This window comes from Pseudonaja textilis, chromosome 7 (assembly GCF_049901715.1).
Source record: "Pseudonaja textilis isolate UNSWEBS1 chromosome 7, rPseTex1.2, whole genome shotgun sequence".
NCBI classification, from domain to species: domain Eukaryota; kingdom Metazoa; phylum Chordata; class Lepidosauria; order Squamata; family Elapidae; genus Pseudonaja; species Pseudonaja textilis.
This window is the reverse complement of record NC_141996.1, coordinates 29299841-29371929: the sequence shown is the minus strand read 5'-3', so window position 1 is coordinate 29371929 and position 72089 is coordinate 29299841. Positions and strand designations below refer to the sequence as shown.

At 36.3% G+C, this 72089-nt stretch overlaps 1 protein-coding gene and 2 long non-coding RNA genes across 3 annotated transcripts; 2 read left to right on the top strand and 1 right to left on the bottom strand.

Moving 5' to 3' along the window:
• Window positions 1-11836: 11836 nt before the first annotated feature.
• Window positions 11837-14236, top strand: LOC148125281 (uncharacterized). Its single transcript, XR_015744307.1, has 3 exons — window positions 11837-12078; window positions 13027-13049; window positions 13144-14236. It is a non-coding gene; the product is annotated as an uncharacterized LOC148125281 (long non-coding RNA).
• A 20136-nt stretch (window positions 14237-34372) lies between these two features.
• LOC148125280 (uncharacterized) lies at window positions 34373-37350 on the top strand. Its single transcript, XR_015744306.1, has 3 exons — window positions 34373-34780; window positions 35587-35653; window positions 36887-37350. It is a non-coding gene; the product is annotated as an uncharacterized LOC148125280 (long non-coding RNA).
• A 4064-nt stretch (window positions 37351-41414) lies between these two features.
• On the bottom strand, window positions 41415-64630 carry DPT (dermatopontin). The gene is made up of 4 exons (XM_026722419.2): window positions 64268-64630; window positions 60040-60165; window positions 43799-43906; window positions 41415-42383 (listed from the first exon to the last, which is right to left on the bottom strand). The coding sequence occupies exons 1-4, from the start codon at window positions 64564-64566 to the stop codon at window positions 42317-42319; spliced, it is 600 nt and encodes a 199-aa protein (XP_026578204.1). The 5' UTR covers window positions 64567-64630; the 3' UTR covers window positions 41415-42316.
• Between the last annotated feature and the right edge of the window lie 7459 nt (window positions 64631-72089).

Here is a 72089-nt window from a genome sequence, read left to right as displayed (position 1 = left end):
TTCTCCTCTATAGCAAGGAATAGCTGCAGAGAACTTTAGGGCTAAAAGAGAGTGCTTTGATTGCCCATGATCCTAAAATAAAAATCAGTGTAACTACAGTTGTGAGTCAAGACCATAATATATTGGGTCAGATTCATGGTGGTCTGAACTACTGAACTGCTTCAACAGCAACATTCAGTGGAAATTGATTCAAGTTCTCCACTATTAGTGTGACAGACTCCACTGACAACACAGTTATGGCTTCCATCAAGTAAGAAGGCTGTGCTACAGCAGATAAATTGATATAGTAGCAGCCATCCCATCTGACTCCTAGAGGCCGATTTCATATAAAGAATATATTCACATGAATATGTTGGTTCTTTTTAACCCAGAAAGAATGTATCTTAAGTCTAATTTGTGAATCATAAAATATCAAATTAATCCAATTAAGGCAATTTTTTATAGATCACTATGAAATTTTATTTGGAATTTTTGTCAATTGTATATATGTTTTTTATACTTTTAGGTTATACCTATGATTGTCACCATATGTGAAAGGATTAACACTGTATGTTAATCTTTACCTTTCTGAGTAAAATACTATGGTTAGCAGGCTCAGTGTGCTGAATCAAGTATTTTACAAGAACATATTCTTAAGTAAAGCTTTAGTGGATCATACCAATATCTTGTATTATGACAAACTAATTGTTGGCCAGTCTACAGGCAAGATATAATCCTCTTCCTTTTGCCATTATGCTCCAGTAACTTGTACTGAAACCTAACCCTTGATAATAGTGGTGTTTTCTCACACATTCAGATTAAAAGCCAATTAAAAATAACACAAGTAAAGAAATCCGATTGGTTATTTAACATTGTGGTATCATTGGACTTATTATATGTTCCTTAATAATGGACTAAGATGAAGCAGTGAAAGAAATAGGAGGGGAAAAACACTAACAAGGGGACAACAGAAAGATAACCATGGTGCCTACATGTCCAATTGTGAAAAAAGTATGTTGGATTTTCGCCCATTCTAAACATGCTATTTTGACCCAAATATTTCTGAAACAAAGGGCAGGGATTCTAGGACAAATGTCACATTTCAGGAATGCTTGAACCTCAGAATCTCTTCTTTTAAAAATTAAAGATTAACCTTTGCCACTAAAGAACTTGATATTCCCTTACCACAAGAGTGCAAGAAATTTCTTATATAAAACTATTATACAAGAAGCTGAACATTGATGATTCAGAGCTGGTTTTCTTACTGATACTCATAACTAGCACATGTACTTTGCTTGATCTTTTTTGTGTGTGTACACGTATATGTGTAATTAATACATAAGCTCTTGAGCACATTAGTGATGCTTCACTGCAGTAACTGAACTTTGCATTTTTCTGAGTCCTTTAACAAAAGACTGAAAATGTCCTTGGTATAAACTCACAATTCTTTTGCCAATTAATGTTTCTAGTGACAGTTTGGTATCCTTTGTTTGATGATCCATTTAAAGGTAATCGGATACACTGCCGCTAATTTTACCCTGAAATATATTTACCATGTTGCTGGGATTTCACTGATAAAATTGATAAAGCTAAGCAGCTGACCTAGCTGAAAAGAAAGCACCCTAAGCATCTATCCATATCATGGGGAACACAAAGGGCTCCATAAAGCCAAAACTTTTCAGCACTGTGGAGCTAACACCCTTTTATTTTCTGTAGCTCAGAAGCACAGAGAACCATATTTGACAAACCCACAATATTTTTCCAAAGAAGATCAATTAAAATTTTGGAGCAAAGTAATTGCTATGACCACCAGAGGGCATATAGTCACTTCCTTAGCAAGGAGAAGAGGGATCTCTAGTGATCAGTACATATTAAAAGTATCACAGTGTAGTGCTATGTATACATTTCCTCAAATTCCCTCAAATAAAGCAGGTTTGTTTCATACACTAAAGTAAATAAAAACATACGTTCCTTGCTTCATTGTAAAAAATAAAGAGCATGATTATAAAAACTAGGCCTGCCTGAATCCACCTTGATTTGAAATTAATATCTGAGATTCAAAGAGGGCTGAAGAAGGAGGATGGTTAGTGCGTACTGCGCCATAGAAATAAGTGAGTCACAAAGAAAGACTGGCAGGGGAAAGTGAAGTTACCCTTGTTTTCAAAGAAGTAAAAGTTTGTGTAGATACTGTAGTTTAATATGTAATTATTAAGAGACATAAATTTGGATGTCTTTTTTGTTGGTTTTGTCCCAGGTTTCCAGCCTATCAAACTAATTTTGAATCTTAGACTTTTACTATATTAGATATCTTTTCAGCTCGGAACTTCACTGCAGTCATAAATAAAAAGATGGAACAGCCCATGGCTTTAAAAAGATTTGGGAGCTTTATCAACCTTGGTAACTTTAAGATATGTGGATTTCAACTCCCAGAATTCCCCAGTCAATATTCTGATTGTTGAAGTTTCCAAGATTGACAACCTCTGATCTCTTTCTTTTTCTTTCTTTCTTTCTTTCTTTCTTTCTTTCTTTCTTTCTTTCTTTCTTTCTTTCTTTCTTTCTTTCTTTCTTTCTTTCTTTCTTTCTTTCTTTTCTCTCTTTCTTTTGCCAAGCAATTATAAGATAACAGATATAAGTATAAACATAATTATGGATACATGAAATGGATACATATAAGAAAAAAAAAAAAGAAACAATAGGACAGGGATGGTAGGCACGTTGGTGCGCTATGCATGCCCCCTACAGACCTCTTAGGAAAGGGGTGAGGTCAATAGTAGACAGTCTAAGGTTAAAGTTTTTGGGGTTTGGGGAAGAAACCACAGAGTCAGGTAGAGTATTCCAGACATTTGCCATCTGTTACTGAAGTCGTATTTCCTGCTATCAAGTTTGATGCGGTTTACCTTGAGTTTGTATCTATTGTGTGCTGTTGTATTGTTATGGTTGAAGCTGAAGTATTCATTGACAGGTAGGACATTGCAATTATCAACATTTTATATACTATACTTAGATCGGACCGAAAGCGGCGTAGTTCTAGATTTTAACAAAAATCTAGGGTTTAGCAAAAGTAGTTGGATACTGTTGCTCAAGCATATGGGTACCAAAATAACATAATTGTCAAGCCATTCACTGACAATCTCTATCAGGCTAATGAACTGGAATCCTCCCAATTTGATGTCTGAATTATTGACATGACTAATATAATTTCCATGATTTCAGCAACTGAAAAGAACATAATTGTTCATTCATTGTTTCACACAGGTGGTTCTTCTCTATATGCATCGTGTGAACTAACTGACCTAATGACAGTGTGACATATTCCTGAGGCAATTGAGTAACATCTCCCAGCTAGTGTACATCAGTACAGAGATAATTGTCAGTTCATATGCAAAGAGTAAAATCTAATTAATGAAGGGGATCTGGCTGATTCTTGTTCCCTGTGTTCCTTTTTAAGCCTAGATATATGTATGTAGACAAGACATTTGTAAACATGCCTTTTACAAATCTTATAACACTTGTTTTCTATAAACCAACTAATTTTCAGTCAATATAATACACAGTTTAATTTCCACTGAATTGCTTTCTGAATCAATCTATTGAATAGATTTATACTACACGGTTGTTGTTACTCTAAATTTGGATCGGCAGCTCTAGGATATATATCTAGGACTATACTTTCAGGGATAATTTCTATATTATCTAACTAGAGAAATGCACTCGAAAGTGATTGGCTGAGGATGAGGTCCCTATTGTTAATTTGTTCCTATGGTCAACAACAGTACAATGCTGTTACCGCTGTATGGCACTTTACATTATCTCCCCTGATGATGTAGCAGAGCTAAATATAACATCTGCAGAAGAGTTCCTTTCTATATTTAGAACTCCAAAAGTCTACGTTCAGCACAAAACTCAGTTAAACTCTGCTTTGGGGGTCAGATCTCAAAGTACTATTAGAAAGATACCCTTATGCCAGAAATCAAGCATGTATGATAATGAGAGGTTGTGCTGGGCCTAAATTATATTGTTTTTCCACATGGGCTGGCAGAATTCAATCACAATTCTTCCTGAGATGGAGGAGATTCCCAGCTTCCCAGGGTATGTGGTAGGTGTTAGGGTGCCAGAGGTTCAGCATGTCATTCCCTGAACACAGTGAAGTATGCCTGGGGAGATTGGCTCCATGTCTCTTGTACACCATGCTGTTCTGCTTATTGCATGAACAACTTCATCCTCTTTTCTCTACTTCTGGCCTCTATTTTATCATTACCTATTATTATGCAAAAGTCAAGTTGCTCATTACTAGTGCGGCATGGGCCAACTTCCCTCTAATGTTTAACAAAGAATCACACTCTCACATCACAGTTTCTGCTGTTGATATTCTTACATGTAATTATTTGAATAACTGAAATTTATATATAGTTTTTAAAAGCAGTTATTTCAGATATTTGAACAAGCAGCCTCAAGATAGAATTGTAGAGGTGGAAGGGATCTTGGAGGTCTTCTATTTCAATGCCCTGCCCAATACAGGAATTCTTCAGCCATTCTGGACAAATGGCTGCCAAATGATATCTTTTCCCAAAAATCTCCAGTGATGGAGCACCCACAACTTCAGGGGGCAAGCTGTTCACTACTTAATAGTCTCATAGTCACAGAATTCCTCTTTAGTTCAAATATGAATCTCTTGCTGTAAATTATCTTACCCTGTAGGTAAAAATAATCTAGAGTGAATACATTTATTCCTTCTTTCCTGTGACATCCCTTCACGTATTGGAAGATTGCTATGGTGTCCTTTCTTTAAGTTAAACTTACCAGGTTCCTTAAAATGCCCTTCATAGGATTCAGCCTCCGAGCTCCTTATTATTCCCTTCCCCCTCTTTCTGCATCTAGTTCCTCAGCATCTTTTTTATACTGTGGCAACTAGAACTGGAAACTGTATTCCAGACGTGGTCTGTCCAGAGCAGCACAGACCAGTACTAGCAATACTGGCATTTTCATCAATCATTCTTGGAGCAATAATTCTTGCTATTTTTCCCTTTTAGATAATTTCAAAGGCTCTTTGAACAATAATTACAAAATTGCAATTTTTTCTCCTTTCCTCTCCCCTCCTCTCCCTTCCTCTTTCCTCTCCCTTCTTCTTCCCCCAAAAGGCACAACTAGAGAAGTAACAACTAGAGATAGATAAGATTAAAGCCAATAACAAAAATAAATAAAAATCCTGAAATTCTAACTTTATTAACTTAACTGAAGCAGATATCATGGTGATCATAATCTTAATAAAGATAGACAAAATATAGAAAAGCAAAGGAAAGCATAGGCTTTGAAAGCATATATTCACTCTTCAATCTAAGCTGCCAGGATTCATCTGCTTGCAACATTACATCAGCATTATCATATAAAGTATTTGCTGTGTTGAAACTGCAATGGTCACTAAACTGCACGCTAAGCTTTCAAACTTGGGTGGCATTATCAGTAATGTGGGAAGTATGTTCCACGTATGTATTTATTTTAACAGTGATGCTCTTGGAAAGTAAAAGGGACAACTGAAATAATCTGTTTCTGCAAAGTTTACATAATTGGGTGACACATTTTTATTGTAGTTCACATATGCATAGAAGAAGTATTATTCTTCCTTGGAAAATATAGATAAACAAGGAAGTAATAATCCAAAGAATGCTGGGAAAGAGCAGTCAAGAAAGAAAGAAGGGACAGAGCGATGGAGGGAAATAGAGAAGAAAATTATTGATAATCAGAAGTGTATTCATTCTGCCATGATTCTGCTGGGAATTCTAATCCAATCGTCACCTTTAAAATTACATTTTAAATCTGCAAGGAAATGGGCTTTCTTTGTTTTTCCCCTACCCTTTGAGAAATCCATATGGTGCTTCTGATGCTTACCTCCAAGGGTCTAAAAACTTCAGTTTCCTCCTAGAACTTGGACTGGGATGTTTTAGTCTCCTTCACCCTTTTAGGTGGAATACATGATATGTTCATATATCTGTTGCGTTTTACAGTATGTAACGTTGTATACTCCTTTTTACTATAGCATCATTATCTTTTAAAAGCTGCCCATTTTAGAGGTGGCTGGTCTAGAACTGAACAAATAAATTAATTAAACATGAAGCCAACCTAAAAATCTTGTTTTGGATAAACAGAACAAAGGGTTTTTCAATTCTTCCTGTCACTTAGATAAAAAGGGAAACCTTTTACCCAATTAAAAAGAAAGGAAATGAAACAAAGAATTTTTACAATTCTATTATTGAAACCACTTCCCTTTCCACTAAAAAATGTCTAGCCACTCATGATACACAACTCAGTGCCATGTGGTTGTCAGAGGCAGAAAGCATGCACCAGACACTGGTGTGTGTATGTGTGTGTGTACCTGCCAGAACTAAGAAAAACCATTCCATTTTTACAAATGAATTACTCTCTTCAGCCAGTGAATAAAACAGGAATAAAAAGAGAAAAAAAAGAGAGAATCAGAATAAAAATAAATATGCATATGTACATATCCATAATATCCATAATCCATACATATTGTGGATTGTGCGTGAAAGAATACAGCCCAGAAAATTGGACCATAGACATTTGGGTAAGATGGAACAAAATGCAACAGACAGACTGGATTGCCTAGTTGCACCCAATGAAAAGCCCTAACTTGGATGAGGAACAAGAATACTCAGTTGGAGGTTGCCTACATCGGACCAAGTTGAGGAAGACATTATCCCTATCCTTTCTTACTGTTTGGCAAGCAGGAAGTAAGAGTCAACCCTGAGGAAGGACCCCCAAAGGTGACTGATGTGTCTGGGTAGCAAGTGTGCTCAAATAATGTTATAACTTTCCACCCACCATAGACTAAAACATTTCCCTTCCAAATACAAAAGAAGTAGCAGGTTAGTCACTCTGTAACACATCTATGGGAAAAGATATTGCTTGACAATTCTCGGTTGTAATATGTTATTATTATATCTTAGTAAACTCAATGAGATAAGAGGTTACATTTATAAGGGACCCAACTAGTCCCTGACATTTCTACACATTTGACAGCTTTTAAAGCTTTTCCTTGTCGTATTCTTTTTGAGCAGGAAATATATCCACTAGCATAAACTAAAATATTTGGATGGTTGTTCAGATATGCAACAACAAACAAACTCTGGACAAAACCAAGTGTTTGCTATTGTGACTCAACTCATTAATTTTTTAAAAGAATTTTCTGTTAAGAATTCTGAAGTATAATCTGTTACGGCAAACAGTTGCTCAAGTGTCTGTGTGTAGGGTAATGAATTTCCTTATCTTAGTTCAGCCAAGGCATTTCTACTTTAGAATGATCAGAAAGCAAGTAAGAAAAAATATTTGTAATTGTACTATTATTACTACTACTGTTTATTATTATTATTATTATTATTATTATTATTACTACTACTACTACTACTACTACTACTACTACTACTACTATGGGCTGACTTTTTATATATGCATGGAAAAATCCTAAAACCAGCATTCATATGTACCTTATTATGGTTGCAAGCTTGTATACTCTTACAAGACTTGTCTCCGCTGAATATTATAATTTCCATGCAATGATACATTATCATTGGGCAAATGGTCTTTAAAATGAGAGGCAGATACTGAGGAAACTATTGCAGATATGAGTCTTGTACTCCTACTCTCTCTCCTAACCACTTGAGTGGACTTCCTATTGCAGAACTTCCAGTCCTTGCCTCAGATTTTCCACTCATTCATCTGTCTTCTGGCAGAGTTTTTGGTCTTTCTGAAGTGGGTTATAAATTTAACTCCCGATCAGAAACATTTCACTGGCACTATGGGCACCCGTTTTAGTCAGCCACTTTGCATAAGTAGGTGACTGCATTGTATACAAGGCACCACAAAGACTCTAAATAAACACTGCAAAATATTTTGCTTGCGGCCTCTCGCTTTCTTCTGAGAGAGACAAGCTGCTATATTGGGAGTGAAACAACTAAAAAGAAAAGGGTATCATGCACTTTCCATGGAAGTTACATCAAAATAATAAGAAAGGATAATAGTTATGAAACTAACCACTTTGACCATAGTATACTCAAACATTTATACTTCATTCTTTGGTTAAAAAGTGATCACTGAAATATTGCACAAAGCTGCAAGGCAATGGGGGAAAAGATCAAATATTTATTTAAAAAAGCAAGAAGACAAAAAGTGAATATAATTGAACAGGAAAAAAATGTAGGATTTAGATAGAGAGTCATTTCGGAGGAAATCAAATGATTTGTCAATCCACAAAATGAATGCGTGAATGATTTTCAAATCAATAAATCATAGCAAAAATCTAAACTGGATTTTAAGGGGGAGGTAAGATATGGGTATTTGGCAGGGATGCAACATTTTGTCCACATCATGGTATATGTTCTAGGCCCTCCACCTATTAATTGCCCTGATTGGATAGGTCTCATTTAATGAGAAGTCCCTGAAAGGCAAAGCTCTCATTCCTAAGGCCCACAGCTAACCACAAATCTTCCAATGTGCTCTGTTCTCTCCATATCTCCTCTGGCTAATCACATTTACAGGCCATTTGGAGCTCTTCCTGTGTGATAAGGTTAAGGTTTTCAAGTTGCTGCACACACAGCTTTCTTTTTAAGGCAGGGATCCAGAGATCAAGAAATGACAAAGTGCCCTGGGCAAAAATATCACCCAATTTGTGATGAAACCAGCTATTCTTGTCCCAGCAGATTTTCTACCCTGGGCCACTAACAGCATACCATCTGACGTATATTACATTTCTTTATTTGCACAGAACAGTTTGACTGCAACAACTATTAGTAGCTACTGTGGCAGGAAGAAGTGGGCGGAGGGAAAGAAGTCTCAGTTACCTCCCTCCTGCGGTTATTACACAAACTGCTTTCATCTGAATAGTTCACATCTGAGTGTTGACACAGAGAGAAGCTGAGAAGCAGAGAAATTGCTCCTGACAGCACTGAGCAGCTTGCCTTTCAATACTGGTCCTCAGACTGATCTTCCTCTACACCCAATTTTTACCAGAAAGAGGAAAGAACAAGCCATGAGTCATCACCAGGGAACTGATGCTGACTTATATTTTCACTTAAGTAAAAGACTGCAGAGGTGAAAGTGCTTTCTTTTTCTACTTTTCCTCCTGGTATCAACACAAATTATTTTTTCTCGTAGTATTTTGCTCTTTCTCTGTCCTTTCACACCCTTTGAAGCAGTCTTTTATTGATACTGTTCATTATACCAGCAGTTATCCAGTCCCTTTTCTTTAAGACACCATAATCCCAGCACAGTAATATGATGTATAGATTTTGCAAAGGTTTATTTTCCCCTTTAGGGAGTATGGTAACGTGACCTTCACAGCCTTGTTTGCTTGTTGGTAAATATTTTCAACACAGACACAAAAGCAGTACCTGTAGTTTAGGAAGAAGGACAAAATAGGCATGCTAGCAGCTTTTTATCTACCAAACCATGCTCTCAAAGTAGTCATTGGAGCACCAGGAAGGCAAGACCATTTATTAGTCATAAAACTTCTTGCATAGAGTTATGCCATCAGGACATTATATCACCCTAGCAAGGACTGGGTTCTGCTAATATTTGCCACTGCAGACAGAAACAGCTGCTATTCAAGATAAAAGCAAAGGGGTTTTCTGTTTCAGTTCTTGGTTGTCTTCTGGTCTTTTAGTCCAAGCCATGTGTCTTGCTGCTCCGGCGAAAGTAATGTTTCAAACAAGGCCATGAATGGGTTTTCAGGACTAGTTTGAGACAATTGCCTTCCAGATAATTAAGGAAAAAAAAAATCTCCAGTTCTGTTCTACATATAGAAGATAACCTGCTTGGCTGCTAATTTAAATGGAGTATGTAACTAGGACTGAACCTCAAGCTACAATCAGATAGAGTACTACCTGGTTAAGGGTGCAAAGGCAAATGATCAGGAAATAGTAAATATTCAGCAGATTAGAAATGTGCTGTATGTTCAACCAACACCAGGAAAATAAAAACCGTGTCCACTTTCATGCTGGAAAGGCATGGACAAGCCAAGGCAATCCTGGTCAGAGCAGCATTCTTTCTTTGAATGTTTGAAAACATCTTATAGTCAGGAGTCGGCTTACTAGACTTCCCTGAAAAAAAACGTATTTCTGGGCCATAAACTTTTCCCTGAAAGAATAATGAAAAAAGAGAATAGTGGTAGCCGCATCTGGATCTACCTTCATACATATCCCAAAATATAGAGTAAAGCAAAATAAAACTGGGGAATCTTTTACCCTCATAGTCAAAGGTATAAGCAGAATTGTACCATCCCAAAATTAAAATCTCTTCAGTGAAAGGTGGTAGAAATGGAAGCTGTGAAGATTTTCCTAGCTTCAGGCCAAATAAAGTTCTTAAGAAAACCCAAGTGCAAAGGACTAGCTCCAAGCAAAACAAGGAGTGCAATTACTCTGAACTTAATCAACTAGAAGTGGAAAATTGTACAATGTAGGAATGATTCTATTATTTTTGTTTTTTTCTCAGGGCTCTTCCTTACAACGTGTTCTGTAGTTTCTTTAGATGGTAACAAAGCATTTGTGCCCAAATTAATGATTACTATCCTGCCAAAGGCACAATGCTGGCAAATGGTGGTGTTCTTTTATGGTGTACTAAGTTATGTTGAGACCTGAGAATGCTGGATTTCCCTAGAGGTTTGCTTCTCTTCTACTAAACAGGGTACTTTCAGCCAGTGGGAGCACATCTCCCAATCAGTCTTCATAAGATGTTATGGGGATTGAGAAATGCTCTGGTTTTGCACAGGTTGTGTTCAAAGAGTTTATCGGCTGGTAGTCTCTTTTGGGACAATAAACCTATTTTCAAAAGTAGCCCATATATCAAGCAATCAGTGCAAGGAGAATTGTGCTTGAAGCAAACAAAAGATAGATAACTCTTCTCTCCAGCCTTGGTATGCTGTTCCTACTACCACCACTGATGTTCAGCTGTGATTAGATTAGATTAATCTGGATTTTGGCTTGCAAACCTGGATACTAGTGAGGAAGAGCTCGGCTGGAACATATTTAGTTATCTCATTGGCCAAAGCAGGATGGCCTGGAGGATAGTGCCCAGAGGTCTTACCAGCCTAAAGTGTCCAATAAATACTCCCCCATTCTTAGAATAACCGAACTGCAACACCAGCAGAAATATAGAAATACTTAATTGATAGAGTTGACATTTGGACATGCTTGCACATGGAATCCTAAAACAAAAACCTTGGAAACAATTGTCTGATCTGTCTGTCTGTCTGTCTGTCTGTCTGTCTCTCTCTCTCTCTCTCTCTCTCTCTCTCTCTCTCTCTCTCTCTCTCTCTTTCTCTCTCTCATCTAATTATTTAATTTTTATGCCAGCCCATCTCTGCTATAAAATGATTCTGGGTCAAGATGATTCATGATATGTTACTTGGAAGTTGATAAGAAACTGATATTGGCAATGTACCTGATGCCCAAGAATTATAGAAAGGTTGGAACTTTTTCTTGCAGCCTGTCCCAAATCTATAAATAAATGTTAAGAACAGCAGGTTTGTTTTAGGTATTTATTCACAGTATTTTTAATTCTGTCCAATCTAGTGACTGAGCATAGAAATTCCTAACTTTACTTGTAAGTTGCTCTTGAATGCTGGATCTAAATATTTTACATTACATTACAGTATTTTACATTATTTCCTGTGAAGAAATTAAAAAAAATATGGGGAAGAAATAATAACAGTGAGGTTAAGCAAGTTTACATCCATATTATTTTACTCCTTCAGCTGTACATTTTAAACTTTTGTAATATGAGTGCCGCACATGGTGACTAGTTTGAGCAGCTGTCGTGCCAAGGAATAACTGTTCTCCAACAAGTATTTTTAAAGTTGAAGGATCAGAAAGAAGACCAGGTGGAAAAAGATCCAAACAAGCAATGTTGTAATATAAGGCCAGATTTACTATTTCAGGCAAGAAATAAATGTTTTGCTTCAGGGAGGACCAGATTCTCTCCTTTTGTAATGCAAAATGACAATAATATTGATGCAGCACTAGATAAAAAGCATCTCTCAAATTCTGCAGTAAGGAACTGGCAAAGGTGTACAACGGAAGCTAAAATGGCTAGGTAAGTGTGTAAAAGAAGGAGGTCTTAAGTTCAAATAGATTTGTGTTTCTCAACAACTTTAAGAGGCTGCCTTCTAGGAGCTGTAGTCTACACATCTTAAAGTTGTGAGCTTGAGAAATACCAGAGGGGATACTTCTGGGAAAAGCTATTCCTTAAGATAACTCAGAATTATTAAATATTATTTGCCATTACCGAGAATAATGCTAAGAACTATTATTTGCCTATAAACCAGCTTTATAAGGTGCAGAAATTAGGGATCAGTTAATAGCTTAGATTTTCCGTATAGATAAATATGTAGATATTCTATGGCAAGAGCAAGCAAGCAACTAGCCAAACAACAAACAAACAAGTCCCAACCACCTTTAATAACTCTATCTAGTAGCCAATCCAGATCAGGTTTTATTGTAGTATAATAGCTTTCACTGTTAGTATTCTTCCTACTATAGTATCTTCATCCTTTGATTTGTGATTTTCTCCTACTTAATAGCATGCTGCATAGATATAGGCTGGAATATTTCCATGTTGATGTAGTGTCTTAAGTTTGTTTACTAGATACTAATTCCTGGGGGACCATATAATCTATAAAAGGTAGTAGGAAGTTATTTCAGATATCTGCTAATTAATGAAGAAAAATAAACAGAAGTTTTTCTACACAAAATGGAAATATTGTGGGTGAGAAATCTACTAACTGGACAATAAGATTCATTTGATATTGGATGGAGGCTATATAGTTCCCAAAAGGTCAACTTTGTAATTTTAGAATACTTCTTCATTTGCAGGAGAAAGCAGTTGTCACTGACTGCTCCCTTTTAGAATTTAGATCATCAGATAATCAACTGAAACCGCTTTAGGAAAAACTAACCTAATATTTTGCAGACCCGTGTTCTGTTCTGTTAAGATTGAGAGTAATGGCTTTTCAATTATGGAAATTTTTTTGCTATTTTCTAGTGGGGTTTTTCATTTATTTGGAGGTGAGTCCTTTTCCATTTCAAATATTTAAATGTGTATTCTTGTTCTTCTAATTGATTGTTATTAAAATTATGATTGTGTGATTTTTCTATGTAGGCATAGAACTGTATTAAGGACACTTTGGAAAGACTGCATTCATAAAAGGTATTAAGAACCGTATCAAACAAATAAATACATTGCTGAGATGTCAAGGTGATTGTTCAGTGCCAGCATTATTAGCACTGAAGGCCCTCCAGAAGATGCTTGTTCCCAAATGCTTAAAAGGCTGCCAAAAGCCTTGCATTTCCTGGCATATCTGCAATAGATCAAAATAGCACAGGACCTTTCTGTAACCAAAAGCATACAAGACAAAGAAAGATTCTGTTTCTATATTTGGAATGAATTTTGTAAACAATAGGCGCAGTGTCTCCAAAATCGAAAGGAAAATACTATACTGTATGTGTCCCCTTTGATCCATATGGTGTAAGACAGGGGTATCAAACTCCCGGCCTGTGGGCAGGATGCATCATGTGCTGGCCACAGCCAGTTTAGTGAAAGTGAAAAAAGTCTCAATATGTCATGTGATGTTGCCGTGACAACATGAGTTTGACACCCCTGGTGTAAGAAATCAGTACTTCACACTTTTGAATTAGCCTAAGTGCCTCTGATTGGCAGTTTATATTGTGATTAATTGAAATCACTTCCAAGGAAAGTACTTGCCATGTTGTCTTTTATTTTAAAAAAATGAAATGAAATAATATAAATAGGGTAAGGTAATAATTGCATTACCTATTTTATTTTATTCTAGCCCATTTATAAATATGCTATTTAATTCTAATGATTACGTATCCCCCTTTTCCATTTCTGTGAATAAATGACATTCTTAAGTAAAAACAATTTTCTGCATACCAATGTAGCAGAAAATGTCTCTTCACTTCTTTTATGCCTCAGGGACAACTCTTACCCTGGATTTCTATATATTAAATTTTTGAGTACACTAGTGTCATCCTTCTCAGATATTCCAGATACGAAATGAATCAGATGAGTTCCTTCTACTTTATTGTAAAACTACCTTAACAGAATCTGGGAAGTCAGAAAGTACGAATCTCCTGCCATTTTGTTTACAGCCTGAGATGTATTCATAACTATGTATATACTTATACCTATTATCTTGTAAGTGATTGACAAATTAAAATAAATAAAAAAATAAAAAAATAAATGTTAGGGATGATCCTTTCTTGGCTTTTTTTTTCACTCATTATGTAACTGCAGGCTGTACCTCTCTTATCTGATTGTTCCCTAGGCTGCAGCTCTTCACACCTGTTGCTCAAGGACTTTCTCATTCACCCTTACAAACTAGTCAAGTAATTGCACAATATCCTTCAGCATTTTTCCTACCATCATGTAAAGTGAACTTTTTTTTCTATTTTTCTATTGTAAAAGATCTTTTAAAAAGAAATATTGATGAGATTTATTGATATTGATTGTTTAACTTTATACCACTGAATATATTCCTTACTTGATTATACAGACTGCCAAAGTATAGATAAATACTTTGGCAGTCTGACTGTAGCCAGTGAAGGCCAAGTTCTCAGGTTTGCATATCTGGTTGGCAAGACAGTGGAGAGGCCTCTAAAAGGCTATGAGTAATGCTGTTGCTGCTTCAAAAATTAGTACTGGTACTCACTTTTCCTTCTGCTCAAGTTGTGGATTTGAAATCAGATATCATAAAGCATATATATATATATATATATATATATATATGTTTTCTGAGGTTCTCGCGGGTATTTATATGTAGATCTTTGGTTGTTCGGGTTTTCTCCCGCGTAAGATTTGAAGTATCTAGGCAACGTTTCGATGAAGTCTCATTCATCATCTTCAGGCTTCTGTCTCCAGCTCTGTGCTTCTCAGAGTAATGGAGATTGCAGCTGCTTCCTCCTTTTAACTGCCAGTGGGGGTGGAACTTGATTGGGTGGGGGCTTGGCTGTGTTCTGATTGGGTGGGGGTGTTCTCATTGGTAGGGGTTTGGCTGTGTTCTGATTGGTTGGGGGTTAGCCGTGTTCTGATTGGTTGGAGGCGTGTTCTGTTCAGGAGGGGCTTGGTTGTGCTCAGGTTAGTTTTAGTTGCTGGGGATTTGAGCTGGAGAGTTGTGATCTTGCTGTTTGGCTTCTAGTTCGTGGTCCTGCTGCATCTTCATAGTGGGTGTTGGTTTGCTTCATGTATGGCTCAGAGGGGTTTGAAGTGGGTAGTGATGCAGCTGCAGTGCAGCTTCTGGTCCATGGTCGTTTCTCATTTTCTGAATGGGTGGGAGTCTGTTTTCTACATGGAAGTGTGGTGGTGGCATCTTGTGTGGCTCTCATGGGTGTGGGTCCAGTGTCCTTCTTCATGTTAGGTACTCGTCTGTTCATGAGGGCGGGTTTCCAAATGGCTGGAAGGCGGGAGGTGTCATCTCGTTTGTTCATGCTGTGTGGGCGTTTTTCTATCTCTATGGCTTCTCTGATTATTCTGCTGTTGAAGTGTTCGGTTTTGGCGATAGTTCTGGTATTTTTAAAATCAATTTCATGTCCTGTGGCTTTGAGGTGTTGGACCAGGGAAGAGGTCGTTTCTTCTTTTTTGATTGAGTTCTTATGTTCTTCAATGCGTGCGTTTATTCTTCTGTTAGTTTGTCCAATGTATGTGTTAGGGCAGGCTGTGCAGGGGATTTCGTATACTCCTTGGTTTTCTAATTCGATTTTGTCTTTGGGGTTTCTTAGGATGGTGGATATTTTTCTGTTTGTGCAGAATGCTGTTTTGATGTTGTGTTTTTGGAGGATCTTGCTAATTTTGTCTGTAGTGCCTTTTATATATGGGAGGAGGGCTTTTTCGTTTTCTTGTTCTCTGTCTTGGATTTTGGTTGGGGCTTCTTTTTGGATTAGGTGGGTAATCTTCTTTCTTTGGAATCCATTGGCTGTAAGTACGTTGGTGAGAGTGTGTAGTTCGGTTTTTGGTGTTGTTCATCGGCTAAGCATTTTGTTCTGGAGATGAGTGTCTTGGCTACGGAATTGATCTGTGCTGGGTGGTGGTGTGAGAGTGCATGTAGATAGCGGTTAGTATGTGTTTTCTTCTGGTAGATGGTGTGTCCTAGGGAGCCATCGGATCTTTTATATACCAAGACATCTAGGAAGGAAGTTGATTGTTGGCTTCTGTTTCCATGGTGAATTGTATTTTGGGGTGTAGACTGTTGAGGTATGTGAGGAAGTTGTTCAGTTTTTCTTTCCCGTGTGGCCAGATTATGAAGGTGTCATCTACGTATCTGAGCCAGAGTTTGGGTTTGTGGTCGTATTTTTCTAGAGCTTGTGTTTCAAAGTGTTCCATGTAGAGGTTTGCGATGACAGGTGAGAGGGGTGATCCCATAGGTGCTCCTTCTATTTGTTTGTATTTTTGTCCATTGTAGGTGAAGTAAGTATTGGATAGGCAGTGGTTGGTTAGATCTAGGATGTGCTTGGGGGTTGTATTTGTTTTGGATGGCTGTCAAGGCTTCTTTTATTGGCACTTGGGTGAAGAGGGATGTGACATCGAAGCTTACTAGTAGGTCGCTAGGTTGTAAGTTTTGTTTCTTTATGATCTCGATGAACTGGAATGAGTTTCTTACGTGTGAGTTGATGGATTCTGCATAGGGTTGTAGTTGTTTGGCAAGAAATTTGGCCAGGTTTTGTAGAGGTGAGCCTATGGAGCTGACTATTGGTCTGAGTGGGGTTCCTTCTTTGTGTATTTTGGGGAGACCATAAAGCTTGGGGCATCTGGATGATTTTTCTCTGGGTATGATTCCTTGCTGGATTTTTTCACTGATGGGGAGGCTTTTATTTTGGATTTGGTAGTTTTTCTAGGTAGGTGGTGGGGTCTGTCTTTAGGGGTTTGTATGTGGGGTCTTGGAGTAGGTTGGTTAGCTTGGTTTGGTAGTCAGATGTGTTCATTACCACTGTCGCATTGCCCTTGTCTGCTGGTAGGATTATTATGCTGGTGTCTTCTTTCAGGTTACGTAGTGCAGTTTGTTCTTCTTTGGATAAGTTGCTTTTGGGTGGTTTGCTAGTGCAGAGGATGTTGGTGATTTCGAGTCTGATTTTGTTAGCATCATCAGGGTTGGTTTTGGTCAGGCTGGTTTCAACTCCACATATGATGGTTTCTGTGGGGATGTGTTTGGGAGCGACAGCAAAAGTTGAATCCTTTTGAGAGGATCTTGGTTTCAGCTTCAGTGAGGATCTTGTCTGAGATGTTGTGCACTGTTTGTTTCATGTGTGGCTGTGGGGGAAGAGTTGGTTTCTGGCATTGTTGTAGTTTCCTGAGTTTGTTGGTCTGTGTGTCTGTCTTGAGGATGGTCTGTGTTTCGGCTCTCCAGACAGCGAGTTGTTTGGATTTGTCCCAAAGTAGAGGGTGAATCTTGTTGCTGAGTTTGAGGTGGAGTGTGAGGAGATCTTTGTTGATTTGGTCTAGGAGAAACCTTTTTGTGTGAAGTTCATTTCTAATTAGGGCCAGTTCTGTTCTTTTAAGGATGCGTTTGGTGGCTGCTCTGTTGGTGTGGAATTTCAATTGGAAGCTTGTGGGAATTAAATTTTGATCTCGGCAGTTGCATAGGAATGCAAGGTCACATAAAATGGAGGCTAACTAATTAGAAATGAACTTCACACAAAAAGGTTTCTCCTAGACCAAATCAACAAAGATCTCCTCACACTCCACCTCAAACTCAGCAACAAGATTCACCCTCTACTTTGGGACAAATCCAAACAACTCGCTGTCTGGAGAGCCGAAACACAGACCATCCTCAAGACAGACACACAGACCAACAAACTCAGGAAACTACAACAATGCCAGAAACCAACTCTTCCCCCCCCACAGCCACACATGAAACAAACAGTGCACAACATCTCAGACAAGATCCTCACTGAAGCTGAAACCAAGATCCTCTCAAAAGGATTCAACTTTGCTGTCGCTCCCAAACACATCCCCACAGAAACCATCATATGTGGAGTTGAAACCAGCCTGACCAAAACCAACCCTGATGATGCTAACAAAATCAGACTCAAATCACCAACATCCTCTGCACTAGCAAACCACCCAAAAGCAACTTATCCAAAGAAGAACAAACTGCACTACGTAACCTGAAAGAAGACACCAGCATAATAATCCTACCAGCAGACAAGGGCAATGCGACAGTGGTAATGAACACATCTGACTACCAAACCAAGCTAACCAACCTACTCCAAGACCCCACATACAAACCCCTAAACTAATTAGAAATGAACTTCACACAAAAAGGTTTCTCCTAGACCAAATCAACAAAGATCTCCTCACACTCCACCTCAAACTCAGCAACAAGATTCACCCTCTACTTTGGGACAAATCCAAACAACTCGCTGTCTGGAGAGCCGAAACACAGACCATCCTCAAGACAGACACACAGACCAACAAACTCAGGAAACTACAACAATGCCAGAAACCAACTCTTCCCCCACAGCCACACATGAAACAAACAGTGCACAACATCTCAGACAAGATCCTCACTGAAGCTGAAACCAAGATCCTCTCAAAAGGATTCAACTTTGCTGTCGCTCCCAAACACATCCCCACAGAAACCATCATATGTGGAGTTGAAACCAGCCTGACCAAAACCAACCCTGATGATGCTAACAAAATCAGACTCGAAATCACCAACATCCTCTGCACTAGCAAACCACCCAAAAGCAACTTATCCAAAGAAGAACAAACTGCACTACGTAACCTGAAAGAAGACACCAGCATAATAATCCTACCAGCAGACAAGGGCAATGCGACAGTGGTAATGAACACATCTGACTACCAAACCAAGCTAACCAACCTACTCCAAGACCCCACATACAAACCCCTAAACTAATTAGAAATGAACTTCACACAAAAAGGTTTCTCCTAGACCAAATCAACAAAGATCTCCTCACACTCCACCTCAAACTCAGCAACAAGATTCACCCTCTACTTTGGGACAAATCCAAACAACTCGCTGTCTGGAGAGCCGAAACACAGACCATCCTCAAGACAGACACACAGACCAACAAACTCAGGAAACTACAACAATGCCAGAAACCAACTCTTCCCCCCCCACAGCCACACATGAAACAAACAGTGCACAACATCTCAGACAAGATCCTCACTGAAGCTGAAACCAAGATCCTCTCAAAAGGATTCAACTTTGCTGTCGCTCCCAAACACATCCCCACAGAAACCATCATATGTGGAGTTGAAACCAGCCTGACCAAAACCAACCCTGATGATGCTAACAAAATCAGACTCGAAATCACCAACATCCTCTGCACTAGCAAACCACCCAAAAGCAACTTATCCAAAGAAGAACAAACTGCACTACGTAACCTGAAAGAAGACACCAGCATAATAATCCTACCAGCAGACAAGGGCAATGCGACAGTGGTAATGAACACATCTGACTACCAAACCAAGCTAACCAACCTACTCCAAGACCCCACATACAAACCCCTAAAGACAGACCCCACCACCTACCTAGAAAAAACTACCAAATCCAAAATAAAAGCCTCCCCATCAGTGAAAAATCCAGCAAGGAATCATACCCAGAGAAAAATCATCCAGATGCCCCAAGCTTTATGGTCTCCCCAAAATACACAAAGAAGGAACCCCACTCAGACCAATAGTCAGCTCCATAGGCTCACCTCTACAAAACCTGGCCAAATTTCTTGCCAAACAACTACAACCCTATGCAGAATCCATCAACTCACACGTAAGAAACTCATTCCAGTTCATCGAGATCATAAAGAAACAAAACTTACAACCTAGCGACCTACTAGTAAGCTTCGATGTCACATCCCTCTTCACCCAAGTGCCAATAAAAGAAGCCTTGACAGCCATCCAAAACAAATACAACCCCCCCAAGCACATCCTAGATCTAACCAACCACTGCCTATCCAATACTTACTTCACCTACAATGGACAAAAATACAAACAAATAGAAGGAGCACCTATGGGATCACCCTCTCACCTGTCATCGCAAACCTCTACATGGAACACTTTGAAACACAAGCTCTAGAAAAATACGACCACAAACCCAAACTCTGGCTCAGATACGTAGATGACACCTTCATAATCTGGCCACACGGGAAAGAAAAACTGAACAACTTCCTCACATACCTCAACAGTCTACACCCCAAAATACAATTCACCATGGAAACAGAAGCCAACAATCAACTTCCCTTCCTAGATGTCTTGGTATACAAAAGATCCGATGGCTCCCTAGGACACACCATCTACCAGAAGAAAACACATACTAACCGCTATCTACATGCACTCTCACACCACCACCCAGCACAGATCAATTCCGTAGCCAAGACACTCATCTCCAGAACAAAATGCTTAGCCGATGAACAACACCAAAAAACCGAACTACACACTCTCACCAACGTACTTACAGCCAATGGATTCCAAAGAAAGAAGATTACCCACCTAATCCAAAAAGAAGCCCCAACCAAAATCCAAGACAGAGAACAAGAAAACGGAAAAGCCCTCCTCCCATATATAAAAGGCACTACAGACAAAATTAGCAAGATCCTCCAAAAACACAACATCAAAACAGCATTCTGCACAAACAGAAAAATATCCACCATCCTAAGAAACCCCAAAGACAAAATCGAATTAGAAAACCAAGGAGTATACGAAATCCCCTGCACAGCCTGCCCTAACACATACATTGGACAAACTAACAGAAGAATAAACGCACGCATTGAAGAACATAAGAACTCAATCAAAAAAGAAGAAACGACCTCTTCCCTGGTCCAACACCTCAAAGCCACAGGACATGAAATTGATTTTAAAAATACCAGAACTATCGCCAAAACCGAACACTTCAACAGCAGAATAATCAGAGAAGCCATAGAGATAGAAAACGCCCACACAGCATGAACAAACGAGATGACACCTCCCGCCTTCCAGCCATTTGGAAACCCGCCCTCATGAACAGACGAGTACCTAACATGAAGAAGGACACTGGACCCACACCCATGAGAGCCACACAAGATGCCACCACCACACTTCCATGTAGAAAACAGACTCCCACCCATTCAGAAAATGAGAAACGACCATGGACCAGAAGCTGCACTGCAGCTGCATCACTACCCACTTCAAACCCCTCTGAGCCATACATGAAGCAAACCAACACCCACTATGAAGATGCAGCAGGACCACGAACTAGAAGCCAAACAGCAAGATCACAACTCTCCAGCTCAAATCCCCAGCAACTAAAACTAACCTGAGCACAACCAAGCCCCTCCTGAACAGAACACGCCTCCAACCAATCAGAACACGGCTAACCCCCAACCAATCAGAACACAGCCAAACCCCTACCAATGAGAACACCCCCCACCCAATCAGAACACAGCCAAGCCCCCACCCAATCAAGTTCCACCCCACTGGCAGTTAAAAGGAGGAAGCAGCTGCAATCTCCATTACTCTGAGAAGCACAGAGCTGGAGACAGAAGCCTGAAGATGATGAATGAGACTTCATCGAAACGTTGCCTAGATACTTCAAATCTTACGCGGAGAAAACCCGAACAACCAAAGATCTACATATATATATATATATATATATATATATATATATATATATATATATATATATATATATATATATATATGAAATCTTCAATTCTTGTTTCTTTCAAAAGAATTGCAAAAACTGTCTTGAGATTTCTATTATTCTTACAAGTGAAGAACCTGAAATACTGTCATGAAAAATTAGAAAACAGGTTGCCTTTAAACCTCAATAAACTGCAGTTAAACCTTTGGTTTTTGTGCTCTCCTCCCTATTCCACTTTTGGTACAGTTCCACTTATGATGTGCTCTTCCAGTTTCCAATAATCACAATTCATATATATTTAAACTCTAAACTGTGCTTAATGTTAACCAAGAAGTCATCTCCTTACTATTCATATATATATTTATTTAAAGCAGTTATACCTCAATCTCACAGTAGTTTTTCAAAGCTTAATTTAAAAAAAAATCCTTTAGAATATAAAAAGACAGTAGTCTTGCAAAAAAAAATTTTTTTTTAAGAAAATAAAATCAAACCCGTCTCTTATGCTATACAATTCTTATAACTTTAAGCAGCTGAATTTCTTAGCATGAACAGCTAAAATGGAAGCATTCAAAGGGAAGAAGAAACAACAAAAAAGTAAACTGGTAGAATGACTCTTTTTTCCTCTTTTTTTCAGTCTAATTCTGTTTCATTTCAATAAATTATTTGTGGTTGTGTCTTCTAAAACTGAGGCAACCCTTCCGACTTTTTTTCTAGCATCATCATAGGAGATGGAGTTCACTAGTCCAAGGTCAATGCAGCTGACTTTTTCATACTAAATTATGGTGCACAGTGGTATATGAATGAGACTACAATCACAGTGAAAGTAGTCTATTTTTTAAAATTACAGAAAGTTCTTCAAAGGTATTTGTGCATGTAGAACTGTAAGTATACATAAATTACAGATAAAAGAACATAATGTTCTTCAGCAGTATCAGATCATGTGATTCTTGTACCAATTCAAGCTTAACAAATCTGTGCAGTATTTACAAATGAGCAATAGCTTTTAAAATAAGATAAAGTACTTCGGCTAATTTTTTTTTACAGTAAAAGTGCTTATCAGCAGGGTAAAATCATACAACACTGGAGAAAGCTAATCATAGCATCCTCTAAATGTATTTTATATTTGGGAGGGTGGAGGGTGTTTCAAGTCAGTGTTTGATTTTTTGAAGTAGTTTGCTGTTACCTCCTTCTAGAGCTGAAAGAAAGCGATTGGCCCAAAGCCACCTAATAGATTTCATGCCTAACAAATGATGAACATGATTTCCCAGTTTCTAACCTAGTACCTTAATCATTACACCAACCCGGCTTTCTGGAATAATTGTTCAGTTATATTTTCCACAGTAAAAATCAAGACTCAAGATTGTTCAAAGAAAATCTAGGCCTACTACTAGCTCCTTCAAGTTGCATTCAACTCTTCATCCCCATGCCCATGTAGACTTTGTGACAGATGATTTGCCACAACCTTCTTCACGGATGTCTAGCCCACCACCTCCTTATTTTCTGGTGACCATCCAGCCAATGCTAACTAGATTCAACCATGCTCAGTTTCTGAGACTAGATAGATGATGTCACTTGATGAAGTACCAAACAATGCACGTTTCTTTCTTCCACATATATCAACACTGTTGACAACTTGCAAGATAATAAATGTTTGCCTGAGACTTCCCTTACAGCTACTGAGTTAAGATCTAATTAGAGGTGGCTGTGACCTTGCTTATAAATGACAGTGGCTGTCAGTAATTTAATTCATTTATTCAACCATCCATTCATCCATTCACTCACTCACTCACTCTTTTATTCAATTTTTATAGCTGCCCAACTCAACCTTTGTGTCTTTCTTTCTATATGTCTCTGAATAGGTAGAGCAAAAGATGTGTAAAATGTGCAGTTTTGTATGATCATACTCAGCATTTCTACACTGCTTGGCAGCCATAACCACCCATAAACTATAATAGAATGTGTAAATTCAATGGCAATGTATTACTTGCACACTTGTTTTGAAATGCATGGCTATATTAATCTGTTGCAGGAAAAATTGAAGAAATATTGCAACAGATTAACAAATTGCTTATGGCAATTTTTAGGGAACATTAGCTGGTGTATGCACAGAGAAATAGTGATCCATTGCATCCCCATTGTTCATCTGATTTTGCCTCCAGATCCAGGACCTTCTACGCAATCTCTAAAACCTAGATCAAATTTGAATTAATAACAGAAGTTCCATTATAAGAGTTCTAAAATTGATTAGTTGGTTGTTTATGAAATATATAATCAAAGTCACCTTAACATACTTGCAATGTACATATATCATGAACGATCAGAGTTCATTTCCTATGCTACATAATCATTTCATGTCATTTCCATCTCTAGCTAAAATATCTGCTTGTTTCCCCAGCCTTTGGCAAGATTATATCTATTTAATTAGATGACAATGTTGATATAAAGCCTATTGCGCTCCAGGGTCTTATATCTATATTCATTATGTCACCTGCCAACTGAATGAGCTCTGTTCTTTCTTGAACTGTATATTTATTAATAGGTCCTAGTTTGTTCATAAATTTCCTTTGGAGTTTTAACAAAGAGATGATAGCATGATACATAACTCAATGTGTTCTTCCATGAGTTGCATAAACTCTACATTCAAAAAATTGGCTTATTTGTTATGTTTCAGTAGTGTTTCCTAGATCAGATCCAAAAGCAATCTTGGAAACTTTGCATTAGCCAAGAATTTCATTTACTCATTCGTATCCTAGTCACCTCCAATAGATTATTGCAATGTAGTCTGCATGAAGTTGTTCTTGAAGAACACCTGGAAGCTGCAATAAGTCCACACTTCTGTTTTCCCCATGTTACACCTTTGCTCTATGTGCTTTGTGTTTTTTGTCTGGTCTACCTGGTAAGTGACAAATTATTTCTATCTGCCCTGCTAGACTGGAAAGAAGAGATATGCTTTAGGTCACCTAAACTAGGGTATCATCTAGCTGGACCCAGAAGGTGGCCTTTGGCCATACCCTTTCAAATTAGATTGGTTCCAACCCTTCTAGCTATTCAAAAAGATTTAAAAACTGAGATTGTCCCCAAGCGTGGCAGTCAGCAGATTAGTGAGGGCCAATGAGATGCTGTTATTTTATTATCATTTGGGTTTGCCCTTGGTTATCATTACAGATGTTAGTAACAGATCTTGTTGGTATAGTTTGTATTGTATTTTTTAATCTGCTGTTAACCAGTCAGAGTTATAATGGTGAAATACATGGCTATTTAAGTGAATGAATGAATAATAAATAAATGAATGAATGAGAGAGAATCTAGACCCATGTTGGTGAACCTATGCCATGCGTGCTGGAAGTGGCATGCAGAGCCATTTCCCCTGTCATGTGAGAGGTTGCCTGGAAGAGCCTCACTGTGCATGTGCAGGCGCACTGCCACCCAACAGCTGATAGTTGGGTATCTGATGCATATGCACAGGGAGTGGAGGGGAGGTGCACAAGAGATGTGCGCACATGCTCAGGGATGCATTGCATGTGAGGGGATCGTGCATGCATACACAGATGTGCCATGCATGAGGGGAATTGCACACACATGCGCAGATGCACAATGCATGGGGGATCGCACATGCATGCACAGACATGCAGCGCGAGAGAAGGGGAATCACATGCTCAAGAGGGGGAATTGCATACGTGCAGATGCACAGCTTGCAGATGCATGCATGTGCAGATGTGCAGCTTGTAAGGGGGAATTGCATGTGCAGACGTGCGGTGCGCAAGGGAGAATTGCATGCACAAAAGGGGGAATTGCACTGCTTAGAATGTTAACAACCGGTTCTAGCGAATAGGTGTGAACTGGTAGAATCCCACCCCTGTATAGTAGGCACCATAAATCAGTTTTGCTGTTTGAAGACAATGGTCAATTTTATTTTGCTTAACAACACCGATGTCCATAATCATTTTGGAGTAGTCTGCAGGAAAGATTAGATAACTGGCTTCTCTGTCAGTCCATGTAGGAACTGACATATAAGAGGGTCCTTATGTGCACATATCTAAGCTGTTCTGAAAGTCCCTCTCTTTTATGCTTCAAGCATCTTTTCTCTACTATGCAAAAGTGTGTATTTCTGAAAGCAGCAGTATGTGAAGAAACCACATATATCCTTTCATTTACCAGACTCCTGCTGAGCCAATAGAAAGAGACCAGGAGTGCTCTATACAGAAATTTGTCTTGAGCCATCTGACTGACATGTGGTTGACTAAGCTTTCCTCAATCGTCGTGTTATTAAGGCTACTTTTTCTGAGTGGAGATGGAACAATCTGGCTATTTTGCATGCTAGAAGGAAGGGAGAGTCCATCACTGATTTTCATGGACTGTGCCTAAGGTTATTTGAAAGATAGTAACTCTTGTATTATTTCTGTTCTGGGACAATCTCGTAATGTAACCAAATACTTGACAGGAATGGAAGAGTTGGCATGACATGTAGATGACCTAATGGTGCTTGTCAATTAACCCCAAAAGAACTGGCAGGTATGGGACAAGTTTGGTATATAAAGTGGGAGAGATTCTTCCTATTTTACTTGTGTGCCTGACAGGCCCCTCTGTCTGCCCCATAATTTTAAAGGATACTTTAAACATAGGTTCTTGAAACAATAAACCATTATAGAACAGCACTATTAGGACATGTTTAAAAAGAGCCTCACTATTAGCTGATTCCCTTTGAGTGAAGCTACACAAAAGATATAAACCAGACACAGTTTTGACAGTGGGCCTAAACTTGCAAATCTAGCCATCTGTCCACTTCCTTCCTACGTTAAGGTGAATGATTGGTGAATATTTTTCTGTTAGCTAGTGATGTTTAATAGGTGGGTAAATAGAGGTAGGCAACCTACCAATCATTTTCTTTACTTTCTCCTCCATCAAATCTAGAAGGCCCAGCTGTCTTCCTTTGTGAGGCAGAGTAGGGAACAACTGAAGTAGAAAATTTTATGTCAGGATACTTTTCTGCCAGTTGGAGAGTTTTCTTCTGCTGGAGAAATGCATATTGACAAGTGGAATGGATGATGTAGCAGGATCCTGTTCCATACTGTCTGAATTTCGAATATGTTATTAGTTGATACCAAAGTAGATGTTTCAGGACATATAATTCAGTTGTTTAGATGGCAGAGGAGAAGGTTGATGAGCTTATCCTTTTTATAAAGTTGTTTTGCTTCAACGTGAACCTCTTTGATATTTTAAAAGAAACCCTATACCACTTCCATGCCCTTTCAGTTTCCTGTGATTTTTATTCCACTTGGAAGCTGGTGCCTCTGGGACAGGAAATCTGAAAAGTCCTTCTGGATCAAGGACAACACATACATATCCACTCCCATGTTTTGGATTTTGCAGCTGTTGTTTCTCATAATTACAAAGGTGCCAAAATCTTTATAGGTCACACTGAATGAAAATGAGACTCCAACTTTTCTGATTTCTAGCAAGGTGAAAGAACAGGGAGATGATTGCCAAGGGTGGAAGGGAAAAAGAAGAATGTGAGCATGGAATGGAGCCCAAGATTTTCAGTGGAAATTGCCTGAAGCAAAGAGTGTTGAAGTCAGTACAGGAGGACTGAGGTTAAATGGGTTCAGGAAAATGCAGACAAAAAGAACCAGAGTTAGTATGAGGAATTGGAAGAAACAGTTCTGAGGTAAACCACTTCTAGAAACAGGCAATCACTGGAGTGATATTGGTAATGAAACTCTAAATATTCTTTCTTTCTTTCTTTCTTTCTTTCTTTCTTTCTTTCTTTCTTTCTTTCTTTCTTTCTTTCTTTCTTTCTTTCTTTCTTTCTTTCTTTCTTTCTTTGCCAGCTTTATTATTTTTTAAAAATAACAAGGCAACAAGCATACCCAATATCTCCTCCTACTCAGAGGTGATATTCAGCAAGTTCTGATCAGTTCTGGAGAATAGCTAGTAGAAATTTTGAGTAGTTCGGAGAACCGGCAAATACCACCTCTGACTGGCCCCGCCCCCATCTATTCTCTGCCTCCCGAGTCCCAGCTGATTGGCTGGGTCTTTTTTTGTTGCCCTGCACAGGAGAATGGAGCTGGAAAGCAGGTTAGTGGGGTGGGGAGGGAATGGGATTTTGCAATATCCTTACCCTGCCATGCCCACCAAGCCACACCACACCATGCCCACAGAACCGGTAGTAAATTTTTTTGAATCCCACCACTACTCCTACACCTATTTTCCTCACATTTAGAGCCATCTCCCCACATGAGATGGCTTAAGCTGAGACCCAGCTTTCATACCTAAGGCAGGCCTAGAATCCACACTCTCTTGGTTTCTAGTCTAGAGCCTTAACTCTAGACAAAACTTCCTTCCTTCCTTCCTTTCTTGCTTCCTTCCTTCCTTCCTACCTACCTACGGCTTACCTGCAAAAGTTCTTTCCTTGAGAACAGAAGTACTATTAGGGAGAAAGGATTTCTTCTCCATTATTTTATGTAACATCTATAAACTTTTTTTCTCAGACAAAAAGTGTGCTGTCTCATTTGCTTCCTATTGCTGAAGTTTCCTTTACTGTTCTTTCACCATTTTCTTGCCAGTTTCTCCTCCACGTTTTTTATATACAGTATATATTTGAGACGGTGTCTTCTCTTTTCCTGCCACAACTGCTACCTGCTGGCAGAACTAAAAATCAGTCCTTTTTGTCTGTCAAACATAATTTTACTTTGAAAGACCCCACCAGAGTAGAAAAGGAAGAACATAACAAATCAGATGCTATTTTGAAGGATGTGTGGTCAGTGAGAACACTAAAACGGTGAATATGTATCAGAAAGAAGGTATGACTAATTTAGTAATAATGCAATTGAAATAATGCAGCCTGCAATAATGAAGCAGCTACTATGCTCATTTCAACAATCATATTTATATTTCCTTTACGGTCCTAAGAGCTATTTATGTGTTAGTTTATTAGCCAAGCTTTGAATCATTTGTGATTGAAATGATCAGTTGATTTTCAGATTTAGATGGGTTAGTTTATAAAACCATTTCATCTTATTTAATTTTAAACTTAAATTTCAACTAATCAAAATTAAAAGGGGGATTCAAAACATAGTTTTCCTTCATTTTTCCTAGTTTTGAATATATTTTCTCACTAAATATTCATTTATAAATGTATTTATTGTAAAATAAACTGCATATGTTGAATATATGCAAAATTACTTTGCTTCTTATTAGCTTAGAACTTTACTTACCATTATTAAATAATTGTCTTCCCCTAAGCTATCTTACAACCTTGTGCCTAATGCCAACAGGCAATAGCAGTTATTCAATAAATCAATGAAGGCATGCTTAGTGAGAATTTTTTCTAAGAATATTTTCTTAGCAGTTGAATGAATAAAACAGGAAACAAAATTAAACAAAACATTTCATTCAGCCAATAACGGATATCTACATTGCTGTTCTAATTGTAATTCAAATACAGGAAATACCTGTCATTCAAGATGAATGGAAATTTGCAGTCATGATAGACTCTCGTGGAACTGTTGTGATTTATGGGAAGCCAACCAATTGAAACAAAACTTGGATGTATATAGTAACTAATACCACTGGACAAAGTAGAGATATCTCCTGCTCTTTGAATGTTCCCTGGTTGGATTTCATGTTTTGAAACCTTTGTCGGTGAGAAATTTTATGAGATAGTTTTTGGCTGGCTAGTTGGAAGAAGAGACCTTAAACAAATGTTATTTCCAGTATGGATAACAATAGCTATTTGAAGAGCTGCTAAATAAGTTGGGGAAAGGAGGAAAAGAGAGAATGTGAGAAAGAGGAAAAAGAAAAGGAAAAAGAAAAAAGGTATATAAAATCATTCACAAATAGAAAAGGTACTTTGGTATTAGTTTTCTTTTTTGTTGATATAATTCTTTTTCATTGCTGGAAAACACTAAGCTATTGTATTCATCACAAGATTTACAGTTCAGTCAAAACACTGAGTAGCAGAAATAAATTCTTCCAATTGGGTTCTTCTTCTGTTTTGCTAGTAGATTGTATGTCTGGTTTGTAAAAACACAACGATGATTGAATTTTCAAGTTATCACTGACTTTTTCAAATATATTGCCAAGTATTCTGTTCCAGATATATAGATTTCTTCTTAATAATTATTGGATAGAGTGCTTTCCATCACACAGACATTCCCAATGATAGGATCCTTGGGATAGCAACCTTCGTGCCCCAAAGAAAGCTTTATTCAATATACTTATGAATAGATGCAAGTGAGGTATTAGACTAGCTAAAAATCTCTTTTTTACACATTTATTAAAAATAACAGGGCCAATGTTCTATGTGGTATCTAGATCTAATTTAGAATGACACAAATCATATAAAAATTCTGATTAAAAGTATACTACAACAATTTACACACAGATAAATCCAGAGAACAGCCAAGCCGCCAGCTACAGGTCAGCTTATGTGATGGTCTATATCACCTTCCCCCCTCCCCAAAAAAAAAACCCTTCTGAAAATATTTACATGAGAAACACTTGTGCTGATCCAGTTTCATGTCAGGAAACTCCAAATATAGGCAGAGCAGTTAACATAGAACTGTCACCATATAATAAACAAAATTCCCCTTTAGTTTAGCTTGGTTTAGTCTGGTTTAAAACAGGGTATTTATTCTTCTGGTTGGCTGTCTTCTTTTTTGAATGTGTTTTTCCACCTTTTATTTGTAAGCTGCCCAGAATCATCATAAAATTAAGTAAACTAACTAGCTAAAACTACATTCAGGAGACTATGTGCTAAGAAGGTTTGTGAGCTATTGGTGTTAGTCTTACCTGTCATTACATCCCACAATCATATTTTTTATATATTAGAAAAGAAGAAATCTTTCAGAATTTCTGTACAGAAGGGCTTGATGTCTATTTATTATTAAATTAACAATGACAGTCCACTGAAACACTTTCAGTGAGGATTTTCTTAGGGCTAAAATAAAATTTTAAATATAAAGTTATGTTTATGCACAAGGGAGTATTTTTTTTAATAATTATGTGCAATCAAATTTTAACAATTGTTGCTAGTCTTCTCTTACCTTTCCAGCCTTTCCAGCATGTTGGATTTTTCAAGGAAGTTGGATCTTCACATAATGTAACTGAAATGTAACAATTTGAGGCTGGTCATTTCTGCCTTGAATGATAATTCTGGATTGGTTTGTTCTATAATCCTTTAAAAAAAATTATTCTTTAAAAACAAAAAATACAAAAATTTCATTTCTATTAACAGTTATTGTGTCATTGTATATACATGTATCTTATTTTGTGACTATACATTATTTTTATCCTTATCCTTCACCCATTCGTACCACCTCTTCCATGTCGCATAGTATTCTCGATCCTCTTTGGCCTTTCAGTTCCATAGTGAATTTATCTAGTTCAGCACAGTCCATTATTTTTTAAATCAAAACTTCATCTGGTGGTATTTTATCACTCTTCCAATTTTGTGCTAACGTGATTCTTGCTGCAGTTAAAATGTGTACAATAAGGTTCTATGATCCTTTCAATGTGAACTAAACCTACATTCTACTGAAGTTAAGCACAAAGAGAAAAAGTTGTTGGAATTTTGGATTAAAAAGTAACATTGCTTAAGGAAATTTCAGCAATGTTGCTGAAATTTACTGTGGTTGTTGTTTTTTCCATATATGCACTACAATAAACTTAAGAAAACATGTTGGAGAAAAAAAGACAGAAATCTTGGATTTCTTCTTCAGCCATCTGCTCTTTCCCTACTTTAAGAGTGTAAAAATGAGAAAGTGGCCAGTAGAACAGCTGCTGAGTGTCATATCACATTGTTGTAGCACAGATATCTTATAAACAGTCTGACATCTGCTTCTGCTCCCTCTCAGTTGTACAAGAGAAGCTGAAACACCCACTAATTCAGTAAGACAGTCACCAAAAATCTTTCCAAATATTTGTTTATAGCCCAAAAAGAAAATAAGTGGGGGGGGCACTCTTATTTGTAGCACAGCATCCAGATTTCTTGTTCTAAGGCTCTCTGCTTTGCTAAAAGGGATTCTTGGTATTTTCTTTGGAAGGAAAATGCAGGTCCCTAATTATTTCAAGAACTGTACCATCCTAACTCAAAGTAGCACTTCTTGCATCCCGCAAATGAAAGTTGACCAGACAGATGAGTGTATTTTAATTCTAAACTAGAGACAAGAATGCATGCACCATTGCTCCCGAGAGCAACAGCATGCATATAAGAGCAAAGACAGAGAACTCTAGCTTCCAACATGTGGCCACATTTTCCTCAGTCATAACATTTGCTCCCTTGATAGTCACTGCCTAACTTTGCCTAATGTGTCTGCGGTGGAGGGATGTAGTGGAGTAGACAATCACAGTCGGTACTAATTGGTAATATTTTTTTGGTAAATTATCTTAATTTCTTCAGTTGAACCTGAAAAATTTGGTTGAAAGAGAAAACAGTATTGTGACATTCAGCTTGTTTGCTTAGAGCTTGCTGTGGAACTGAATGTTGATAGTACCTACAAGAATATTAACAGTGATGGATGTAGTAGTAAAATTTAGAAGTTGGTATGTTATCATCATGCCATATATTTGCACAATGTTAAAGCATGTAAACCTTATATAGACAACCAATGGATCACCACATGGACTTACTTGCTACAGTTTTCCACCAAACCCACCACAAAAACTATCATTTACAACCAGGACTTACACGCCACCTGCATTTGTTCAAATTGCTTATCAAAAAGACTGAATTTAAATGCAAAATTTCTCAAACTGTGATATCCTACTGAAATTAAACACAGGGTCATACTGGTTCCCAGGAATAATTTACTATACATCAACTGGAGATCAAGGTCGCACACTTAATATTTTCTCCTCCCATTTTCATCACAAGAACTCTGTGAAATAGGGCAGGCCCAAAGTCATTCAGTGAACTTTCACAATTGGGGATAAGCTTGAACTTGGGTCTCCCCACTGTGAGATCAGTACCATAAACCATTACCCTGATGTTGAGTCATTTAGTTGCTTCTGACTATTCTCAATCTAGCAGACATTAGTTCATCAGGAATTATCTGATAGTAACTCCCTCAGTTTAGCAATTGTTCTTGATCGTTTTCCCTACCTTCACTTCCCAAAGCCACATTCATCTCTTTCACCAATAGTTGTGCATAGATAGCACTCTATTCTATATTCCTATTATACCTCTATTGCATATTCCATGCGTCTGATAAACACAGTTGTCTAAACAGTTAGGCAACCCAGGATAATTGAAAAAGAAAATGTACATCATAATTACACAAGGAAAATTACATATGTGTAACACGTGTGAGACAATGGAGGTTCCATCATGATATAACGATGCATTTGGTATTATGGTTACGAACTGACAAATTGACCTGATTAAGCCTAAACTGATGAACTGGCCTTTGAATAATGAAAACTTATATGATAAGAAATCAGCAATCTTTAAAGTACCACGAGATGCTTCTTTGCTTTAGTTCAAAGACAGGAATCCAGATTTCAGAACAAACTGGATTAGGATTTGACAGCTGGCAATTAATGGAATATTTTCTCTCCCCCAATTTCTTTAAATATAAATTTACCCTTTATATTGAGAGAAAGGGTGAAGTCTTGAAATTGAATCCTTCAGTATGATCCCCCATCTCTTGTTGGATTTAATTAAAATGCCTTCTGGTTTCTTCACTTGACTCATACACTGAAATTAAAAAGTAGGGGAAAATAAGAGCAACTAGTTTTGATTCTGATTTAATGTGTACATGGGCGATCATGAAAATGATGGGAACTGTACATTTTTCTAGAAGTTTCTCAGTAAGCATTCTTTATATCTGCATTTAGTTTTTCTGAGCGGTGTAATTATGTGTCAAAGTGCTGTTTAACCAATTAGTCATAGTCATCTATTCCCAGGATTCTCTCAGCTGCCTGACTCATGCCCTTCTGGCTTGATTCATGTATCAATATAATATGCAGGACAGGCTTATCTGTATTACCCACTAATACAAAAAAAAAAAAAAATTGCTCTTGTGATGGATATGACCACCAACATGTTCTAGGGAATCCATTTAGACTATAGGGAATGCTTGAATATTTAACACTACACTCTGAAGACAACCAATCGTCTCCATGAATTGAGAGGTGATTGTGCCTTTAAAGATGATTCAGGCAGAGCCTTCTATTAAAAAAAGCAGCTGGTTACTATGTATTTGGATCACATGATTACTATTGTACTAATAGCATACTACAGTGTTTCTTAAGCTTTTCTTCATGGATCCCCTTTTGTGGCCATGACTATGGCCACAGACCCGCAACTCTTAACTCAAGATTTAAGTCATAATATTTATTCAATCTTCACAGCCCCCCTATGATAACATCACTGCCCGCCAGGGATCTGCGAACCACAGATTGAGAACCACTGGCATATTTGATGAACTGTTGGCTATTCATTTTCAGGCTCCATTGAAAGGGCTAGACTTGACCTTTAAAATCCACAATAATTTATTATCAATTTATGTAAAAAAAAGTTATCTGAACTTGTCTGGATCTTAAGATTGGCATTAAAGATCCTGCTGCATGATTTAGTAAGACTTATAAAGCTAGTAGATAAAAACTCTTCCTACAGAAATGTACATTGTTTTATCTATATTGTTTTTGTTTTATTTAGTTTTATTTTCTGAATAAAAACTTTTGTATTTAGGCCAATCTTGATGCAATGCCTTTTATTGTTTCTCAGTTTATTAATATGTGGGTCTATATATTAATATCCAACCCTATAATTAGACTAGAAAATGTATTTATGGTATCTATTCCTTCCCTCCCCTTCCCTTCCCTCAGATGAGTGGCTAATGGTGAAGTAGGAAGCGAGAGATGGCAAATCTGGCATAAACCGTTGAAAATGATTATGTGACCACAGCAGCACCCAGAAGAACTGAAGCAGCCACAGCTTTCACTAATTTCATTCCTTTCAGAGTGATTTGACCTAGATTTTAAATACATTCTGTAGGTTAGCTCCTATGATGCACTATTTTGCTCAGTTAAAGGTCATAATGGCAACAGTTTAATATTATATAGAAAATATATAGCAAGACCAAAGACAGATAAAACCAATTCAAGCATGTAGAGGGTGAGCAAATCTATAGATATTGCTCAAAGGTAAGTGAAAAAAGATGCTGGAAATTGTGACTCAACAATATGTGCAATTAGCATCTCTATTTTTGATACTTTCACTTCCCACAAGTGCAGATAAATGCCTTGCTTGAACATTAATGGAACCTTGGCAGCAATGCATTCTGGTGCGTTCAAGTAGCTATTGAAGTCTAACAATACATTAAGTATTTAAGGAGATTCTCCATAATGCTACACAGCAATGAAATCCAATTGGCTTGGGGTTAAATCTCTAACCCAACTGTTGGATCCTGTCAATGCCAGTACTTGACTAATTGGATTTTTAGAGCAGCAATTCAGCTGTCTGGAATGTGTTTGGCCAATATTGCAATGCAAATTTTTGTTATTTTGCATTTTTAACTGATATAAAATAAACTTAATCATCTTTTGAAATTTACTCTGTACAGAGTTTTGTAATAGTTTGCTGAGTAAAATAAATATATTAAAGGAAAGGCTGCGCAAACATGCATTCTTCAGGTAAAAAAGTAAGTTAAATAGAAAGGCCAAGAATAAAGCCTTTTTTTTTTTTTTGAGGAAATGTGCACCAAGCTACACATCTTTCAGCATGTTCTTTTAAAAAAAATGATCAACCAAACTTGACATATTCACAACTTGGCAACTAACCTATCAAGTTGCATAATGAAAAACTGAAAAGAATGGAATGGAAAATGAGAAATATACTTCTCTCAGAATGTAAACTTTGAGTAAAGAATTCAGAGGAAAGGAAAGGAAACTAGCTGGTCAGAATGGGTGTTATAATACTTTTTCTTTCATATTAAAATTTCTACACAGAGATTTCAAAAGGATAACTAAGAACATGACTGAAATGAAGAAGGCTCATCTTATATGGGCAATTGTCAGGTAGGAAATGTCTGCCTAGATCTTCCTGAGAGAACTGCGTATGCAAACAAGTTGACACATACCTACAGTTTCCTCAATGAAGCACAATTAATATATAGGGAATTACAGTGAAGATATGGTAAATTAGCTTCAGAATGACTTAATAACCTTTTTAATAGGTTTAAAAATACAATTACAGTATTTAGTTATAAGTATGATTTTAGGCCAACTTTGAAGGCAGGCTGAAGGGTAAGCTGGAAGCAAAGTCATGAGGGCTGGTTTCTTAAAAATATTTTGTGAGGCATTTTCATGGGTTGGTTAGAGGGATGTGACAATGAATCTTTAAGGGGCATTGGGCCATAACTTCATAAAAAATTCTTCTGAGGAGATAAGATTGCAGTTTAAGAGATAGCTGAGAGTTAGAACTAAAGTCTAGCCCAGTTTTTCTACAGCTGAATCCAAGATCAACAGAGAAGGCAGGCTTATTTACATTAGATAAACAAAACTGAAAAGAAATTGCATGTCATTAATTTAAATTAATTGTGGGCCATTCAGTGGGACCAATTCTCATTTATATTCATATTAACAGGAGAATAACTTCTTACATATATTATATAAGAGTAGGCATATCAGTTTAGGCTCAGTCATATTTTTATGTCTGCTACTGTATCTCTCCCTGGCTACAAAGGAATCCTGACCTACTCATCCAGCTATTTTTAAAAAACTAATTTGCATTTCACCATGTCCTTCCAACTGCCAGGCAGTTCTGGGTCTGCCTACAATCTCTCTAGGAAGAAGGGGCTCATCATGAGCTATTTCCAGCCATCGGTGGAAGTAAAAGATGACAAAGTTCAGATAAAATGTCTTCAAACATCAGTCACTTATCTCGCCAATCTCTCTGATCCTTTTCCAGCTTGTTATCTGCAAGCGTTCTATCACAGTGTCTGGATTTTCTAAGAAGTGCCTTTTCTCACTTCACTGCAGTCTTGCACAATGGAGACATATCAAGCTAGGAAAATTCCCATAATTGGGTGCAGCATAGTTGGCTTTGGCTGAACTAAGAGAGTACAAACTGTAACTGCTGGTGTTTGAGACACTCTGAAGTAAAGTTATCATGGAAGCTATTGGTCTGTTGAACATGGGAGGAAGAAGGAGTATTAGAAATATATAATATAAAAATAATAAAGGCAGTATAAATAAAGAAATGAGGATAAGGTGGAACTGCTTAACATCTTTTCTGTCTTTTCTCAAAAGAGCGAAAGAGCCTTTCCTAATATGTCTCAGCAAACAAGGAAAACACACTTCATGATTGATAAAGGTATAGTAAGAATCCACTCTGCAATCTTAAATGTTTTTTTTTTTCTCAAGAGACAGATATCACATGATGTTGAAGAAATGGTCAAAATGTCTTCTCAGAACTGTTGTATGGAATTTTTGATGGAAATTGAGTTGGAGAGGAACAAGAATATTGGAGAGGAGACTAGTCTCATTATGAAAAAAGTGAAGTGAAAGGATTCAGATAGATCAGTTTACCTTCCCTTGTACTAAGCAAGGTATAAGAAAATATGTCATTTTGCAAGCACTGTCGCTGTTGTTACCAGGATGTGTTGTTAAGAATACATCCTATTACACGATATCTCTTCTTATGACAGAATGAGTTGCCTGTAAGGCTGAGAATACTCTAGGAGTAGTGACTTTCATCTCAGTCAGAGTCTTGACAAAATGTATCATGCATTTGTAAAGAAGAAGCATATAGACAGATGGTATCACAGTCCAGAGAATTTGCAATGGGTTGAACAATTCATAAATAGTTCTGCTTTGTTCTGGAGTGGGCAGTGTCAACTGGGACCCATCCGATTCTAACTTTGGCCATATGTTAATCGGCAATTTTTAAAATGATCTAGAGAATTTTCATTAAAATTTAATTGTTCATTAAATTTTTAGATGACCTCAGGCTGGGTTGGGTGTCCGATACTATTAAAAAAGTACAATGGAGAAACATCTTTTTATGGGCAACACTCAGAAAATAAGATGTATACCCCCATTATATGGTTGAAGAGCATTGTTTCTCTTCCTTTGACATCATCTAAACTATCTTCTCTTGTTACAGCATTTTCAGTAGAATGCTATCAATAAAAATTACATTATAGCTTTTTGCAGAAGCATCAAGAGTATCTAATATTTATGGCAGATCACAGTAGAGAGCCTCTTGGTAAACAGCTATGGACATTGCAAAAGTAATTTCCATTGGGCTTCAATTTCCAGTTTTAAAGTCTGGGGCAGGGAGAATCTATGTGCATTAAAATGAAAGAAAGTGGATTGCCTATAAATAGGCACAAAAGCAATGATTTATTCAAGATTACATTTGTCAAAGCTTAGCACATACTGGATCAGTGAATCACAAGACATCTTTTTTTTAAAACCCTCCTCTGTCTCTCTTTTTTTTTCTCAGCTCTTCCTTCAGTTGATTTAAAGTAATACAAGTAATCTTTGACTTATGACTTGTCATTTAGCTACCATTTGAAATTTGGATTCCCCAAAACTACTTATGCCTTATTTTCCAAGTTATAAGAATAGCCCCCTATAGACACATAATCACATTTTGGGCACTTGACAACAAATTCATCTTTATGGCCATTTGCAGGGTCTTGTTAATCACATGACCAAAAATTGCAAATATATTTTTCTGGTTTCAGGTAGTTGCTGCTAATTTCTGGCAAAAAAAAAAAATGCTCTGTGGGGAAAATTGGTTCACATTCATTGTGTTCTCTTTATGACCACTGCAAAAATGTTGAAAAATCAGGTGCAGTCACATGATGCTTTGACTTACAACTGCGATGACTTGTCAGTGTAATTCAGGCTTGATTTATATCCTCAGTCATAAATTGATGATTAATTGTATACACATGGAAGTGGTAAAATATAAAACTTGTTGCCTTCACTAGTCATCCCTCATAGGCACAATGACAACAAATGCAGTTGTCCTTTATTACAATTTACAAGGATTGGTGTATTTCCCATCCCTTCCATCAACCATAACCAGCTGGAAAGCCTACACCAATCATTCTTGTTAATGTAGATTGGATTTGAAGCTTGCAGAGGAGGCAAAGTTTGACATAAGCCTGGACTAATGAATTTAACTCTGCTAGAATGCCCTCGGTTTTTTCTCTCTCAAAGGCTTTGTACAGATTCATGCAAAGGGAATCTGGCTTTCAGCTGCTGTCCACTGATAGTCAACTTTGGAGACAGGTTTAGTACAGAAGAATACTAAAACCTTGTTCAACAGCAGTCTAAACACATCTTACGGCAGGAAGGGTTGTACCATGAAACAGTAGAAAACTAGGCATCCCACCCCCTGCCTGCTACCATTGCTGTTCAAAGTGTCCCAGGCCAGGCATAACTTGAGAGCATAATAGGTACAGGGGAGCTGCACTTTTCTGCTACCTAAAACAGAATGACAGACAACAGTGCATAAGGAATGAGGTCCTAAAGTGTCCAATAGATGCCAAGCTTATTATTATAATATCCCTTTAAGAATCGCGTGAGTGAATCAGCTATGAACTCCTTTCTTATGAACCCCTATAGTTCTTTAATTCAGAGTAGAATTGGGTGGGAGCTGTGCATTTCCTGGCTGGATGCTCATCCTGATGCCACCTGGAATATGCAGCAGATTTTTTTTTGTCTTTGCACCAGTGCTGGTATTCAGTAGGTTTTGACCAGTTCTGGAGAACCGGTAGAGGATATTTTGAGTAGTTCAGAGAACTGGCAAATCCCACCTCTGACTGGAGATTTTACAGTATCCTTCCCCTGCCACGCCTATCAAGCTATCCCCACAGAACCAGTAGTAAAAAAATTTGAATCCCACCACTACTTTGCACCCTAGGAAACATCTGCTGCTACCCAGGAATGAACTCCCAACCTTCTGAGTGGGAAGTGAGCATCTTTACCACTAGACCACCACACCATTCAGTGAATCACCTATAAAGTAGCTGCTTAAAAGTGTCAGGATATCCACGGTGAAACCTGTGTCACAGTAATCCTTAGCTGATACCATTTCAGCTAAGGGTGATTTTAAGACTAATTCATTTAAGAGATGGTGATCGGATAAAGACAACATCATGAAGACACAGCAAAAAAAATTGTTGCTTGGGATATGTGGGCCATATTTAAATGCAAATGAGTTTTGAATCACTCTCTCTTTCGCCCACCATTATTAAATGTTTGCATGCACAGATTTAAGATGGATTGAAAAAAAATCCTAAAACTAATTAGGGACCTGCATCTCTATTGCATAGGTTTTATGTTGAGAAATTCCTAAGCTTAACCTCCGCCATATCGAGTCAAAAAAATTACAGATAATAAGAAAAGTCTTATCTAAATTCTTGCATAGCAATGACTACAGAAGCTAAAATTAAGCACATATGTGAGTACCTTTCCTGGGAATGATAATAAAGCTATTATTTATGTAAATATACACTCTATGAGTTCTATTTCTGTTTGTTTGGGTTCTTTCAGAGAAACATGGCCTAGGAAATATTTTTCTTAATGATAATTTCTCTGGCAAATTCCAGAATTGCAGCTTTTGTAGAGAAATACTTAGAGGCTTTCTGAACATTCCTAGCATTTTACAGTTAAGGAGAATTCCGATAAAGATTAGATCATAGTTCTATTGTAGAGAAACTTGGCACAAGATCTTTCTTGCTTCATAAGTATATCTTAAATGAAGGGTGTGTGTGTGTGTGTGTGTGTTTGTGTGAACAATATACAGTATTTTTTTGCTCTGCAAATATCATAAATTTCTATAGAGGTCACCCATCCCTGCATATAATTAATACACCATTAATATTCACTCTTCTACTTACTTCCAAGAAATTGTTCTTGTGATTTACAATATCACGTTCTTTGCAAAAGATTCCATTTCAGAGGAAGGTTTGGAGTTCTACTGGTTCAGCCAAGCTAATCTTGATTCCTCAGGAGAGATATTACTAAAGCTGCCTTTTGAAATGCAAAGATTCTCAGAAAGGGAACCAGATCCCAGTTTTGAAAGTTTTCTTTCTATTGTTTTGATATGAAAAATGAAAGCATATTGTTCAACTGTTAATGGGGATATGTTTTTTAGGTTGCATTAGTTAATGGATGGGTTGATCCATTAACAATGTAAAATTATGCCCTTTCCTTAATTTCTATTTTTGCTAGATACAAGATATTTCACTTTAATTCTTTTTTGAAAGAATGGAATTCACTTCAATTGCTTTTTATGTAACTTATTCATATTTTAAAATTTTCCTAGTCCTTCTCAAAGGCATATAATTTTAGTACTTTCATAATGAAGTGAAACCAAATCCATAAATAATCATCTGTATCTATTGTTTTTGAATATAGCAGTTTATAGCAGTTGCTAATTTATATTAAGCATTTAGTAACAGAATCTCTACAGTTAATTAGTTTGCAATTATTAAATGAACAAATAATTGTTGAAAGCTGTTTAAAAGCTACTGAATTGTCATATAATTTTATTTATTTTATTCATTTAATTGTAATAATTCATAATATACTTGAATAATAGATACCAGTATTTAGAATAAATTGCACAGCATTTGTTTATATTTGATTTTTAAGTAACTCCCTTTTACCATTATTCCTCAGTGACTGCCTTCATAGTTAAGCTTTAAACAATATTCAACAAAATTATATTCACATTTGAGCTACAATTCAAAAGCCGCTGGAATATAATCAGTTTTTGTACATAGTTACACAAGGGTATTGCTCTTTTCCATGGGGCTTTAATATTCTAGAATTTATTTAAACAACACAGATACATAACAGTTAACAAAAATAATCTGATACCATTCAAAATGGAGATACTATGGTCCTCAGAATGTCCTTTATTTCACTTGAAGTGTAAACACTCAAACTATTAAAAATGTAAGTGAACAATCTTTAAAAGTGACTGCTGCCAATCAGCCTTGCTATTAACATGGATATAATATAATAATAATATGGTTTGAAATTCTTTTTGCTAACCTCAGCAGTGTGAACAAATATGAATAAAGAGAACTTTTGCAAGTAAATAAGCGGATGCAGTAGATATAAAGTTGCTATGCAAAACCAAGTTGTATTTGTACAGAGTAGCTAAATAACAAAGGAAGTCACTTTATCCAAGTTTAAGCAAGTAAGCATCTACCGTAACTGTTTAAAAAATCAGGAGAATGAACTGCAGTTTTCTCAAAGACCGCCCTCTGCCCAGCAGCTCATATGCCCAGTTAATAGCAGTGACACATATGAGAATTGACACCAACATATGAGTAAAAGTTGCACTATTATGGGAAGAGAGTCTGGCCACGCATACTCCCCAATTAACATTGATTCTGCAGTTGCAATTGATAGGCATGTGAATGGAAAACAATGGAAATTCAAGTACTTTGCACACAGGCTCTGCAGAGATTACGAGATCAAAGGCAGCAAATTTATTCTCTAATTAAGAATTCACCTATGAATTCACCTGCAGAAAGAAAAGCTGGACTCTATATTGTAGTTACCAAGCTTTTTGGAATGCAAGAGTCAAACCTATGTAAGAGGTTAATGCTTTTATTACTGAATGGACTTTCCTGTCTTTTTTTCCCCTTTTTCCCTTTTTATTTATTTCCTACCCAAACTCTAAAGTATAGCATATATTCAGAATTTTTAAGCATTTTGAAATTGACAATCAAAATTTGTCATCCTGCAGACAATAAATTTCCACTGACGATCTCTGCAAATGAAGAGAAATAAAAAAAACAGATTTAATACATTGTAAATAGGAAGATAAAGCCAAATATGTTAATATTCTGATTTAGATTTATTTACTTTTGATTTTGTTTAATGAATTATGGTTTTCTACCAAAAGAAAAACAACCATCAATAAATATTTATTCTTTCCTTCATTTAGCAAGGGCTCTGACATGATTTTGAAATACTTGGGTCTTGAGCCTAAACAAAGTTGGAAATTTGTTTTAAAATGGCTATACTTTATCTTTTTGTTTTGTAAGGTCTCATAAATTTTCCCAAAATGCAATTTTATCCAGAAGCAATATTGCTTAGAAACAAACTAAAGCAAAACATGTTGCATTGAAAAAGGGGGAGAAATGGATTTTCCATTATTAAAAATGAGCAGATTTTGCAGCTATATTCTTTTAGCTCAGGTGCTATGATTAAGTGGAGCCAGTCTGGTATAATGGTTAAAGCCAGCAGGTTACAACCTGGGAAAGTATGAATTTGGTGACTTTGGACCTGTCATTATCTCTCACTTCTAGGAAAGAAACAGTAACAAACCACTTCAGAAAATCTTTCTAAGACAACTGCATGGACTCATCCAGGCAGTTGCCAGATGATAATCATCACTTGAAGGTATAACCCAAAAGGAAAGATTTACCACAGTATTGATTGTCTATAGATCTGAATTGCTTTTTATTTCAAGAATGTTCAAGCTACTCTGAAAGCAAATGTACAGTTTGCTTGATGTTGCTTTCTTTTGCTTTCAGATGTAAAGTATGGTCAAGAATGGGCCCTGTGATAAATTGATTCCTTCATTATAAAATTAATTCACTAAATAAGCATGGTCATCCTTTTTAAAAGTTTTCAGCAAAATATCAGGAATTCAGTTGTAGTTTCTTTTTATGTTACAGTTTCAAACAGTTACATTAAATTGCTTCAGTTTTTAAGGAATCTTCCTTCAATTCTTCAAAATGTGTAGAAGCTACTTCAGTCAAATAAGTACAGTATTGTAGATCTATATTCTAAAAATATTGAAATTAATATCTTGAATTACAATATCAGTATTTAATATATAATAAAATCTCCTCTTCCTTTTAATGTCCAGTGCTAAGCACTTTCTATACTTAAAGGATTTGTTTTGGAATTGCCATTACTGAAAGGGGGTCTCTTAAGATAATATTGTGAGGTAAAAAAAAAAGTTGATATAAGTCTGGCTGTCAGCTAATTGTAAACTGTTAAAATTAATTGTCATTCTGCCTCTCAGAAAAGTCATCATGCTTTCCATTATGTCCATTGCTCCTAGCATGCCTAGGCAATAATTTCATATTCATCTTTTAAAAAATGTTTCACGGTGCAATCATCCATTTGTGTTAAGGCAAAGATTTAGCTTTCAACAGCATTTCTGAATCTGACCTTTCTACACCAGAGAATGTTGTAGTTGCTCCGCGGATATAATGATCATAGGTGTACAACATCATGTCCATATCTTCTCCATAGTGCTCTGGATGTTCTGATGTCATCCTTATTAGTTAGGAAAAAGGAAACAACAATCATTTCTCTATTTTGTACAGTAATAAGAACCCATTGCAAAACCCATTGATAGTTGAGACTCAGTTCACATTGTTAAGCACATGTTTGATAAATCTCAGAAGAACTGAAAAACAATTAGGTAATCTTCAGCCAATAGGAGTAAAGTGTGCTTTCTTTTTTCAAAAAAGTATTGATTTTATTTTAAAAAGTAGCTCTATATCCATACTTTGCTATGAAACTATGTGATTGGGCTTAGGTTCTGGGGAGGAAAATAAGGAAAAAATTATGCCTCTGCCTACCAGTATCCATCGGTATGCATCTGGCTAGTGTCCTGTCAGTGCTTGAGAGAGTTGAGGGTTGTTTGGAAACTGAAACAGTTTTTGCTATGTGAGCAAGGAGACAGCAAGGAGCCTGTCTGTGACTTAGCTCAACAGTTCTGTACTAAAGCTGGTTGCTTTGGCTTTGAAACTAAGACTGCTTGTGTTTTGCATTTGGAACAGATTTCTTTTCAAGTGAAGAGGGGGAGTTGAACATGTTAATAATAATATATGAAATATTAATGGTCTGATGGTCATTTCAAAAAATCCTTTCTTAGTGAGTACCTAGAAGCCAAGAAGAACATACATGCCAAATTTCAAGTTTGTAGGCTTACAGTTCTGGAGATTTCGTGATGATGCATGAGTGGTATTTTGCTTTTATATATATATAGATTCCAATTACAGAATGTTGACTATCCTTGGTCAGAAGATTAATTCTCTTTAAAAGCATGAAATAATGCTTCCTCAGAGAAAAGCCAGTGTATCCTAGGAATCCATTCTTCTCCTATTGATACCAATTCCTTTGGAACTGGGAATGGAGACAGAAAAAACTGAGTTTTATCAGTTTACTTTTCTATTATGTGTCTTAAAATGTAAAGGATCCAATTTGAGTCAGTCACCAGGACCAGAAGTTTTATCTTCCAAGCTTTCAGACTCATGCTGGAGCCTATCCTTAGGGAACTTCTCTCTCTGTCTCTCTAGAATGTTAAAATGCGGACTTTAAGCTTAAACTGTGATCTTTAAAATGATATTTTAAGGTCACTAGTCATCACTGGCTAAAGGAATGAATTTTGCATTAAAGTAGAATAAGGAGTGAATATACTATCCAAAGCCAATATATGAATACAATGTCCATCTTGATCATGGATAAATTTCACCTGTCAATCCACTATAGGCTTGTCCTTTATACTATATATGAGTCAGGCCTTGAAATGAGCCTGAGGCAGTTGTTTTCAAAGCAATTGGCTTTTATTCCAAATAGGTCAGAAATGTATGCAAGTCCAGAGCAAAGTAGATACCGTTCCAGAAAGGCAGAGGAATTCAGAATGACCTGGAGTACCTAACCCAAACCAGACACAGTTTGAAATTCAAAGTAATAGGCAGAATCATGGCAACATTTTACCCTTCTCTCTTGTTTTTAAAAAGTTAATAGAGATTAAATTCAATGTTGTAATACAATAGTTAGGGAGTAGGTTTCTAACCTACTATTACTCAAACATATGATGGGGAGATATAGTAAAAACTCTTTTCTGCAGTAGGTCAGTTTCATTCTTCTATTTCATGAATAGACAACATGATGCCTACCAGGATATTTATTTTATCTGACTTTAATTTTTTTAATTAAAAATAGTGACATTGTTAATATTCATTTTGTATCATCTTTGCGCATATCTTCATTTTGGAGACTGCTTCATCTACATTCTTAGAAAATAATAACTCTGGGTAGATAGCACTATCAGTTATATTTATATACCACTTCATAGTGCTTCACAGCACTCTCTATATGGTTTATAGAGTCAGCATATTGCCCTCAACAATCTGTGTCCTCATTTTACCAACCTCAGAAGAACAGAAGGCTGAATCAACCTTGAGTCAGGATCAAACTCCTGGCAGTGAGCAGAGTCAGCCTGCAATACTACATTCTAACCATTGTGCCACTAAGGCTCCACTTCTGTAATGTGTTTACTTGTTGAGAAATTTAAAAATAAGGGGTAGAGGAAGTATAGCAAGATATTTAAAAATTAGAAGGATCAGAAGGGTATAACATTACCAGCTTGCCTGTAGATCAGTGGTCAATTTTGGGAAGTTCCCATGGCACATATGTTGTTAAAAAATCCACAAAATTCCATATACACCAACCACTCCAGAAAGTTGCATATCTTTATACTGTTCAAGTTATGGTAACTTGCCCAAAGTGTTAACAAACAGAAATGAAGAATGTGAAGTTTCATTTTGTTAGCACAGTGCAGTGGCGTCTGTCTGTCTACACTTCCCTAACAATTACAGAGAATAAAATTACTCTATATTTCTCCATAATTAAGCATATATGCACCAACTTAGTTGAGTAAGTTTACTTTTTTATAAACCCAGTGTATGTAATTTAATTACTAGTTTTTCTTCTTCTTTTTCCCTGTTTTTCAAAAGACCATTCAATACATTGTCTAAGCATTAGTTATAACAGAGTAGTGTTTCTGGAACAAAATGATTTAAAAAAGCATCAGGCAATGAACTCTTAAATTCTGGAACTATTTCCAATTAAGACTGATTATACTATGTCGGGCATTTTCAGTTTGCCTATGCAATACACATGGAAGTAATAAAATCTAGGCATATTTTTGTTCCTTATTTGATTAAAATTGCACACTGCTCCCGTCACCTTATCCAGGTCGCCAGATACAAATGAAATGGAATGGAATAGAATAGAATAACAGAGTTGAAAGGGACTTTGGAGGTCTTCTAGTCCAACCTCCTGCTCAGGCAGGAAAGCCTATAGCATTTTAGACAAATGATAGTTCAACCTCTTCTTAAAAACTTCCAGTGTTGGAGCATTCACAACTTCTGGAGGCAAGTTGTTCCACTGATTAATTGTTCTGTCCAGAAACTTCTGCTTAGTTCTAGGTTGCTTCTTTTCTTGATTAGTTTCCACGCATTGATTCTTGTTCTACCCTCAGGTGCTTTGGAAAAATAGATTGACTCTCTCTTCTTCGTGGCAGCCCTTGAGATGCTGCTTTGCAGTGGCTTGTCCTTTGTCAAGGCAGAGTCAGGCATGTGATAGAGGGAACACAGCTTGTGAACACATTCGTACTTTCTCACCATTTGGCATAAGCCATTACTTCAAATTACATCCACTGACACAGTTAGTGCAATCCTGAATGAAGATTTCCCACCTTTCTAACAAAGAAGAGATGGGAATTTGAATCTGCAAACTGACACAATAATTTGTTTTTGGAAGGAATCTTGAAGCCAAACTTGAGAGGAACAGAAGCAAAGGTAATACTGTAGTGACAATTAGTTTCTCGTTTCAGCAGACCCACCTGCTTTTTTCAAAATCTGCTCATTGTTTGTTTCTGAGAATTCCATTAAGTGTCAAGCTATATACTAACAGCAAGATTTTCAGAGGCAGCTATGGATGGAATTTGGTTTTGACTACAAATAGTGTAGTTGTAAAAGAAAGGCTAGTAATAATAAAATGTAAAGCTAATATAAATTATGATAAAAGAATAAACACAATGCCCACAAGGCCGGGCATTTCTACCAAGCCAAAGAATATTGTGCATAAAATTTCCTCATATTATGTGCATAAAAATTCCTGTCTTTTTTGTTTTTGTAAATTTTATTTGAGTTTTCACAAACAGAAAAAAAAATACAAATAAAACATCTTTTTTGAAAGTAGCGTAATCCCGGGTTACATTTCTTCGTACAGACACAAATTCAGGTTCATGCTCATTTTTATATTCTATTCCATATCTTATTACTATTTTACATTTTCTGCATAGCTTCTCCCCTCTTTTAATTTTCTCAATTTTATTTTAATTATCTCATCTCAATTCAAATCATTGTATTTATATTTTTTGTCTGTCCTGTTTCAATTATCTATTATCTTTTCTCATTAAACAAAATTTCTCCTGTAGTTACTGATTGGAGTATTAAGCCTTTATATCTTTTCCCTAAAGTTATAACATTCAATATAATACATAACTTCCATTTGGATTCTGCTTGGTACATTCTTAAAATACATACTGTATTCTTAAAAAAAAGAAAAAATTATAAATGTATATAATTAAAACAACATTCCATTCCAATTCAATTCTATCATTAATATTAGTATTCATTAAAGTCTTAACATCTTTAACATTACTTTTCAATTAAATATCATACTTCTATGGGAACAATTATAAGCTTTCCATAGTTAATTCCCCCCCCCCTTCACTTATATTTTATAAAACATTAACTAATTAAAATGTTCCTGTTCCTTCCTAATTCAATTTTCTCAGTTATTTTATTTCACTTATTTTATTCACAAACATTTCACTATATTACACTATTTTATCCCTCATTTTAATCATACATTGTTTCCAATTTTCTAAAGTTATTTCTATTACTAATATAACAATACAATCTTATGTACCTTTACAGAATCCCTTTTTCAGTTAGATTTTCACCCATTATTTCTAAATAGGTCCTGTTTCTCTATGTCTTGCTCCGGTCCTTTGTAACTTCTTTTCCTTTCCTCTTCCCTCTCTTCTTCTCTCTCCCTTTTTTACCCCCTTGTCTCTCTACCTCTATGTCTCTCTTCTGTATTCCCCTTTTCTGTTGCTTTCCAGTATTATACTTATTTTTCGAATTATTTTTCTTTTCTTTGGTTGTTTTTTTAAGTCTTAAATTCTCCCTTCTCTTTCCTCCCTTTCCTTTTTCTTCCCCACATAAAATTACTTGTTCATTAAAGATGGCTTCTTCTTTGTCCCAGTCTTCTTGTTTTGCAGTCGTTTCTTGTTGTTTCTCATAGTTCCAAATCTCCATTTCTAAGAATTGAAAAATGAAGCCAAAAGAACCCTTCCCTTCTTGTGCATCTTCTTTGTACTTTTCAATTCATCCAGAAGTGGTGCCATCGTATAAATTTTTAAACAACCACTCGATTGATTTTAGTCATTCAAATATAATAACCAAGAATCCAAAAATCACCAAATAATCCAAATACACGCAAGCTGTTTCTTTTTTGCTCTTTTATTTTCACTTTCTCTTCCTGGGATTACTATTTAGTTACAAAGTTTCAGTTAAAATGTATCTTTTAGAAGTCTTGTTGAAGTTTTACTGTAAATTCTTTTTAATTCCAGGCAGTCTCCTCCCTCTTCCAGATCCTGCCCTTATTCTTTTTCTCTTCCTTCCTGCTTATGAAAAAGAAAAATTTTAATGTCCAGAAATCTTTATTATCCCTTTGGCATTTTGTTTTATTTTCAGCTTAATTGCCTACTGATGTCAAAGAGGATTTTTCCGATTTCTTATTTAAGTCTCTTAGTTGTCAGTATAGGGAAGGAGAGAGAAGAAAAAAAAAGCCAAACCTTTCCCTTTTCACTTTCCTTTGCTGCTTCCAACTCTTCTTTGGGAGCAATTTTATTTTTTGTAAGTTTAAATTCCAGGGTACCTTAGTTGTTGCTTTTACAATTTAACCCTATCAGCCAAAGCTTTCACTTCTTATCTTCCTCCTGCACATTCTTTTCCGGTCAAGTTCTTCTTTGTGGTGGCCATTTCTGACCACCGCTGCAACCGCCTTTGGGAAAGGGAGTAATGGCCAGCTGAGGAGGAGAGATGCGGCTCTCCTCGACCCTGCTGGCAGTCTCCCTCCTCTTCACCACCTGTACGGGGTGACTTAGCGCTGAAACCAGCCGGCTCGGGGCACTCCAGCGGCAAGCCAAGACAGAAACCGCGCATGATTGCAGATTTCTGTCTGTCGCTGAAGAGACCTCAACTGGAAGTCAAAATTCCTCACATTTTCTTAATAAACAATGGGCTGAATCAGAGTTGAGTGAGAAATCCAGAATGCGTGTATGGACCACTACATCATGGTGATGCTTTTTTTTTTTAACAAATTGATAGTATAAATCAGTACAATGCAGTGATTAGTTTTGCCCTTGGGGGTGTTTTGGGTACATCTTGACTCATTTCATAAATTATTTAGTGAACAATTCAGTTATGTAATGGATCTAATAAAGTCACTTAAATTTTCAAGGATTTAATGTAAACTATATCAATATTGAAAATTTCCAGAAAAGTAGCTGCTAGATAGATGATTGCAAAATGATGACACACGTTACAGGTGACACGCCATGTTGTCTTTGGTGACATGCCACTATGTCCCATTCTTGCTTAGTTTTCTGACATTTTTTGAGGCTGCAGAGGCTGCACAAGAATGTGGCGTGCTCCCAAGAGGCCTCTGGAGCCTCCAAAAATCACATGAGAATGAGATATGCTTTCCCATTCATGTTAGAAGCTGCAAGGTCACACAAGAGAATGTTCCAAAGTTTCCAGATCCCATGCAACCTGGAACTTCCACCAATAGGCATTTTTTTCTGAGGGACAAAGACAAATTGAAAAATATTTCCAATTATATATGTTATTTATTGTTTCTCTTGTGCCTTGGGAAAGAAGAAGGTGGTTTTACACAGCAGGAGAATCAGATTAGCCATTTCCTGCATTTTTTATATGCTAGGTTTGGCATCACTGAGCTAGATAACCCTAAATATACATCTTAGCACAGATCTTCTAAAAGTAGTGATACAGTGTTTAAAATGTGATAAGCACCAAAGAACTCAAACAGCTGTTTCATAGTAAACAGAGATCTTAATGATAGGCTTCAGCAATAATATTAATGAACTATTTTTCATAGTGCACAATTGTTATCTTAAATGAAGATATATCATCTGACCCCTGAAAAATGTTCAGAAGTTTAGTTTGTTTCAAGATTGCTTGATCTTCCAGCTCTAGGCTTATTTTTATTCAAATTCATACATACTACAGCTTCATGAAGATTAACAGATGGTTAGATAAAGGCTTCAAATCAACTACTACCTGAGTCTACCATTGACACTTCATGCATGATTTAAGGGCACTTTTGACTGCTGTCTTAACTGCTCAAGTCCTATGATCATGCCAGATGGACTCTACGTTCCTATAAAAACATTCTATCCAGATTGGGATGCTTTAGTATGGTTACCAGGTGTTCAGTTTGGACTGCCAGCAATCATCGCTCCCAGAAGCAGGCAATTCACCTGCTTCTGCAATTCCTAATTTTCCATGCCAGGAAAGTGATTGCCAATCTCTTTCCTTTCTATGGGCAAATCCTCCTAAATTCTCTTACTTTTCAGAAAAGTATGCTGCTTCCAAATTAAAAGCATAAAATGCACACAAAAACAATCAACTTTTATTGGGTATCTTGCCTGAAGGATACAGTAGAGAATTGATGCATTTGATTATAAATGTGTTAACAGCGGCTAGAATTGTATTTGCTAGAAATTGGAAGAGTAAAAAAATTCCAATAGAGGAAGAGGTGATTAAGAAAATGATGGAATGTAGGAGTCTCAAGTGAGAGGACAGGAGATCGGAGGTGAAGAAGTCTGGTGCAGGCTTCGAACACCTTTTCTGGCGTCAGGAGCGATCCCCCAGGGATACATGAACCCCGGAGAGGTTCGTGTCAACGTGGAGATCCTCGAGCTGCAGAGGGGGGAAGGCAACTCCCCAACAGTGAAGAGGGAAGCTCCCGAGCTCGGCGCTAAAGAGTAAGCTGTCATTTTATGGCGGCTTCCAATCCGGTCTGCCACTTGAGTGAATAAGCAAAGCAGTGACAGCCTGCGAGATCCAGTAACAGGAACAGAGAAACGGTTTATATCTTGGATTCTTTGAAGTCTGAAGGGAGTAGAATGACAGAAGAATGATAGCATAAATTCTTCTCTCCTGGTTGTGATAAGCACCTCTTGGAAGTCGGGCGGAGAGCGGCCAGAAAAGCAATTGGGGAAGCTTTAGGGAAAGAGAGAGATTGCTAAAACCTGGAGATTGGAGATCCGGAACTGGTCTGAGCACAACATGACTATTACATCTATTTAATATTGGGGAGAAGATAAATTGAGCATTATATTGGACTTTGAAAGATTTGTATGTGGATTTAAAAGTTGGAAAGCAAAGAAAGAAGCAGCAGCAAGAGGAAGAAGCCAGAGGCAAACAGAACGCTGGGAAAGACGGTTTTGAGACTGCAGATTAGTCAGCACTTTTCACCATTTGCTGATTGGAAGGATGAAAAGAAACCTCTAGCTGGAAGATGGAACTTTAGCTCACCCAATTTGCTCTCTTTATTACGTGGTACTACTTAAGTTTATTAAGTTGGCACTATTTTCTCTTTAAGATGACTTCCTTGTGGTTGTTTGTTTGTTGATTTTCTGAAGCTGTGGTAATCTCTCTTCTACCCCTTCTCTTATTATCTTGCTCCTTGCCTCCCTATTGTATCTCCTAAACACTTTACATAATTTTACTTACTGGGGGGGGAAGAGGAGGATACACTATTATCAAAGAGTTAAGAGTTTACTGTTGTAAGTATTAATAGTAAAAAGGGATAAACTTTGTTGATATAATCTATTTATAAATTATTTAGACTACTTACGACATTTAAGATTAATTCCTTAAAGTGTTAATTGATGTACTATTGTTGACCAATTTTCTTATTACATTGACTAGAATATTGTTGCAGATCTCTATTTATGATATAGGGAAAAGACTGTGGAGTGAGATATAAAATTGAAATAATGAATAGTCTTTCAAGTACAGAACCCAAATACTGAATGGTGATTTGGGATAATATATTTAATATTGTGCATCAACAAAAACAAATACTTAGAGAGATGACATCCACAACAACTATGGCCTTAAAAACAGGAAAGAAGGCTATCCCGACCCTATCAACTACGTTGACAGCCACCCCACCAACATCTCAAAAAACTATCGAGGAGTCTTTAATAGGGGAAAAGCAGCCCAATGTCCCCAATATTAATATACAAACTTCCATATTAGCCTTGCAGGAAGCTATATCTAAAATGCAAGAAATGATGATTAATAATCACAAGGAAACTAGAGCAGATATAAGTGAATTGAAAGATGAGATGGGGAAAATGAAGGCTGAAATGAAAGCGGATATAGCGAAGGTGGAGGGTAAGATAGGGTCTCTACAGCAGGCCATGGAGAGAAACGAAGTGAAAATAAAAGATATAGAGAGTAGAACAACACGCATGGAGTCTAACTTTGAAAGGATGGATGAGGAATTTAAAAATGTACTTAGAGAAACGGAAGACTCTCTGATCCACCTCGAGATGGACAAAGCAATGGCGTATTTAAGATTCCAGAATGTGGCGGAAGCCAAAAATGAAGAATTGGAACATTTGATGGCAGAAATATTGGCTGAATGGCTAGGAAAGGAAAAGATGATCTAATTAAAGAGTTTGATGAGGTATATAGGGTTAGCACAAGCTACGCCAGGCGTAACAACTGTCCAAGAGAAATTCATATTCGCTTCTCTAGGAGATGTCTGAGGGATTTAATTTTGAAAATGTCTAGGGAGGAAACAATATCATATAAGGGCAGAGAAATTAGGATTTTAAAACAAATTCCAAAGAGAGTGAGGATGATAAGACAAGATTATAAATTTTTAGCTAATGATTTAAATAAAGAAGGAATCCATTTTAAATGGTTAATCCCGGAAGGGATGTTAATTACATGGAAAGAGAGGAAAATCAAAATAGAATCGATAGAACAGGCCCAAGTTTTTCATCAACAGCTCACAGATAAGAATAGTCAACCCACCAAAGAAGAACCTAAAACAAGACCACAGGAGGTCCGATATTATCACAGAACCCAAAAGGAACGACTTTCTCCAATTTCAAGAAGTGATAATCCACAACATGGGAGAGAAGAGCAAATCCCACAACAACAACAACAAGAGAACCGAATCATTACTAGGCAAAAATCTAAGCAGAAGTAGATAAATGGTGGAGGGGAAGAAGTTGCTCTCCATCAATATAAACGGATTAAATTCATTATTAAAAAGAAAAAGGATATTCTCAAAACTTATTCAACATAACGCAGATATAATATGTCTTCAAGAGACACATATTTCAAGAATGATGAAAGATATCTAATTTGTCCAAAATTAGGTAAACTTTTACAGCACCGGCCGACCAACACAAGAAAAAAGGAATTGCAATTTATGTAAAACAAGATGTAAAGGCAGAACTAATCTGGTCGGATCCCGAAGGAAGAACTCTGGTTATACAAGTTTGGATAAACCACATCACATTTTTACTTGTAGCAATCTATGCCCCAAATGATGACCAGGGAAATTTTTAAACACCTTCACCAAAAAATAGTAGGCTTTGAAAAAGAAACATTTGCTTGATTGGCGATTTTAACTCCATTGCAGACTACCAGAAAGACCATAGTAATATGGGGAAAAACAAGAAGGGGAAAAGGAACTCTCTGCAGCATGTAAGGAAATGTTGAGAGAGTTAAATTTAAAAGATCTATGGAGGGAACGGAATCTTGAAGGAAAACAATTTACATATTATTCTAACCCACATAAGATTTGGACCAGAATAGATATGGCTTGGATGGATTTGGACTTGGCTAATGAAATAAAAGAAATCAAAATTCTACCGAATGAATGGGCTGATCATAACCCAATACAGCTAATTTGGAGGGATAGGAGACGAATAAAAAAAAGATGGACACTAAATAACCAAATTGTAAACGAAGAAGAGTATATTAATAAACTGAAAGAGGAACTAAATTATTTTCTAAAAGATAATAATAATGAAAATGTTCTTCAAAACAGAACATTTGGGATACTATGAAAGCAATTATAAGAGGCACAACAATTTCCTATAATGCTATGAGAAACAAGAGAATTTATGCCCAACAAAACGCGTTACAACAACAAATCCAAGACTTAGAAACACAATTACAAAAAACCCCTAAGACTCAAGGACTACAAAATCAGTTAATACTAGCCAAACATAAGCTGAATTTAATTGAACAAGATAAATTAGAAGTTAGCTTGAGAAGGTCCAAACAAAATTATTTTGAACACGCCAATAAACCAGGAAGATGGCTATCTTATAAACTTAAAAAAGAAAAAGAAAAGAGATTGATACACCAATTAATAGATGAGAAAGGCATCCCACAACATGAGATTGAGAAGAAAAAGGATATTATATTAAACTATTTCCAAAGATTATATAAAAAAGAAGAAATCAATGAGGATAAAATAAGAACTTATCTGGAGAATACGAATGATAAAACAATAGGGGAAGGAGACAAAGAATTACTAAATAAGGATATTACATGGTCTGAGTTAAAATCTGCAATGGAAAATCAATGTAATAATAAATCCCCTGGTCCAGATGGGATTCCAGTAGAATTATATAAAGCCACATTAGATTTAGTAGGGCCTCTGATGCTGGAAGTGTTTAATGAAGTACTTTCAGCTGCCAAAATGCCAGACTCATGGAGGGAGGCGTTGATTGCGTTAATTCGAAGGAGGATGTGGATGCCAGATATATCAACAATTATAGACCAATCTCACTTTTAAATGCCGATTATAAATTATTTACCTCAATTATTGCGAATAGAGTAAAACAAGTTTTAAATTTATACATTCATGAAGACCAAAATGGTTTCCTTCCATTCCGCCAAATTAAAAACAATTTAAGAACCGTTATTGACGTCTTAGAATATTATGAAGCTCATCCAGAGAAACAATTTACACTCTTGTTTCTAGATGCGGAGAAAGCATTCGATAACTTACATTGGCACTTCTTAATACAAAAATCTATAACATGAATCTGGGCACTAAATTCGAGAATATTATCACAACAATTTACAATACCCAACAAGCCAATATACTAATTAATGGTGAACAAACAGGCCCACTAAGCATTGAAAAGGGCGTTAGACAGGGTTGCCCTCTCTCACCCCTCTTATTTATATTTGCTTTAGAATCATTGTTAACGCGGATAAGACAAAATCCTGAAATTCAAGGGGTTAGGGTCAAGGCAGAGGAATATAAATTACAGGCGTTTGCAGACGATATGGTTTTCTTCCTAGAGGATCCCATGGAGAAAGGACATAATCTAATAAAAGAACTAGAACAATATGGTTCAGTAGCAGGACTAAAGATCAACAGAAATAAGACGAAATTACTGACTAAAAATCTAACAGAGAACCAGAGGAAAGAATTAGAAAAAACCATGGGGATACAGGCAACAAAAAGGTCAAATATTTAGGCATATGGTTAACACCACATAGTAAATCACTCAAAGAGAATAATTATGATAAACTGTTACAGCAAATTAAGAAAGATCTAGAATCCTGGAATAAGTTGCAGCTTTCTTTACTGGGCAGGATTGCCACAATCAAAATGAACATTTTACCAAAACTCCTTTACTTATTCCAGACAATCCCAATAAAATTACCAAAAATTTTTTTGATGATATAAATAAGGTAACTCTTAAATTTATTTGGCAAGGGAAAAAAGCTAGAATCAGTATTAAGGCCTTACAAGATGCAAAAAGTAGAGGTGGGCTAGCGCTTCCAAACTGGGAATTATATTATTGGGCAGCCAACTTACTATGGTTAAAAGACTGGGTCAATTTACGGAATAAAAGAACTCTAGCCTTGGAAGGGCACGACCTTCAGAGAGGATGGCACGCATTTCTATGGGATGTGGGGAAAACTAAACAGGCGTACTTTCATAGACATCTTATTAGAGATTCACTATTAACTAATTGGAAAAAATATGTAAAAAACATTATTTAAAAATTCGATTTGGCTTTCAACAATGGAGGCAATGGTTCATCCCAACAATTTGGATATAACAAAAATGACTAAATATAAAGATTTATTAGATCCTTTAGGGAAACTAAGAACTCGACAGGACTTACAGGAACAGGGATTTAAAATTGATCAGTGGTTATATATACAAATCCATAGTAGATACAAACAAGATATCAAAGAGTTTGGAATTTATAGCAAATTACAACACTTAGATAAAATCTTATTAGGATCAAATAAAAAGAATATTTCTAAATTTTATAAATATTTATTGGAGGTAGAATTAGAGCAAGAGATAGTGAAAGGGAACATGATAATGTGGAGTAGGAATATTGGAAGAAGCATTACATTAACAGAATGGGAAAAGATCTGGAATAGAATCATTAAGATTACGAAATCTATGGCGTATAAAAGAAAATATGTATAAAATGTTATATAGATGGCACTTACCCCTTCGAGGTTAGCGAAAATGAACCCAAACTCTAGTCCAAAATGTTGGAAATGTAAAAACATAGAGGGAACCTACTTTCATATGTGGTGGACCTGTAAAGAAGCCCAGAAATACTGGCAAAAAATTAGAAAATGGCTGGAGGAGATAACCAAAGATCAAATTGAATACAAACCAGAGTTCTTCCTACTAGGGATCTCTGATAAACATTTTCCTAAAAAGACGAAATACATAATAATTCATATTCTAACTGCGGCCAGATTAGCATTTGCCCAGTGCTGGAAATCATCCCGCTTACCTACAGATCAATTGGTCATTCAGAAAATATGTGACTGCGCAGAAATGGACAATTTAACCATAGCTCTTAAAAATAAAGAGTCTTCAGCATTTGATAATAATTGGAATGCATGGTATAATTGGTTATATCAGAGATAAACTGTTTAATGAGCATAAATAAGCATAAATATCCATAAATAGCGATAAGATGTGTATATTTAAAGTAAGGTAGGAGAATTGGATCTTGTAGACTGTCAAAAGAATATTTGTCTGGTTTTAACGTATTTTCTTTTTCTTCCGTCTCTTTGTTTTTTGTTTTTTGTTTTTCTCTCTTTATACTTCTTCTTCTTCTTTTCGGTCGCAAGACCGAGCGTTTTTTTTTCTCTTTTCTCTTCTTTCTTTCTTCTTTTTCTCTCTCTGTTTCTTATGTAATGTTGTTATGTTATTTTTTTAATTGTAAATTCAATAAAATTTATATGAAAAAAAAAAAGAAAATGATGGAATGTGCAGAAATGAGTAAATTGACATTAGCAATCAGAGAGCAAGAAGATAAAGAATATTATAAAATTTGGAATTTATTTTATCAATGGCTAGATAAGAAAATAGAGCAGTAAACTATGTTATGGAAAGGAATAGTATAATATGTAAGATAATATGATGCAATGATGTTATATAATTGAATATAAGGAAATGAACTGTATGATCCCAGGTTCGTTAAAATAGAGATTTGCTCGATAAGAAATATATAAATTTTTAGTTGGGTCTAATAACGATACAATCATAACACAATATAACATAATATAATATGTATAGTTGACCTATGTAATATGAATGTATGTTTGGAAGGGAAGACCGTTGATATTGTGACATTGCACGAAAGAAATGTACAACCGACACTCTATATTTTGGAAGATGGTTTTATGTTGATGTTTTATGGTTGTGTTTGTTAGTGTTTGTCTTTTAAAAAAAATAAACTTTATTAAAAAAAACAATCAACTTTCTTGCATTTGCCAGGTGTGGCTTCCTAATCTATGATACAGTTATTGTTGTAGAAATGTCACAACAATACAGTGCTTATAATATTTATCAAAATATGCAGAATGCTGCTGGTTTGGAGTATGGTTGAAACATGTTTGTAATCAGCTTTTTCTTTCCTTGAGTTCCTACATTATTGCTTGTTTTTACACAGTGAGAAAGAAAGGTTTTATCCCAGCTCCCAAATGGTCAAAACAAATAAGTACCACAAAAGATGTTTTACTGCATTTACTGCCTTTAAAAAAAAACATGGGACAAAACTTCAGCTTTTAACAGTGTAACTGAATAAATAGTTATATTTGTCTAAGTAATTTGAATGGGCCAACAGTCCAGATAAAATTTGGATCACAGATTCTCTTTAGTGCAGTTGTATTAACAATCAAACTGCAAATTTGTGATGTGAGTGATTTGTTGCAGGTTTCAGAAAGCGGTGACTAATTGGCAGAGTTGTCTATGTATAATTCTTTTATAATACCCTCTTCTCAATTCATTGGAACTTATTTCTGAGAAGACATATCTACCTACAAAGGAGCAACCTCTCCCCCTAATATCAAAAGTAATTTAGTACAAAATAAATACTTCCATTTACCTGGGATGACTAGAGTGATCTTGAGACAGATGGTGAAATAAAGGAGTTCAAAAGAGGTTTTTGTAATAATGAGTGATTTCAATTATCTTTACAATAAAATGAATAATATATCTTATTATCCAGAAAGAGAGATAACGTTTCTGGGTTCCACAAATGATACCATGAAACCAATGAAAGAAGAAATGAACTTGATTTATTATATGTTATGAACTTACTTGAACAGTTTGAAACAATGAACTATAAATGTAATGTGTGTGTAATTACCAAGTCAAAAATTATTAATAATTTTATAGCTGGATTTTCTATTTCTTCTATTTTTATCCTGTTACCAATCCTTAGAAAATCTTTTTATTACCTGAACACTTGTTTATCTTGCATAGAAAATCCTACACTTATTTTTCCTTTAAGACAGAAAAGTAAAATATTTGTAAAAGGCTTCTGTTGAAGCTGCCTTTTCCTAGAATAAGCACAGGGTGATTTGATCTGCACCCTAGTCCTTCCAAGCCCATCCATCTGCTTATGCAGATATTCTTAATAGCAAATTTGGATTTAAAGGACAATATTTTAAACCATGTACGAATAGGAATTGGATTTTTATAAGCAAACATGAAGGTCAGATTTATAATTTTGCTTAGGATGGAAAATCCTTTGGGGGAGCCATGACGCAAAGTGAATCAGACTATGATCAACATATTGGCAAAGTCAGAATTTTCAGTTTTTTAAAGTCTTGGATTATAGAGCATGGAGAGCATTTGTCTATAAACTCGCCAAGAGTGAGACACAACTGAACAGTTAAAACAAGAACAACATGTATGCATGTAAACACAGACAATATACCAAGATTAATTTATATTGTAACTTTAATCATATTGATGGCAAAATTGTAAAAAAAAATAATGTCATTGATTTGAGCATATTCTCTGGAATTGTCCATCTCTGCCAATTTTTCCTTCCTTTTGTGTTTTTTGCCATTTTATCTGTTGAAGATGTAACAACTTGGACAATCATGTCCCAGAGCTAGTTTCTGATCTTGAATTGCAATAATAAAGATACTGCCTTAATATGGGTTGACAGTTCAGTTTTGTGAACTCACCAACATGAGTATGGACATCTCCGGCTGTAGCGGCAACAATAAAACTGCCACTCTCGATCAAGCACAGATGGAAAATATTGGCTCTGGAATCCTGCCACTAGCCCATTATTTGAACATGTTTGATACCTGGGGGAGAAAACCCACATTTAAAAACACATAAACATTAGGAAAATAAAAATCATAACTACAAGCCCTTCCTTACCGATTATTAGAAACTAGTAGCAACTCACCAGCATACTGATGAGAATTACAAATGACCAGATTCTCATAAATAATTTTTCTCTTAAAAAAGCACAAGAAAGGAGATAAAATTGCGAATGTTGAAGCTATCCATCCATCTGGTAGGCTTTTTTTCCTATTTAAATTATAGCATTTGTGTATTTTTTAAAAATTTACATCTGAGCTACAAATTATTATATGCATTTCTTTTTGTTTTGAGAAAATGGAAGTGACCACCCTAAAGCCAGTATAAAGAAATTCTGTACAGGGTTTTCTTCCTGCTCCATTCCTCCATTTCATTTTTAACAAGTCTAATGCTAAGCCAAACTTCTAACCATGTGAAATATTTCTTCATATTGCCACTCTTGTTTCCTGAAAAGCTATGGCCTCTTTTGTTCTTTGGGAAATAGACTACAAACCATGTTCTTCTTCCATTTTTTACAAAATTCAATGCATGAAAATCTTGGCTTCATCCTCCACACTGTTTGATTTGGAAGAACAAAAATAGATATGCAGATACATATCTGCATAGGCACTTAAAGCCCCTATTTTCACTCTCCAGTCCCTTGGAATCATTTTGAAAATGGCTTGTGGTTATCCTCGCCACAACTATCTTTTAGATGTAGAGAACTCCACAGGAATCAGTCAGCATTCTCCACCATTAGGCAATAAGTAATACAGAAATCAACATTTACCACCCTGGTTTACTGTTCTTATGTCATATTTTTTTCCCCTTAACAATTAAAAACCAATTAAGCAATTAAGCAATTAAGGAATTAAGGCATCTTTAAAACCACATTGATTTAAGAAAATAATTGTGAAGGTATTATAGTGCTGTGATAGCTAATTTTGGAAGAGGAGCAGAAACCAAGGTAAGATGGAAATTTCCACCAAGAAGAAAATGTCTAATCAGAAAATCCAATATTTCTGATAAAACAAAACATTTTTCTTATTATTTCCCCCTGATTATGTCCAATAATGAGGAAGGGACTGTAGAACACAGACTTTCTATTCCGAAAGCTCCAGATTCAGTCCTTGAGATTGCCAAGAAGTCAGGAAGAATCCTGGCTTGAAATTCTAGACAGCTGTTGCCCTTCAAGGCTGATATGTTGGAATTGATGGATTAAAGATCTGACTCAGAGTGAGGCAGTTTCTGAGGTTTCTATGGTTTTTTTTAAACAAAATTAAAGGCGACACAACAGAAATACTTGTGTTCCACTATCATATCTAATTAAACAGATTTGCAGGGCAAAAATAAACTTCTCTGCTGTGACTGAACCATAGGGAAAAGGATGATATAATGGAGAAAGAACAGGCCTCTGAAATCATCAATCCCTTATTAACCATTGGAAGTCCTGGGTACTTTCTTAGCTTAAAAGGTTTTGTGAGGATAAATTGTTCAAAAATATCCTGTGTTGAGGAGTTAACTTCTTTTTTCCTAACTATAATGATACAAGTGAATATTTATTGCATATATTTAATTGTTTGTATCTTTTCATTTTAAATAAGATCTTCCTTAATCAAAGAAACTATCACTCCTATTTCTTAGCAGCCTTGGCACCAAATCAATGTAAGTTTCAATAAACAAAGCTCAAGGAGATACACAAACATAACTACTATTGTTTATATAATAATTTTATTAAGAATTATAATTACACAATAAAAACCAATACAAAACAAAAAAGCTAAAAGAATATTTTTCTCTTTTCTCTTTTTTTTACTCTTTCTTTTCTGCATTTTCTGCACATAACAATAAATACTATTGTTAACAGATGTGAAAATGTTTTGTATTCAGATACTGCAATGTTTTCATTTAACCTGAACTGCTAGGCGATAGTGAGATTGTTCTGTTATTATTGCATATTGCATTTCAATATTTTGATAATCAAAAAGTAGAAATGTATGACTAAATAGGATTCCACACAAAGAACTTCCTCATATAAGTATGGCAAGAATGTAATGAACTTTGGGATTCAGAGATAGGTGGGAAAAGTAGACTACCAGACTATGAGGTGTGGTGTTCTTTGCCAAAGTGAACAATGGTCTTCCTTGGTCTGATACATACTTTGCATGATAACAAGATTTTCATGTTTTACTATGATAAATGACAGATTGTTATAGAAATCAAAGATAGTTAGCACTTTTCAGTTGGCTGAAAAACCTGAGATCCCACATCAGTTCTTGGGGGTTGGGGGGGGGCGGGTATTCCATATTGTACTGGTAAGGAAGAGTCTAGGGAAGACAATTTCCTTTCCCTTGAAGACCTCTGTACACTGTCAAACTTACTTCAAAGGAAGGATATATTTGCTTCAGTACCACTGAAGCAGGCACAACTTCCCCAAATTTCATTCCTTTGGGAGTAAGGGATCCCAGACTTTTTTTTTTTTGAGCCCCCCAAAAAGGGCTAGGCCGACTTTTCGGGGGTGACTTAATTCCCCCCCCTTGCATCTTCGGGCAGGCGGGCGGCGACGGCTTGGATGTTGACCTCGGCGTTGATGGGGCACTTTGTATTAGGGTCAACGCAGGCAGCACCATATCCGGGTGTGCAACAAAAGTGCTTCCTAACAGCAAGCCCCCCCGCCATTTCCCCTCCATTTCTCATGTTTTAATATAGGCCTTAATTTGGGGGGAGGGGCTTAATTTCATTTCATGCCTATAAAACATGCTGGGACTTCCTATTGGGGGAGGCCGTATTGTAGGAGAAACAGGGTAGTATATAAATTTAAAATGCCATATCAGATAATAGTTAAAATGCTTTACCACAGTGGTGATCTGGGTAACTCTGGGCCAGCCACTCTCTTTCTCAGCCTAATCTACCTCACAGGATTGTTGTGATAGGGAGATAGGAATAGAGATCATTACATACATTGCCTTGAATTATACAAAACAAAGGCATGATATTAATCAAATAAACTATAAATAATTAAATAATTCCATTATGCAAAAACAGCAGTTTTCACTCAAAGCTTCTTTTTACAACAGATAAATTATTCTTGTGATGTTCTCTTAAAATATTTTGCCCATTAATAATAGAATTCAATTCCAAGTCCTTGGGATCCAAATCTTGCAAATATACACATTTTAAAAATGTAATTACTCTTTATTTTCAAAAATTAAAGGAAAAAAACTGACGACATTGGGGAATAAGAGAGGTATTTAATAGTGACACATACATGATTGTACACATACAGACATCTTTGTTCAAAAGATTTTCTTGGCATCTGTACAATTTTTCATGGCTGTCAAATGTGAATGGTTATTTAAAACTTCAGACTGAAGTTTATCAACTATCAATTAAATAACTATTCATTATTCTGTGATTTCAAAACCAGATATAAACTAGATCTGTGATTCAACCCCAGTACTACCAGCTATTTCCTAGGTTTGAAACTCAGTCTGTTAAATGCCCGAAAAACAATATTTGTTGCAGACAGTTAACTGTGATATAATTAAAGTTATAATTGTGTGTGTGTGTGTGTGTGTGTGTGTGTGTATACACACACATAGATTTATTTGTATTCTGCCACAATGTTTTTATTTGGCTATTTTTAAAAAAGTTTTGCAAGTATTACTGGTGCTTCCAGAAATATGTTTGGCTAGAGCCAATAATGGAACAAAACAAGGGAATTACTACATGACAAGCATTTTCTTCTTCTCCCCATAAAAACAGTAACAAAAATAATTCAACTTTCTGTTATTAACATAATTTCTTAGAAAGTTGAAAAACTTTTAGGACAAATTCAATACATTAGAAACTAACGATTAGTTAATTTAAATAGAAATTAATGCAATCAGTGCACTTCATTTACCTCAGAAGACAAAGAAAATGTTACAACTGCTTCATATATAGAAATGAATAGTGGTATCACCTTTACAGTACACAAAGCTGCTGATGCTAACTTAACAAATTATTATGGTGTTAACATGCAGTTTTCCATCCATCATCTGAAATATTGCATCAGCCTAACCACACATGACAAGGAATCTAAGTTTAAACTTGGTTTCCTACCATTGCAGTCCAGCTCTGTTGATTTCTTCCCACCAACATTCAGTAGGCTCTCCAAGTGTATCTGGGGTGGGCATGCAGGCATAATTCCACAATCTGTCAGACCCTTCTTTCTTGCTGAACATGCTCCTCACAGCTACAATCACTTGCCCATGGGGGCACTGGAAGTTGAAACCCTGCCGGTACACATTAACCCAGTCATCATTAGCCCTATAATCATCATAGGAATGGTAAAAGTTCCCATATTGGCCCCATGCCACTGTGAATAGTGGCAGGGACATGCAGAGAAGAATAAGGTCCATGTTCCTTGAGGTTCTGGCTGCAAAACGTCTAAGTGGAGTGGTTGTGCTGAGTTTTTTATAACCATCTCGAACATTTGGATTCCAGATGTGGGATAACTAGCTCCAGATGCTATGTGTCACAGTTTAGATAAGCTTTCTGAGCAAAAGAATTGGCTGCAGATACATTTAATTAGTTTTAAGGTGGAATTTTATAAGCACTCTATCCTTGATATAATCAGGACTGGGATGACCTAGGACTATAAATCATTTATAATCCCAGATGTATGGAATTTAATAACACATGCTTGTACAGTAGCTAAAGTGGGAGAAGAAAGAAGCCATTTCAGTTACTGCAAGAAGTGGATTGATGGAATTCTTGGAATCACAGGGAAATGTCAGGTTGCAATTTTTTGTGATGTGATAAAAGTTGTTTTGACACAATCCTGGATTCTATTTATGTTTATATGAACTATTAAGATGGACAGATAGCCTCTGTCAAATATTAACAATTCAGTGGGAAAGAGTAAACAATAATAAAGAAATAAAGATCCAGCAGAAGGATTATTTGATCTGACTCCCAACTCAAGGGGGATATCAAAGTATTGTCCCCTTCTTTAGTCTACTGTAACAATTCAAATGAAAACTGGGTCATATTTACATGTTATAATGTCATTTTTTGGCTATGTTGCTTAAAGGCTGTAAATGACTAGGTAAAATCTCATAAGAAATATTATTGTGGTTATTTTTTTTTTTTATTTTACCCTGCTGAGGTATTTAAATCTCTAATTGCTACTTTGCTGGATTTTAATTATATTAACCATGTTTTTTTGGTGCTGAACTGACGTATGATAAATAAAGAAATGAAAAGTCCATCTATTATGGAAAATAAAGCATCTATTTCATACATATTTCAGCTCTAAAATGTCACGGAAATATAATATGTACGGCAATTCTATGATCCACATTGTTTGTAGTTTGTGTTTGTAGCTCTCATATGGGTCTGACATAACCTTCAAAAATTACAGTAAGCACTGTTGTTTGCTTGTTCCTAAAGAAGGAATATATATATATATATATATATATATATATATATATATATATATATATATATATATATATATATATATATATGAATTCAAAATGGAGAGAATATATTCACATTTTTCCAAATTCTGTGTCTTTTTTCTGAATGAAGACTTATGAGATTGTTTTTTAAAAGTATGGTTTTGCTGGCTGGGAAATTTTGGAAACTGAAGTTTACATACCTTAAATCTTCAAGGTTGAGAAACACAGGGGACAACAATATATGGGACAACGCCCAGTACCCATGCCTCCACCTTCCAAATGTTCAGCAGAAAGAATGTCCAAAACACTTTATGCATCTTCCATCTGATTTGAACAACTGTTCTTTTCCAAAAACCCATTAAAGGCATTACAGGAACAAAACAAAAACAAATCTACAGCTTGGGAGATTAAATAATTTTGGTTGACTGTAAAGACAATGAATCAAGAGCACATTTTTGATGCTCCAAATGTCGGTGGAAGAAATATTTCCATGTCATATTCCAATTTTATACATAGTCTGTACGAGGGGGAAATGCACTTCATTTATTTATTTATTTTTTATTGGCAGTTTCATATTATGTTTATCTGCAGATGTGTTCTAAAGCAATTTTTCTATAGAGAATGATTTAATTTATTGGAGAGAGAAATCTAAAGGCTCCAATTCCATATACAGGAGGCTTGTGCAGGAAATTCCTTTCAGTTGGTGGAGATTTTTGTCAAATATTACTGGACTGTTTTTCCTCAAGTATCAACAAGGAAAGCCATCTGTTGAGAATGTGTTAATTTGAAATCCTGCACTGAGCAACGTTTGGTCTGCAGCCATGGCAAATATTGCTTTAATTATAATAAAATTTAAAATTATTAGCTGCCAATGCAGCTGAGAAACAGCACCATAACTAGTCTCCATGGCCACCTTATTGTTCTTAAGAAGAAAATTGAGAATTTATCTAATGGGGCAGCAACTACCAAGGTCTTCTCATAGAAAAGAAAGTCACTTGTCTCACATCCAGGGTTAAAATCATCATGCTTTGATGAATTTTGTCAGAGTGACTAGGTGAACCAACCCAGGAGCAGATACAGTACACAGGTTAGTATTTAAATAGTGGTTTATCTATACCAGGGGTGTCAAATTCAAGGCCTGGGGGTTGGATCCAGCCTGCGGGGTGCTTAGATCTGGCCTACGGGGCCATTCTGGAAACAGCGAAGGACTGGCCTGCGATGCCTCTGCCATAGAAAACCATCATGGCCAAAAAGGGGGGCAGGGGGCACATGTGGCCCACCCAAGCTCTGTTTTCACTGGCAAAGTGCTCGGGCCATCACAGGCACCCTGCCATGAGTGTTGTCAAGCTGGCTAACCCCACCCCAGCCTCCCAAGATCAAACACAATCCTGATGCGGCCCTTAATGAAATCGAGTTTGACTCCCCTGATCTACACAAAAGAACATACATATTGTGATGACCTGGGGTGTGGCACAAAGGCAACACAGTCAGATAATTAGTAGGAGTCCCTTTATTAGCTCCAACTTCGCCCCCAATGTTCTAGTTACCTTTTGGCTGGGAAAAACCGGCCCCAGGAACATCCTTTGGCTGCAGAGAATCAAGTCCAAAATGTGGTCAACAAAAACTGTAACTATAAGTCCAATCAAGGCAAGATGGGGTAATTAGTCCCACAGGGCAAGAGAAGAAATTCCAGACATGAAGGAATGGTAGTAATTCAACACAGTTGGGAGGATGCCAGGAATGCAGATAACCAAAGTCAACACAAGATAAACTCACATTTCTTCCCAGCAGATGCCACACTCAGCATGCCTCTCTTTTAAATTCTTTTCCCAGGTGTGGCTAATGAAGGGAATCAGGACCCTTTCTTCCCCGCCTAAGCTACACAACCCACCTTGCTCCCTTTTCTGTTCCTCCCTGCATGCCCTAGGAAGAAGGGTTTTCTTCTGAACTTCCTCTCCCTTGTTCTACCTCTTTCCTGCTCTGCCCAGCTGGACTTTGCCCTTTCCCAGTTTCCTCCACAACCAGTGGAGCCACACTACCACTCCCTGTCAGCTGTTTGTCTTCCTCCTCAGATTCAGACTCCAACAGGGGCAGGACACATATGCATACTTTGAGACAGCCCTTGAAGAAACAGCAATCAGTAATTTACAGCATGGAAGCACACACGGAGAGAGAGATATGCCCTCACAAGGTATCTCTTATAACACAGCCTCTTAAAGTGGCAGCAGTCAAATAACTCTGCTGACTCATTACTACCATTGCATCATCATTACAGCATTTCAGTATTACAACATCACAGCAGCTGATCAGCTATTAAAGCATCATTACCCTGACAAATTTGTTCCAATATTATAATTATTTTTGTAAGTAATTGTAAGCATCTTTCAGAAATTATCTTCATTCATAGCATCTCTCTATCCATAAGGTCATTTTTTTCTGCAAGGTGATATTTGATACATTTTATCCAAATCTCAGCTTTTATTATAGTAGCATAGGACATGACTGAATGATCATAATAATCTGGCAAAATACTGTAGGGTAATTGTGAAACAATCATTTTTAATAATTTCCCACTGATTCACAGGGAGAAAACAGAATTCAGGATTTGACTGATGTTCTAAGTGAATATTTGAGGTGAGGTCAGTTGTGAGAATGAGATTTTTGTGGGGCTCATTTGCTGAGCATTTCCCAGCCCAAGTTACTGTTTCATATGTTTACAAAGGTTTTGATGCAGACATAGGGAAAAAATCAAGACCAAATGGACTTATTGGATGTTAGTACCTTTATGCCATTGTGTGGTTTACATAGGAAGAGGGACGAGAGAACATTTTCTTAAATTCACCATGATTTGTTTATTGGGGAGATAACATGATCAATTGTGAAAGTTGATGTACTGATTTCTTTTAGCTTTTAATATCGCATTGTAATAATAATGATATTTAGTGTTTATATACTTGAGATCAGTATTTGTAACTGTTGCCAAGGGCCACTTAATTTCCCCAGTCATTCTTTTCTCTGCTTCTCGAGCATTTTTCTCTCTGCCTTTTAGATTATGACATTATACTGCAAAATTCAAGTCCTCCCCTCCATTCCCACTCAAAGTCTACATTAATAAATGGAACTGATCACTTGAATTTCAATTCAACAAAGAAGAAAGCACGACAGGAAAAAGGAGTGTGATGAAGAAAAGTACAAAGTCCTAAATAGTAATGCTTAGATTATCCTTCCTTTTATCTTTTTTTTAAATATCAGAACCCATCGGCTCTCAAATGAAGTGAGTTAACAAAGATAATAGTTCTGCAACTGCAGTAGATGGAAACTTAATTGACAGTACCTTATAATGCAGAAGCACATATTTTCTATCCATTAATGAAAAAATATTGGAAGAAAAATCCCCATATAGTTTTTCAAGGTACCGCTGTAGAACGGGTAATGTGGATGTACCATTCCAAATTATTATTTATTCATATATGTACTTCAAAATCATTTTCAGAGGTAAATATATATGGAAAGTCAATATCACCGTGTATGTGTGTTAAACTTTTAATATTAGCAAAGACTTTTTAAAGAAAGCAATTCAAAAATAAATAGCAAAATTTGAGTTCTGGGAAATTGCATACTTCAAGCCTTTTAAATATTTACAGAAATTTTATGTGAACACACAAATTCTACTGAACACTATACTTGATTAATTAAATTATTACCAAGCTATAGCAGGCTTATTTTACATGCTGTCAGGGGCAGAAAATTAGAAAGTGTCTAGTAACGACTTTTCCAATTAACACATTTTATTAAAAAGCATAAGCTTTTAAGGTGTTACTAGACACCTTACTTTTAATACCAGAGGTTAACACTTCTATAAAGCCTCAAGAATAGGCAGTCCATGGAAGAAAGAAACAATACCTTAACTACGGTTTCCTATAAGATGCCTGCCATATTCAAAAAAAGCAAGTTGATATCATTTAAATATAGAAAAACTGTCCTCAGTGCACTTCAATAATGAAAGAAATGTATGAGCAAGTTACAGAATCTATGCCTTATTTTAAAGGAGTAAGAAACTTTAAATTAATTAACATAGTTCTTAGGACTGGAGATACATATTTTTTAATTGTAATGTGAATTATGGCACATTTTATAATTTCAATGCAAATTTCAGTGCAGTGTTGTTTATTCAATATGTTCAAAAATTATTATCATTCTATTATTTAAAAAGCTTAAAGTATTGAAAATAAAAAGAGAAAAGTAAGAATTCTATCAGCATTAATTGCCATGAAAGATGGCTTGAAACCATGGAAACACCTGCGCTAGTTCAATAGGAGGGGAAAAAATTGGAATATACCTGGCATACTGACTAGCATATCTTGTGTATTTGTATTTGTAGATCTGGCAATAGCTATAAAGTCTGAACATGCATTACAATAACTTATCATGTAACTGCAGCATAATTGTACCAATTGTATTGAAACAATCATGCTGAAAAGAATTTCTCTTCTCCCTCAAAAAATTTTCTTATAAAAACATTAATCATTTTTTTCAGTCAATTATCACAAAGAATACATTATGCACCCTAATTTATCCCTAATGTGGCTTTTGGGAATGTAATGTACATTTTGAAAGACAAAATGCTTTTTAGAATGGTTTTTCAACAATGATGCTATCAGGGCAGAAGCCAGATGCTGATTTATAAGTATTTACATGAGCCTCCTAACCACTCCCAAATTTAGCTAGTATAAGAAAGCATACATGTTCAAAGTATATGCACATCCTAAGTCATAGAGGCAGCTATGAATTCTAGACATGGTTCTGGTCATATACACCAATTTTGTGAATTGGATAGGTCATTAGTTCTTAACACAGAGACCGCTTTACCCATTTTATCTGCTCAATTGGAAGACTAGACTAGTTGCTTCTTGGATCAAATAATTTCTGAAGCCTTTTTCTTGTTCTACCTTAAAGTTTCAAAACATTTGATTCCATAGCATTCATCTGGAGTGCTGCCTGGCTCTACTTTGGCTTACTTGATTCTCGGGGTTTCTGCCAACCTGACATGCTCACTACTTCAGTTACTGCATTAGAGACGTGGAAAATGTGGCTCATGTATGATCGTGGCCATGACTTTAGCATTGCATCAAATGTCCATTCAGGAGGAAAGTTTCCAACATAGATAAAATTTATTGTTATTAATTTATTTGGCCACCCAACTCCAGTGGACCCTGGGTAGCATGCAAAACTGTAAAAAAAACATTCCAAAAATTAAATCAAACAGATAGCTCTTACCAAAATGCTCTAATAAACAATGAAACCAACAAAACAAAACAGAAGCTATTAAACAAGTATTAAATATCAATCCAAGCTTGATTTTCATTTTTTTTCCCGAACCCTAGAAGAGAATGTTGTATCATCCTCGTGGCCACAACAGAGATGGCATGCTTCCTATGTCCCATAAAATGTCAACATTAATGATAGGGGCCTGGAGCTTACCTTATCTGTTGGGGCACATTAGACACGCAGAAAAGTTGCTACCTATGTGTTAGATTTCAAAATCAGTTTACTAATATTCAAGATGGCAAGGAAGTAGCTCCAGACAGTGAGAAACACTTTCTCATGATGCTCTGTAGCTGGTCTTGTTTGTATAATCTATTAATGTGACTGTCAACACAGCATGGCATTTCTTTCCATTTATATATTTAGTTAAAGCCTGCATGTTGGCACAGTTGAATAAATGAAGTCAAGTCTCCTTGTGGAAGAACTAGATATCTAGTGACATCATAGACCTGTCTACAATTTTCTTGGCATGTTTTTGATTTTCCAATCTAGCCTACATTGCTGTGGTTTTCTGAAGAATGAAGATGATAAATGAAGAATTAAATAGTTCCAACTTTGTTTAGTTTGTTGGGATTAACCATAGCTGTGTAGGCCCTGGGCAATCTTTTGAGAACTGTGGGTCAAATCTCACCCAGACACATTTATTACTTCCCCTACCCTCAATATTCCTCCAGGTAACAGGACGAAAGCTCTTTCTAGTATTTGCAGTAGCAGTTTGATGCTCCTGGCTATACCACTTTATCTATAGAACAATAAGGTCCTGGGGACAAAACTGTATATTCAATTGTTAAAAGGATTGAATATATATTCTGTGCCAGCATGTTTTTAGCAAAATAATTTTTACAACTATGTTATTACCTCCTTGGAAAAAACACATTCCCCTTTTCCAAGGATCCTATCATTTCCTGTACTAAATCTACATTGTGAGAGGTAGTTGGTCCCAAGAGGGCAATCTGACCCAACATAAATGCAGCTGAAGCTGTTTCCTAATTCAGTAGGAAGGTTTGTTAAAGAGGGGAAAAAAACTGAGCCATAACCCTTATTCTGCATCTTGAATTTTAGAAGAGTGAATAAGATGCTTAAAGATGACTCAATTTTTCTTGCATAATCCTGTCAGTAGTATTTAAGCAGCAGCATGGACACCTGTACTGAGC

Excerpts from the sequence above, each read along its gene's own strand:
- DPT (XM_026722419.2), bottom strand. The coding sequence starts at position 64,566 with ATGGACCTTATTCTTCTCTGCATGTCCCTGCCACTATTCACAGTGGCA. Across the intron at positions 60,166-64,267 it reads AACAGAGCTGGACTGCAATG|GTATCAAACATGTTCAAATA; the intron begins GTAGGAAACCAA and ends TTTCTCCCCCAG. Across the intron at positions 42,384-43,798 it reads ACATTCTCTGGTGTAGAAAG|AGATCGTCAGTGGAAATTTA; the intron begins GTCAGATTCAGA and ends CTTCATTTGCAG.